The sequence below is a fragment of the Castor canadensis genome, chromosome 10 (genome assembly GCF_047511655.1).
Source record: "Castor canadensis chromosome 10, mCasCan1.hap1v2, whole genome shotgun sequence".
NCBI lineage: Eukaryota > Metazoa > Chordata > Mammalia > Rodentia > Castoridae > Castor > Castor canadensis.
In genome coordinates this window covers 57,955,520-58,020,329 of record NC_133395.1, presented here as the reverse complement: position 1 = coordinate 58,020,329, position 64,810 = coordinate 57,955,520, and the positions used below count along the sequence as shown (strand labels likewise).

Here is a 64,810-nt window from a genome sequence, read left to right as displayed (position 1 = left end):
CCTATCTGAAAAATACCCAACACAAAAAAGGGCTGGCTGAGTGGCTCAAGTGGTAGAGTGCCTGCCTAGAAAGAGCAAGGCCCTGAATTCAAATCCCAGTACCACCAAAAAACTAAAACAAACCAACCCAAAAAACCCATTTCCCATCTAGTTTTAAGATGAAGATAGAAAAAGAGGACGTCCAGAGGGCTGCTTCCCAGCAGGGCTGGCTGCTGCCCTGGCACTCTGCTGTCCCCTGCATTGTGTCTGTCCCTTATGTTGATGGTATCTGCACTAATTACACTTCTCCACTTTTGCATCAAGAAAAGCAAATATCCATAGCAAATACCTGTTTGCATTTGCTCAGACCTTCTGGGCTGTGGAAGCATTGGGGAGGAGGAGGAGCCGGCTTCTGAGGCCAGAGAGCTGCAGGCATGGGAGGAGGGCACCAGCCAGGGACACAGGGCTGAAGGCTGAAGAAATGCCATGTTAAATACCACAAGCCTGGGCATAATTTGCATTTCAGAGCAGAGAATAAATAGCCTTAATTGATACAGAGCAGCACAGCAATGGGAGTCGTGTGGGGGCTGGGGAGGGGTGGAGAGAGAGAGAGAGAGAGGCATAAAGAGGCACCCAGGACCCTAGGAACAAGTTGCAAGGGTGGATTCCTTGCTGTGCAGGTGTGCAAACTATGTAGTAAAGTGGCAGTCCATAGTCTCCCTGGCTGCCCTGGGGGAGGCCCTGCAACCCACTTTCTCCCTCCACAGCTGGCAGTCAAGCTGGAGCCAGGATTACATCAGTGACTTTCCCCTCGCTGCCCCTGGGGAGATGTCCAGGATGGAAAGCAGCAAGAGTCTTTCCCAACACAAGTAAGCATGATCTCAGGTAGCAATGCTGATGTTAGAATATGGTGAGCAACCTCCCAGGACTGACAGGTTCCCCTTGGGATCTGCCAGGCTCTGGGCTGGTTCAGGTTCGCACATTCTAATCTGGGAGACTGAGAGCTGGAGCAATGTCTCCTGAAATACACCTTTGGTGACTGTGGCAGTGAACGGGCCTAATTCATGGAGCATTGCTGTTACTTGACTATCCCTTGCCTATGTGCAGCACTTGCTGGGAAGTAGAAACATCCAGACAGGAGCTCTAACCATGCAAGCACTTGGGATGTGTTCATGCTGTGTAGAAGCCCAAGTGTCCCAGGTCAGGGCACCAAACATTGTGCACAGCTGCTCCTCCTCCAAAAGAGACAGCAGTTTTGTGGATGTGTGTCTAATACATCTTTTGGGTCACTGTCATATTGAAAGTTGCTGTGTGTTCTGGCAGTCACCTTGACTTCCTCAGGAAGAAAATTCACTTTTACACTAAGTGCCAACATGAAGGGAGTGAGGCCAAATTGGGGGGCACTGCTGTGCCCCACAAGGTGCCACTGTGCTCCTGGAGCATTTAGGAGTCCTGGGGCTCAGGAAGGGGTCAGTGTACCTGAGTGCATCCTGATTCTGCCTTAGTGAGTTCCAGAGATGTAGTTATTCCTAGGGACCACAGCCCTTTTCCTGTACAGCAACTCTTGCTTCCTGACAGTCCTGTTCATGCCTTGTTACCAGAAGAGTAGCTTTGTTCTGTCCTCACCTGTTCCCTGACACCCTCAGGTCATCCAGACTGAAGATGCTTTATCAAAATAGTAACAGCCATGTGAAAACCAAGGAAAAATAAGCCCCCTTCCCATACAGCAAACAATGCAGATTTGGAGAATGGAGATGTTTCTAACATCCTAAAACCATTGCTTCTGAGGCATGCTGCCAAGAGTGGAGACTGAGAGGGTGCGAGGTGTACGTGCCAGAGCTACAGTTGACTGAGGCAAAATGGATCTGGTAATTTTTTGTGAATGATGAAGTAAATTACTATAATGCCAAAAAATCCCACCCCTCCCTCCCTCCTTCTGCCCTTTCTTCTTTCTGTCTTTTATTCTCTTCTTCCTTTCTTCCCCCCTCAGCTTTATTGAAGTATAATAAGAAATAAAATAGTATACATTTAAGATGATGTGATACATATTGTATACATACAATTGATACCTATTTGTGTAATGTAGAATGTTATGATAATTAGTTATCACGAGCACTCTTAGATCTGCTCTCTTAGCAGATTTCCAGTATGCAAAGGAGTATTAACTGTGCTCACTAGGCCCCTCTCCCTTTCTCTTTTTACTCTGTCCTCCCTCCCTCTCCTTCCCGCCCTGCTTTCTGCTCCCTGCCTGTTTCAAATCTCCACTGCAGTGTGAGCTGACTGCATACCCCGCCCCGCTCTCCTCAGGAGTAACATTCAGGAGGCGTGAAGATAACAAACATGTAACCAGAACTAAGCTAGCAGTTGCTTAAATATCTGAAGTCTTTTGCAGTCCAGACTGAGACTTGCCTGAACTTCACCCTCAGAAATTGCTACAAGTACCAATGCTAGTACAAAACCACACCAACAACAATGTCACTTGACTCTTCCTCCATTAGATGGGACAGAGGGTGCCTGTCCCCACTCTCTCGGCTGGCATTTCTGCTGCTCTTCTAAGATTGGGCCCTGGTGGGACAGGAGCTGGAGTGTGAAGTAATGTTTTTCTCTGTGCAGTCCCACAGAAACTGTCCTGACTAGCAATTATTATGATATTATTATATTATTATACATGATTACATATGCAATCGTACATAAATAATATATACAATTTGTATTGTGTTTTTACAGTTTTTAAAAATCAATACTGTGTACATCGCATCATTTGCTTCCTACAACAAACATCCCTGTGAAAAGCAGGCTCTCTTCAAACATGCTCATGAGTGAGCCTGTTGAGGTCTCGAGAACGAAGTGATGGAGAAAGTACTCGTGGCCCGCACTTCCGGTCCTGAGCTGTGATTGTGTTCTGCCTTCTACAGCTCGTGCCTCACTGGCTGTGGATTCACCAGGTGGCTATGATTTTGTTTATTTGTTTCCATGAATATTTACTGAACCCCAGGCACTATTCTCTGTCTCAGACGTGGAGCAGTGAAAACACACAGACACAAAGAAAACCCTGCTCCTGCTGTCTGCAGGACAGCGTCCTTTGCCAGGACAGTGAAGTGGCCAAGAGTGCAGATGTTTGGGTTTGAATCCCAGCTTGCCCGCATAACCTTGGACTGTTTTTTCCAACCTGCTGTGGCTCAATTTCCTTATCATAGAAGACAGATAATTACAGGTAAGAAAGATGACTATATGCCTTCCTGAGGGGCATCTGGTGAGGATGAAACCCTTTCAGAAATGTTAGCTGAGATCTAACCTGCCTTATGGGAAGATTCTGCATTTCAATTCTGCATTTCTTCTTAGGAAAGATTGCCCTATGCAATGAACACCTGGCTGGTGGAAGTGTGCAATTTTCTGGCTTAATCCAGAGTCTCTTGAGATGAGGGTTTGTGCATCTATCTAAGGCGAGGTTGACCATATGTCCTAATGAACCCAGGCCAGTCCTAGTTTAGCCAATTTGGTGTCTTGGTAGAATTTTTTTTTAAATAGTGAAAGTGATATAAAGTTTGTCAGGAAAGGAATGCACTTTCAATAGACCAAAAGCCAGTCATCTCTAGAGTGAGAATGAGAATGACCTTGGTAGAATTATTACTACTACTCCCTTTCATGTTTGGGTGATAAATCACATGGTCACTTTACCAGCAAGCCTATCACCTGTGAGCTGTACACGGCAGTATAGCTCTAGAAGCCAAAGGAGCATAGTAAGATTAAGTTCCCAAGAAAAGGTGCTGGCAAGATAACTGACCTCTTAAACTGACCTTACGCAGCATGCAGAAAATAATGTGAGTGGAGGATTGTGGCAGAAACAGAGTTCACAGATAGCAACATTTCCCAGGAAATGTGACTAGTTTGGACCAACATCAATGAGTGGGAGTGAAGCATCACTTCTGGGCCGAGGCAAGAGCTGCCATTTCCTGCCTCCCTCTCTTTCTATGCTGTTGATCTTCTGCTGTGATGGTAGCAGAACCTGAGTTATTGAGCTGCCCCTTAGAGGGGAGCCCTTGCACTCCTGCACCAGACTTGTATTTTTGGAAATATGTCATGCAAAACCATTGAGCTTTCCTTGTTATAGCAGCACAGTTTATTCTATCCTGACTAATACTGAAACGAACACTGCTGTGCTCCATCTGGGAAGATTATATGAAAGGCCTATGTTCTCTTAAGTCATAAAAATGCTGAGGTCTCTTCTTGGCTTTCTTCTGACCAAGTTGCTTCATTTCATAGGGTTTCAGTGGGTTCAAGGTGATCCAAAAGCTCACCTTCCTTCCTGATCTCTCTCCAGGATCTTCCAAATACCTCAAATCCCCAAAGAAGTGGCTTATTATGTGCCAGAGGTGTGGATTGACTGGGACTGAGATGTGGCCTTCAAGTCTCACCAGAATGTGAGTGGGAGTCCAACTCGTACCTAATGAGTCCTGCTTCTCTTCCTCCTATTTAAGGACTTTAACTCCTCCTGAAGGTCGATGTTTTTCAAACCCAAACTGTTTATGGGTTATGAAACCAGTTATACAGGATATAACTAGCATTAAAAAATTAAATATACTAGAAAAATCTGAGTATAGTATGTGTGGTGAGAATAAGTGTTGTTCTATAAAACTTGTTTCAGTGGGTATGTTGTATATTGGCTGCTGTGTATGTCTTACTATGCATCACCATGAAAATGTCTGTTGTCTCTGCTAAATAGTATAAATCAGTGATAGCTCTTGTTTACTTATGGCAGCTCTCATCTCTGTTTGCGGGAGAGGACTGATGGAAGAAGTCACCAAGGAGGGTAGACTGTCACACACAAGTATTGCAGGGAGGCCACCTGGAAACTAATAAAAAACCAATTTGTGGATGATTGCATAGCCTGGGGAGACATCAATCAGGGGTAGTTTTATGGGTAGCAGCCAGGTGGGCCACTACACCTATCACTTGGGGTGGAGCTGGATTTCTCCTAGCTGGCTCTGGCTGAGGTTCAGTTTCCCTTTTCTGGAACTAGAGATATTCCAACACTACTTGAGTAGTGATGCTATGGGAAAGACACCTTCTGTCCAGCAAAGGCTGAGCCACAATGCTCTGGCCAGTAATGGCCTCCAGTGACGGTTAGGTAGGTGTACTTTCATTAAAGCATTTTAGAGAGAAAGAGAAAGGCCTGCACCCTAGTCAAGTGTAAGCAACCTAGGAGTCAGAAAGGGTGTGTGTGTATGTGTGGGTGTGGGTGTGTGGGTGTGGGTGTGGGTGTATATAGGGGGAATGGCTGAAGGCATGGGGCCTTTCTTCTTCCACCTTTCTGTAGGTATCTCGGCCTCCATCCCCGAAGGGCTGATTCTAGAGCAGCTCTGTTACCTTCCTCAGTGGAACAGAAAGGAGAGAGGAGACAGAGCTTTGGGAGGGGAACTCAGACGGTGGCAGGAAAGAAAGCCTTAAAGGTCTGGGGTGAGAACCTAGTGTACAAAATACCTCCTAACTTGAAGTGTGCTAATTAAAGAAACCCATAAGAGATGCTGGTCACTCCTGCCACTTCCCTTTTCATTCACAGTGTTAATGGAAAAAAAAAGACTGCCAATTCAAAGATGGAATTTAAAAAGCCAAAGGCTTGCTTGAAGTTGCGTGGGGTCTGTCTTTAGTCCTGTCCAAGCTCTCTGGGGCTATTGCTGTAACTTCCTGTGGTGATCCCATGCTTTGAGAGAAGCATGTGGGAAGGCTAGCCAGGGAGAGCAAGGTTTTCTCCACTAGCTCCACCCCCCATTTCTGCTGGCTGTCCCACAGAGTGCTGCAGGGGCCACCAGGGCTCTGCAGTCAGTCAGCCCAGGCTAGGCCCTGGGGTGGATGGTTTTCACCAAGAGGCCTGGGAGGTCTGTTCTGAGCTGTGCTCTGAGGTAGACCACAGAGAGATAAAGGCTAATTCCTTTTCTGGATTGAAAAAAGAACAACAAAAACCAAAATAAGACAAAAATATATTAAAAACAACAACAACAAAAAAAAGCATCAAATGTGTGGCAAATCCAAGGTCATTACAGCCACCCATGGCTTCATTCAGGCAAAGACCTTGAGTGTCTGGCTAGACATTTAGTAAATCTAGCTGTGGTTCCCCATCCACAGATTCCCTGCCCTCTTTCCCACTGCATAACCAAGTTCCCATCTACCCCAATCCCTTTGAGCTTTTCCACTGTTTTCTTCACTTCATTTTTCTCCCTGGAACCCACACATGGTATAAGGTTGAACACAGACATTTATTTGTAAAACCGATTTCCGACAGAGGAGAGATTGCATCTGCAGAAAGCAAACCCGTGGTCACTCAGAAGGCCCCATGCACACATCAGTGAAACCCAGGGGAACCAGACAGACGACCTGTGTGACTGCCAATCCAGCCAACAGAAAAGCAGAATGTCCTTTCCGCTGGAGGACACAGATGCTCCGAGATGTCCCATGAAAAGGCGATTTGGTCTGACTTCTGCAATAAAAAGCTAGGAGCCTCCTTTCTATTCAAGTGGCTTGTTTGATTCCCACAGATACCCACTGCAGGCCTCCGTGGTCCTCCACCCGCCAGCAGGAAGGCAGCAGCGTCCGATGCCTGGGCCTTCTTACATGCCCATCCTTATGCTCTGAATGATCTGAAAGATAGCTGAAAGGGGAAACCAAAACAGACAGCTCAGACACCAGACAGCACACAGCTGGAGACCCAACCTGCTGAGTGCCCTGCTTCTGCTGACTCTGGGCCCTTGATAGTTGGTTCACAGCAGATAAGGTATATCCTAACAAGGAGTTAAGTTAACAAGGGGTCAGTGAACTGCTTTCAAAAGGTGCCTGGCTCTGCTTGCTGATGGATGCCTTGGGGATTTATAGATAAATCTTGCTAATTTCACCAGGAGTTAAGGCCAAAAATCCCTCAGGGTTGAGAAGAGCTGGGGGCTCCCTTCCCTAGCCATGTCCTGTGGCTGCTGGGGAGTGGGGAATATGGGCTTTCTTGCAGAAACTGTACTCATTAAGCAGGTCAGTGAGTCTGCATTTTCAAAATGGCCATGACCTGTAAAAAAACCTCAGCTCTGTGTGGTAAGGAAGGCTAGATGCTCAGAGCAGACACAGGAAGCTGGGCCTCTCTGGCTGTCCATGACCTTGCAAGCATGTGTATCTTCTGGTGGCCTGGGACTCTCTGAAATCAGCTATCCCTCATCCAGAGCAGTAGTGATTCATCCAGGGCTCAATCGTTACTAGCTGGGCTGGGGCAGAGGGTGATCCCCAAAGCCCACAGAGAACTCCTGGTTCTCCTGTTTATTTAGAGAGTTGTTTAAACAGCTACCAGCCTGGTTGTAGCTATTAGGTTTCAAATGTGTCCCAGGCAAGGAAGGTACCAACTTCTCCACATCTTCCCCAGGGATCAGTGGTGGTCAGTGTTGATGAAAACAATGATAACAACAGAGTAAGAATAAGTACCTCGTAGTTGCATTGTTTATTTTTTTATTTTTTGAAAGGAGACTAGGCATCATCTCATTCAATCATGTGTAATAATGGTAAACACTGAACTGTCAGAGATCTGACTCCTTTTCTATTTCATAAAGCCATCTGGAAATATAACCAGGGATTCAGCTTCCTAAATGACTAGCAAAGCCAGGCTCTCCAGACCCTCAGGAGACAAGTCCTTTGCCATTTCATCATTTGATGTTAGTGGACACATACAGGTTGACTGCTATCTGAAACGCTTAGGAGCAGAAGTGTTTAGGATTTGGTATTTTTTTTAAATTTTAGAATATTTGTATATATGTAATGAGATATCTGGAATCCAAGTCTAGATAAAAAATCCATTGATGTTTTATATACATCTTATACACATAGCCTAAAGGTAATTTGATATATTTTTAAATAATTTTGTACATGCAACAAATCTTCATGGTCTTGAATTTTCCACGCATGGCATCACGTTGCCACTCAAAAAGTTTTAGACTTTGGAGGATTTCAGATTTCAGATTTTTGGATTAGGAACTGGTACTATGTGCCAGGAACTGTGCTTTGAGAATACAGAGGGAAATAAGGCAGAGGGCCCAGGGGAATCTTTCTTGCACAGCTTGATTTTAAGGGCACGAATTTTTAAAACATGAATGAGGGGTTTTTGGCTTTTTTTTTTTTTTTTAATCTTCTAGAGAAACACTGCACCACCACCTTCCTACATTGGAGATAACCAACCATGGAAATTTGGCATTTGATATTTTTATGGATATTTGGTGTGGGTATTATAATGAAAAAGAATAACTGGTAATATTCTGCTGAAATATTGTCATGGAGGATAGACAGTGTTTGACACCAAACGCCCTAGCTGCTATACTTCCGGACTTTCATTCCTATTTCTTCTCTTTTCTTTTTTTTTAGTAGTAGTAAAAAAAAACTCAGGTTTGAACTCAGGACCTTGTGCTTGGTGCTCTACCATTTCAGCTACACCTCCAGCCCTTTTTTTTGGTCTCCTTTTTCTTATCTCTGGTGTTACAATGCCCATTTGCACTGGAACCTCTTCTATTATTTTGTTTGACTAAGCTTAAACAAAGACTTAGAATTAAGTCAAACTGGAGTCAGCAGTTCCATGGGAGACTGAGGGACTTGGAGTTAGTTCAACAACCTGTGATATTGAATTCTGACTCTAGTCAGAGGTTTGCCTAGCAAATTCTGAGTTCTCTGGTGGTCTTGACAGGGGAAGTTGCCAGGTGGATGAGAAAGTGCCCAGCTTTCAGAAACACCTGAGGTTGCTGTCCTCCCATGGCAAGGCTGACAAGGGGCAAAGATTAAACAAACATTTTGTCTTCTGCCTCAATAGGTAGGAATGCCAGCAGACAGATGGATAGCATCAGGAAAAAATGCATATCTACCATGCTTGAAGTTTGTTCTTGACATTGGGGAACCACCTTAAACTTGACAATCTAGATGACTTTATAAAGAGTGAAATGTTAGTGCCAGGGGGAACTGGGTGAAGCACAACTACTAACTACTGAGCTGTGACTGACCACAAAATTTTCTATCTTTGGAGCTCTTTTCCTCTTCTGTGAATGAGCCTAGCACTGGCACCCTGTCATGGGGACTAAGTGATATGACATGACAACCATAGCTATTGCTATTAGTACTATGGAATAAGTATTCCTTATTGGAAATGCTCGGGACCAGAAGTGTTTCAAATTTTTTTTTAATTTGGAATTTTTGCATATAATGAGATTGAGGATGGGACCCAAGTGTAAACATAAAATTCACTGATGTTTTATATACACCTTGCACACATAGTCTGAAGGTCATTTTATACAATATTCTTGGTACACCTGCATTTTGACTGTTACCCACTCATTACATGAGGTCAAGTATGGAATTTTTTTACTTGTGACATGTTGACACTCAAAAAGTTTTGGATTTTGGAGCATTTATTTATATTTTAGGGGGTTAGGATGACACCAGGGTTTTGAACTCAGGGTCTTGTGCTTGCTAGGCAAGCAATCTACTACTTGATCCACAATCCCAGCCCCATTTGCTGTAGCTATTTTTTCAGATAGGGTCTCATGCTGTTTGACCAGGCTGGCCTTGGACCAAGATGCTCCTACTTACACCTCCCTCATACCTAGGATTACAGCTGTGTACCACCACACACAGTTGTTTGTTAAGGTTCTCACTAACTTTTTGCCTAGGCTGGCCTCAATCCCACCGGAGAGGCTGGGATTACAGATATATACCACCATGCCCAGCCTGGATTTGGAGCATTTCAGATTTCAGATCAGAAATAGACAACCTGTATTACTGCAGTGACTACAGCTTGTCCACGTATGAATGTGAAGACCAGCACGTCTGCACTATCTGCTACCCTATAAGCTTTGGGAAATTACTATACAGTTCTGAGTCATGCCTTTTTTCTTATAAAACTGTAGATAATAAGTACCTTGAAGAATACAAGAAATAAATATGGTGACATATGTAAAAGATCTGTCCATGACAGATGCTCAAGGATGTCACTGCTCCTTTAATCTTGTCCTTAGACAAGAAATAACCAGTGGGATGTCAGTCAGTGACGAGCAAACGGACGATGTCTTAGTCTATCACATCCCACATTAAATTGATGACTTCAGAGTCGTAGGTAAGGATAAAGTCATTCAATTCTCTGTATAGAACTGCGACAAGTCTCTCTAAAGAATCTGAGACAAAATTTGCATGCCTCTAAGAAGCAAAACGTACACTAAAATGACTACTCCTTTGAGTCTGCTTTAAAAACTAAGTATCATTTCTGATCCTAATTGAATCCGTGAATTAGCATGCAAAGAATTGATGGCTCTTAATGTTTACAAACAAAATGCTCTGAAAGAAAGTACTTTGACTAAAGTCTGTTTTAAGTTCACATCTTAGATAGTGGAGAGATGGATGCATTTATTCTTCATTTTTCAGTAGTATCAATGTCTTTAAGAAGCTTTCCACCTTTTATACTAATTATATTAATTTTAATTCTGTGTGCTTGCCAATAGTGACCTGCAGAGTAACCCCACCTTCTAAATGCTGACTTCCCAAGGGAGCCAATAGTGAGTTCAAAGAGGGAAAGGAAGCGGGGAGTCTAGACCTGGACAAATTAATAACTTAACAGTGGGTGAACAAAGCTGAGAAAACAGCCGAGCAGACCGAGGGGCAGGAGAGATGGGAGGCAGGAAGGACGCTAAGTAAGGGAAGGACAGTAGCATTCTAGGCCAGTGACCAGGCCCTGGGCAAGTCACACACAGAGGTTCAGAGGAATGCCTGTGCAAGCAGGAAGTGCCAGGCTGAACAAGCCTCTGCACCTGCCTGTCTGCATTTAGGATCCTGGCCTTTGGGAGCCTTAGATAATCACGGCTCTGGAATCCTCAGCCTCCCTCTTTCAATGAAGTCACTAGACTCCAGGCTGCTCAGCTCAGACAACGCAGAACAACGTACCTGCTCTCACGTCTCCCATCAGCTGGCACCCGTTTCTAAAGAGCTGCCCACACTTTCCCCATTTCCTTACCTTTAATTCTTGCTCTGACCCCTTGTTCTAGCTTCAACTCTCCTCACTCCATTGAAACACCTTTTGCTGAAGTCATAAATGACTTTGTATCACTCAGTGTAACAGGTGTTCCTCAGCCTCCTCTTGCCTTGCTCCCCTCCTCTTTCTCGCTAGGTGCTCCCTCCTGAACCTCTTTTCCCATGGCCTCTGGGATGCCCCAGCCTTCTCTTTGACTCTTTCATATAAGCTTATTTTATGGGGTCATCTTTCTCCACCTGACTATCGAATTTGAGCATTGAAGTTCTTCTATGAACATCACTGGCCTTCTATTTCATTCTCCTGAGGTGACTCGGCTCGGCTCACAGTGTCAATGGCCATTCAACTGTTAGTGACTCAAAAACATGTGTCTCCAGCCTTGACTTCTCCTTCAACCTTTAGGTGCCCACCTTCTACCATCTAATTGCTATCTTCACTTGCCTCACAAGCACCTCAACTTCAGCAAGACCTTTTCATGATCTGTTCCCTACTGCCAAAATTGGTGTCATTATTCTCCATTTTGCGTGTAAACTCAAACACTAAAGTCATCCCAGACACTTCCAATTGATGACCAAGACCTGTGGATGTTACCTAAGAATCTTGGGCTTATGTGCTCTTTTTCCCACTTCCCCAGATACCACCTTAGTCCAAGTTACCATCATCTTTTTTTTTTGGTGGTACTGGGGTTTGAACTCAGGGCCTTGTGCTTGCTAGGCAGGCACCCTACCACTTGAGCCAAACCCTCAGCTACCATCATCTTTCCCTAGATTCTTACAATGAACTCTAGACGGTCCACTTTTGTTCTTCTTTAACCCTTTCTCCTCCCTGTAGCTAGAGTTATTCTTTAAATAAAAACAAATAATAGGTGTCACCCCTGTGTATAAAATACATCAGAAGCTTCGGATTGCCCAATTCTTGATGAAGCCTCCATGACCTGCAGATTTTGGCCCCTGTCCACCTGTCCACTTTTATCTTGACCATTCTTCCCCTTGTGTAGCTACTCCCTCATGGTTTCCAAAGCTCCCTGGTCTTGCCACAGTGCTTTAATACAGTCCATTTTTCTGTTTGAAATACTTCTTCACCTCTACCCCATGACCTAGCTTTCTTTCATAACTCAAAAGTTACATCTTCAGAGAAACCTTCTTTGACCCCTTAGAGCACAGATTTTCAAACGAGAGTGTGCATCACTATCTTATGGGCCCTACCTCCCAAGTTTCTAATTCAATGAGTCTAGGGTGGGGACAGGGACTGTATTTCTAACAAGCCCAAGGGGATGTTGAGGCAGCTGGTCCAGGGATCACACTTTGAGAACCTCTTCTTAAAACCATACCAGATCTTATATATTTTCATAGACCTATGTGTCTTTTCTTTAAAGACTTTCATGGTTGAAATTTTACACGGTTTAAGATGATTATTAGATTAACTCATCTTTCTTTCCCACTAGACCATGAAGTCCCAGACAGTGGGTACCATGTATGGCACAAAGTAGATCCTCTGTAAATAGCTGCTGAATGAGTGAAAGGTGAATAACTGCAGTGAGCACAGAGGAAAATACATTTTTAAAACCTCAAATGACTACTCTGAAAACCAGAGTCAGCATCAAATGGCTACCTTTAGATCCAAGTGTCCCAAGAGCTCAGTCCTTGGAGGAGAAAGCCAAGTCACCACAGACAGTAAACTTCTAAAGGCCTGAGAATGTGTCATCCCAACCCACTCCTTACCCTAGGGACTAATCCACTCCAGTTACAAGGGAATGTAGAAGGACACTGGGATGACATGGCAAGTGGATACCATAGGAAACTGACAGAAGACAGGACCCTGCCAGACAACAGGAGGCTTAAGAGTCTTCATAAACCACTTTTATTGAAAGTAAAATACTTGATAAAAGAGAGATCAAGGTTGTTGCTGAGAAGAGAGATTAAGACAGGTCAGTGGAATATTCTTCTGGAGGATAAGACAACTATAGAAATCAAACTTTAATTTTTCATTAAGAAAAAATGAAAAAAGAAGCAAGAGCTGGTAAAAAAGTATAGGCCTCCTGAGAGACAAGCAGAAATGTTAGGAAATAAGACATTGCAAAGGTAGCTCATTAAGCTCTCTGAGAGAGAAACACAAAGAAAGCCAAAGGTAAGATACCAGTTTCTGCTTTCTTCTCCAGAGGTGGAGAAGAGGGAAAAGAGATGCCAGAGACAGGGAAAGGTGGAAAGTGCCATTAAAAAGCCAACATTATTACCAAAGCATGTGATGCCTTCTGTTCACATTAAAACAGCAGAAACATCCTCTCCATAAAGAGATGCTATCCAATTCCAAATGCCCCATTGGGGCAGGGCAGAGAGTGGCAACATAAGAAGGGAGGCCACAGGTCACCTTGAGGGAGCTGCTAAGTGGTGAGATGTCTCCTCCATGCTGTCCATCTTAGATCTTGTCCATCTTGAAGAAGGAACTCCAGAGCAGATGACTAGCCTCCGCCTGTCCTCTGGGGCTGTCCAGTTCCTCATGTACACCACTTGCCAGTCTCCAGGGTGATTCACTCTGGGGAATAACAGTTTCCAGAAAGTTTTGGCAGTCTTCAGGAAAGGCCAGTGTGGTCAAGCTTTAAACATGGCAGATTCCAGTCTGTCCTGGTGCAAGTGTACAGTGAAGACAGAGGGAAGTAAGGGTACTGGTTGCCCCATCAAGGAGCAGACTATAGCTGGGACAAGGCTCCCTCCATCTGGAAGCAGGCCCTGGATGACCTGGCATCTGTAACTTCTTTCTGGAAAACACATTTTTCTGGCAGAGGAAAGTAGAGGATGTTTGAACAGGAGCTCATTTCAATACACAACCATATGCGAGAGGCCTAAAGTTAGTGGAAAACTTTTGCTTCACAGTACTCTTGGGGAAATAGTAAGAGAGAGGGAATGCGGGGTAATAGAAAACAGATGAGTTTTAGAGTCTCAAAGAGCTAGGTTTGGGTACTAGTTCTCTCATTTTTTAGCTATTTGATGTTGACTGATTTCCTCTATAAGCATCAGTTTCAAGGTCTGGAAAAAGAGTGTAATAGCCTCTTTGAAACAATTGTGTGATTAGAAGAGAAAATGTACAAGTAGGATCTGGTGTTACAATGAGGAAGTCCTTAAGAAATGGTAGCCAAAATAGTGTGACTGCATCTAGCTCACCCTTGTGCGCTACTGTTTGTTGCATTCTTCCTGGATGCAGAGAAGTTTCAGTTGTCTCCGTAGAAGTGCGACCACTGATCTTTTGGGTACCTCTGTCTAGTACCCCAGGTGCAGCTGGTCTGGGTCATGCAGTTTCCTCAACATCTTGGAACAGTGCTCCCCATCATGTTTTCTCACCATCACAAAGCCAAGTCACCAAAACTGTGAAAACATTATCTTTCTTTCCCTGTAAGCATTCAGAATTTTTATCAGAACCTTGCCAGGGAGGTGGAGGTTAAGGAGAAAGGGCCAGACACATCATTTCAGCAACAGCAAACATTTATAAAACTGTGACCATGACTCCACTGAGCCTTCTGCATGTTAAGTGTTAATCTTCAGAATCAGTAGCATGAGGGTCCTGAGAGTTTGGAACCAGTCCCATCCTCTTTTTTTTTTTGGTGGAACTGGGGTTTGTACTCAGGGCTTCATGCTTGCAAAGTTGGTACTCAACCTCCTGAGTGGCACACCTCCAGTTCATTTTGTGCTGGTTGTTTTGAAAATAGAATCTTGCTAACTTTGCCTTCAAATCTTGATCCTTCTGATCTCAGCCTCCCAAGTAGCTAGGATTACAGGTGTGAGCTACTGGCACCTGGGCCCATCCTCTTTTAAGATTGGGAGAATGAGGCTGGCAGAGTGGCTCAAGCGATAAGAGAACCTATATACCAAGCATGAGGCCCTGAGTTCAAACTCCAGTACCACCAAAAAAAAAGAATGGGAGAATGGAGGCTTAGAATGGGAGTAAGTAACTTGGACAAGACCACACAGCAGGAAGTAGGCAGACCAGGTTTCAAGCCCAGAGTGTCTCGCCCTGGAGTTGGAGATCTTTGCAACCATGCTAACTTCCCCTGTGACATGTGGACTTGCTCATTTGGTGGCTTTTAACCAGCATACCCCAAAATAGAGATCTTCCTTCACTCTTGCTTTCCAGAAGATTTCAGAGAGAAGCCCAGCAGTTCACAAAGGAAAGTTTCTTAGCTGTTGCAGAAGGTTCTCTCTGGCTTCTGAACCTTGGGCTCAAAGACACATCATCTTAAAACTGGTGAGGGGCCACACAGGAGGTGGGGGACAGAGGGCACTAAGAGGAGCAGTTTTTTGGCTTTCATGTCATCCATGATTCAGTTCTTTCCTCCTCCACTTCATCCTAAACAAAACCAGTCAGTCTTAGGAGGGTAGGAGTGTGACCCTTCTAAAAATGAGGGAGAAGAATAAGAGAGCTGGATCATGTGACTCATGAGACTGGGCACAGAGTAAGCGTTCTGGCCTTCTAAGCATCTGAGAGAATTGCTGGTTCACATCAGTTCTAAAAAAGTTGTCCTGAAAAATGACCTGCCTGTCGCATGGTATCTGTCTTGCCTCAACCCCCACCCCCCCACCAGGTAGAGTCCCTGGAGAGTCCAGGAGAAGAGGACAGTATGTTGTTAACTGACAAACAAAAGCAAAGGCCACACCTAGAAATGGTGGAGCTGATCTGATGGATAGTGCCCAATAAACTCTTCTCTGAAAAGCCTTAACTCTGTAGTGACAGAGGCCAGACCTAATTTCCTATTTGATGGGCAAAGAGGATCCAGATGGGCACCTCCCTTCTAAGAATGAGAAAGTCAGAATACCCAGGGACACAGGGTGGTACCCCCTCCACACTCACACACAAACACACAAACACAGATACACAAACACTGAAACCCACACAGACAAACCCACCACACACACACATACACACACACACACCCTCACTTCAACCACTACAGCTGCTCTTTCATTTCTTTCTTTCTAAGATTTGAATAGTTTTTCAGCTTTAAAAAAGAAAAAAAGCTGGAAAAACTATACATAGGTTTTTGTTCTTAATTTTTAAAAATTAAATTATAAAATACATGCTCGTTGACAAATTTGTACAATACAGGAAATGACTAAGAGAATAACAGCCACTGGTTAGCCCTATCCCATTCCCTTTGATGGGGAGCTAAAAAATACCCAGGTTTTGGGAACCATTAAAATTCTCATAATTCTAATTAGGAAGTTAATATCAGGGTTTGGCCAGAGAGGAGATATAAAATTGAAATTAGGAATACACAAGGGAGAACTGGCCTGAGAGGGAAGTGGGTCATGGCTGGTGTTAAAGAAGTTCTTGCAGAGAATTAAAGGATGATGGGAATTAAATGGCAGCTCATTATTCCCTGCTGAAGCCTTAATTGAGGCATAAGGACAGAGAAGGATTCAACCATGCTACAGAGAGCATCCCAGACTGCTGCTTCCTGTTGATGTACAGTTTCACAGCCTGGGCTCAGAAGAGATAAATAATACTATGAGACCACCAGAAACATGCAAATGCTGATTCTAAACAGCAAAATTGTCTGAACAGCTATTAAGGAAAAGACCTAACTTCACCAAGTCTAGCAGGCATTGCGATCAAAGAGAGAAGTTGCAAGCGCTGAAGACAGTTGTTCTGTGACTACCATGGCAGGAACATAAAGTGTAGGTGAAGGGTAGCAAAGGTGCATATGTGGCTCTGCTAACAATACCATGCTCGCCTTGGTGTGACCCGAGAGGTCTTCTCAATAAGGTTCTTATAAAGAGCTGAGGACAAAAGGAAGAGGAAAATACAACAAGCAAATGAGCAAAAAACAACGCAGGAGTTAGGGCTCAGGGCACAAACAGCAGTGACGAGGTTCATTAGTGGTCTGGGAAGTGCATCAAGTCCACAAGTGTTTTGGGAAGATAGTGTATCTGTGTGACAGTATCTTTGTGGTGAACAGTCTCAGACAGACATTCCAGGTCACGCTTGTCTCTGAGTCTCAAGATAAAAACAACCACTGTGCAGAAGCTATCGAACTGTTCTCCAATGGGGTAGGTTTTAAAACCTGGGACTGAGACAGCCAGAATGAGCAGCTTATCTGGAAAGAGGCCCCACTGCTTGCAGAAATAGAAGACAACGCTTTGATAAAAAAAAAAAGAGGAGAGAAAAAGAGCAAAGTCTCCTAAAGAGGCCTAAATTCCTTGGATCTCAATGTGAATCTGGATCTTAGCAGATCAAATAGAGACAGATCCAGCCAGTTCAACAGGCTCAAGCAAAACAAAATTCCAAGCTAAGAGCAGGTATTTAATTGAGAAATGGTTTTAAATTTCAGACATTATGTGTGTGTATATACATATAAATATAAAATATTAATAAAAATTAAGCTGGTTATGAAATTAAAAGTAAGATATGGCCCTGAGAGGTCCTGCTTGGACAACATCATGTCTCAAAAAGAATGCACTGTATCTCACAAGGACAACTTCCATACAAAGCAGCTGAGCATTAGGGTTGCTTTAAGGAAATGAAACACATTATCTTTTCGATGCTCAACTTAAAGTGCAAGGTGCTATTCTCTGATTTTAGTCTGCATATTGGTGCTCCTTATTCCTGAGTGGGCAAGAAGTTGATACTCTCGCATTTGGGGAAGTGTGTTACCTCTGAAAATTGCTCACTCCTCCTTGGAGAGAAGAGGCAGACTCTCAGCTTTTTGATAGATGAGGAATTGTAAGAGGCTGGCTCTGCCAATTAAACACACAGCCTGGAAGGATGAAAGGTGAGCGGAAGTCTAAGCACCTATAGCACAACTGACAGTCCCACAGTGCCACTGTCTTCCATGAAGGCTAAGAGGACAGGGTTACGGGTACGGTAATGGGTGATCACAGGTTTTGAGCTTGCTATGGGTCAAAGCAGCCTTTGGAGGACTTCTTATCTCCATTTTCTTTTCTTTTTTCTCTTCCTTCCTCCCGGTCTCCCTCCCTCCCTCCTTTCCTTCCTTCCTCTCATTTTTTTTGCGATAGGATCTTACCATGTAGCCCAGGATTGGCCTTGAACTCATGACCTTCCCGTCTCAGCCTCTGGTGCCAGGGCTACAGACCCAACTTTTATCTCCATTGTCATGACAATAAAATCAAAATGGAGAGAGTGAATAACTTTTCCAAGGTCATTTAGCTGACAAAACCAGCGAATCCAGGCTTTGAACGCACATCTGGAAGATTCTGAGCTATTCTCTCTAAGACCTCTTATCCCATTGCTGTCAGATGGTCAGTTTTCAGAAAAGTGCCTTGCTTAAAAGACCTTTTGCAATCATGGAAAGTGGAGATTTGCTTACTCTCAGGGTGTATTTAGATAATCTCCTCACACTCCCTCTTTCAGGGTAATTATTAGAGGTTACAGACAAGTATGTAAGCCGGAAGTATGAATAGGCCTGGCTGGACTCAGATCCTGGTGGCCTTGGGAAGCCCCAATGTCTGTTCCTCCATCTGATTTTTCAGGGAGGGGATGGCATTTCCCTGGTGCATGTTTGTGACAGGGATCTCTGAATGCCTGGACTTCAAGAAGGGCATGTGCAAAAAGAAGGAGGAAGGCTGTGAGAAGCAGGGGTCAGGAGAGGGTGGTGGCATGTGAATTCCCAGAGTAAAAGGGTCCTTAGCCTTTTATAGGTTTGTTCACCTGTTTCTCCACATACAATGGAGTAAGGGTGACTAATACATGGACACATGCTTACATGCCAACTTCCTACCCGCCCTAATTCTTTCCCTAGAAAAACACTCAATGTACATGTCTTACTACTTGCCTGACCTGAATATCTATTCACCCTATGTATGCTGGCACTATTTCTAAAAACAGCACAACTGATAATCAATTAGGAAAGTGCATTAATAGGATAAGGTAATGAAAGCAGTGAGACTTTGAAGAGATTCAGCTCAATGGTCAACATCTTCATTCATACTGGAAGATGTCACCCTTTTCCTCAGTGTCTGAATGAAAATATACAAAATAAGAGGTACCAACCACATAGGCTCAAAGGCAGCAATAGGATCTCCTAGGTGCTACTGGCACTTGGTAAAATGGAATTTGAGCCTGGCATGGGATACATGGTATTCAAAGAAGAGAGCAATTGGAAAGGGACAGGAAGAAGAGGCTGTCTGCAGAGACCTGAGGGTCCTGCAAGGAACCCCAGTGCACTGTGTGTGAGCAAACAGCAGGCAAGAGCAGAGGTTGGGTGCTAATGTGTGTCCTGCACATAGCCAGACAGGTGCAAGGGGGAGGGCATCTTTTCTATTTTGGAACAAAAGCAAGGTACCCTAGTGAGGAAGACTTCCAGTACCGAGCACCTGCAGAGAAGCTCCCTACCTAAAACAGAGAAGCCGATCTGGAGAGAATGGAGAAAATCACATTCTTTTACATGTAGAGAAGTAATGTGTGTGTAGGCGCTTATGCTCTGGATCCTGAAAAGGAGAGAAACTTAAGAGGGAGAGTGGCTCTGCAAGATGAAATGAATCATGACCAGTTCCCCAGAGGTGTCCATGGGGATAGATCTGAAGGAGCTATTGTGTTTTTCATGACATGCTCTGTTTAGAAGAGGACTTGAGCAAAGATAGAAGGAAAGGCACAGTACCAAGCACAAATGAGAAGAGTGACACATTTCTGTGAGAAAAGCCCCCGACTTGAGCCAAGGCTTGCCAAAAAAAAAAAAAAAAAAAAAGGCTAAGGTTGGTAAAAAGACACAAGGGTGGAGTGGATTATTATTTTTAGTTATGATTTGAAAAGGGACAAGGCACATTGCTTAGGGATCTTGGTAGCATGTTAAGAGAGGTCAGTGAAAGTAAGGAGACTCAACTCCTGTTTCATGCCTAGCCTCTCCATAGAAGGAAAATGATCTTCTAACTAGAAAGAGTTTAAAAATTACCATCAAAGGAACAGTGGTAAGCTGGGGGTGTAGCTCAGTGGTACAGTGTTAGCTAGCGTAGCATGTGCGAGCCTTGGATTCAATCCCCAGCACCACAGGGGGAAAACAAACAAACCAACCCAGCAGTGGATACTAAGGGAGAGGGGTGTGTTACAGTAAGTGGTGGGTCCGAGTCCCCAGGCCCTGCAGGCTCACATTCCAGGGACCTGAACAAACCCATCAAGAAGATAACAGAGCCAATGTACCCACATACTTAATTCTTGGGAAACGGAGACTAGGAAAGTTCTAGAAGACTGTTGTCCACAAATGTCCTTGTCATATGACTAGATAAGCCTGGCAAAATTGTGGCTATATAACTTAGAGAAGGTTCCTAAGCCCTTGGAAAAGGAAAAGATGAATTTTAAGAACTAGCATGGATTTGAGAGAAAGAACCCAGACCAGCAGGTGTTACTGGTTTTCTCCCCTACACTACATAAGGGGGGCAGGGTAAGAAGTCCACATACAGTTACTATGTAGCTCAAAGACAAAAAAGAAATAAATATTGGCTCTGGTTCTCTTTACAACCTGGCCAACAGGGGCACATGGTCACAGCCCAGGGATCTCTATGACTGGGCTTCTTACATTCCCCCAACCGGCATGCTACTGGAGGCCTTTGTGCCTTTGTCACATCATGCTCCCTCTTGTAGTTATCTTCCTCACCCTGTCTATCTGGCTGTTCCTTTCCCAACTCAGCTTAAGTAGCCCCTCTTAGAGGAAGCTTTCTCCTCTGCCACATTTGGTGTAGAAGTCCCTTACCCATGCTGGCCAAGTGCCCCCAGGGTCACTATCATGGTGCACTCTTTGGGCCCACACCCAACAGTTCCCTTACTTCCCTCCTGGCACCTGCAAGCTCCTAAAGGGGTTTGCATTCCAAGGCCCAGCCCAGTGCCAGGTGCACACAGCACCCTCAAGACATGGAGATAGACAAGCTCTGCGCTGAAGTTCAAAGTCAACCCAAAGGGTTGTGTTCCATAGGCTTCTCTAAGCCTAGACCTTTCATCAGTGCCTGGGAGGTATAATATACTTAGAGCAATTATAAAGCTGAGACAGAAGGAGAGTTAGATAAAAAGTTCAAGGTTCAAGATCTAACAGTCTACAGACTGGTCATAAAGCCTAAAAACATAGATAACATTTTCATATGTTAATTTTCTTGATTTTCCTGTGGCATGCTAAAGGAATGGGTGTGTTTATTTTGTTTTGGGTGAAAAATCCAAGGCGAAATCACCAGAGGCAGTGAATCACAGATGAATTACACATATTGATAGATGTGTTTCCCTAATGTGCCGCATTCCTTGTAATTGTGTACAGTGCTCTGAACTATTCATTGCGAACAAAGGACAGTACACTGAATATATCACGTAATGTCACTGACCATACTGCATATTATAATGTAGTATCAGGAAAACATTTATTATGTGTGTTTATTTGTTCCTAAAACTTAATGGACACTCTGGAGAGAGAACTGAAAACTCATAATAAAATTTTAACAGAAATAATCATGAAGCTTTGTGTTAAAAAGTCAACTAGATACTGATAGCACAAGGAATATCTGGCTTTATCCATCCATCCATCCATCCATCCATCCTGAGTACTCACTCACTGTGGGTCAAATACTGTGCTGGGACCCACATGTTAAGTGGGAAATAAACACTGCCTTCCCTGGCATCCTTGTGTGTGTGTGGAAATGGGTTATAAGTAAGCAAATGAAATAATTTCCAATGCTGATAAGGACTATGAGTAAATAGAACAATGCGTGATGGGGCTAGGGGTTCCTTGGCATAAGGGAGTACACAGGTGCTCCTCTGAGCTTCACAGGAAGTTTATATGAAGAAGAAGCTGGGTGGAGTCTGGCTGGCTGACAAGGACCATGTTAAAAAGTGTGACAATTAAAAGGTAACTGCAAAACCAGGTGATATTAATAGGAATGGTGAAATCAAAGGTGGTGACAATCCTACTAGAAGTGGTCATACCACCCCTAGACTACCTTCTAAAGTTGCCAATGGTGTGCTTTAAGAGAATCACTGAGTACATCCAGAAGAGGGGCTTTGAAACCACTTAGAAGAGGGAAGTTTAGTTTGCAGAAGGAACTACCAGGCACTCATCTTTAAAATAGGTGAAGATTCAAAATATTCAGAAGAGAGTAGGAATAGGCTTTTTGGTTGTTTGTTTTTTCATACAAGGTCTCACTATATAGCCCAGGTTGGCCTTGAACTGATGATCCTCCTGCCTCAGCCTCTGGAATGCTGGGTTTATAGTTGTGTGCCACTGAGTCTGGCCAGGAATAGGCTTTTTGAAGAAGTGAGCACCCCATTCTTGGAAGCATTCAGAGACTGAGTAAAATTTATTAAGTTTTACAGATTTGTAAAAATCTGTCAAAATTGGTGATGAGGTGAGTCCTGTATAGGGCAAAAGACTCCCTTCCAGGACACATCTTCAGGAAAGGAGTAAAGCTTTACTTTCTTGAGTGGATGATTTTCTCATCTTGAAACACCAAATCCTCTTCAAAATATTTAGAGCACAGCAACAATAATGGCAAGAACTTCAATTCCTTCTTTCCTCTAAGAACTTCTGTTTCCTTGGAAAAGTGATCTCTTGAAGATCAGAGGAACTGATCACTTGTGTTTGAATCAGGATGGGGTCTTGGTGAGTGGACCTCTTCCCTGCCCTCAGCAACAGTGACACATGGAGGGTGGTGGCCCTTGAAGGCCTGCTGTACACACAGAAGTGAACTGCACTCACCAGTATTACAGAGACCCAACAGATGGGGACCAGGAGGCACGTGGAGGCTCCCACTAACCGCATTTAGCTAGGAACAACTGCGGGACGCTTCAGCTCCTCTCCCCTGCGCGTGTGAGCCTGTACTTGCACATACGTAAGAACAACTCTCCGCGCTCGCCACCATTCAGTATCAGGTGGCCCATACCTGTGGCTCAGGTCACAGGCTCAGTTCTGTCTACAAGCTCTGTAGAACGTTCTCATCATAAACCCTCTCCCTCTCTTGGAATGTGGACTTTTTCAGGCAGACAAGTGCTCCACTTTCTGTTCTAAATGTGCTTTTTAGGCTATGTCTACATAGAACAACTCCCCTGAACTCTCTAGTGCATGTGACCTACTTAATTAGTCAATAGAATCATTTCATGATTATTATTTGATAGTGTGTCAATTCTGCCTCTATTCATATTTACAATAGAAACTAAATAAAAACCCATTAAGATTAAGGTTGAGGTAGTGATTAACTTGAATCCCAGATCAATACATTTTTTATTTACTTGTGAATAAAATGTGGTTTTCAGGGACAGTGAACATGGGATATAAGTTCAGTGAAATACCATACCTGAGCCACAGACAACAAAAACAAACAGTGCCAACAGCCATGGTCCTACAGGGTATTTCTCTTCTTGTGGCCTCTATAAAAGAATGGAAAAAAGTATTATTAGGTTCAGTGACTCAAAAAATGTTTATTGAGTACTTCTAGGCATTGCGTGAGGTGCTGGAGATCCTACTGTGAATCAAACAGACTTGATCTTAACTCTCGGTGGGCAGATACAGATGAATAAAGTCAATTTTAAAGAACTGGGATAGGTTTGAAAAAATTAGTCCATCAACAACCTCATTAACACCCTGTAACGAAATCAACTTGATGGTCTTAAATATTCTAGGGGCAGATGGCATATCAATACATAAACTAACACAGTGATTTTGGAAACAAAATGATATAATTTTGCTTTATCTGTTGAAGACATATTCTATGCCAGGCACTCTATGAGACAGTCAGTCCACATCTATTATCTCCAGCAGGCACAACTCAAGCAAGGCAATTATTACTATCATTTCTATTTTGTAGTTGAGAAAGAGGATCAACATTTGTTAACTTGAGCAGGAGCTGGGATTCGATTCATTATAGACCTTCAGTGTTTTCCACAACCAGGTTCATTTTTCATTCTCGCATCTGCACACTCCCAATAGGATCAGGGAGCACTGGATATTTCTTCCTCCCTCCCTTCTTCCCTCCCTCCCTCCCTCTCTCCCTCTCTCCCTCCCTCTCTTTTTCCTAACAGGCTGTCATTGTGTAGCCCAGGCTAGCCTCAAATTCAAGATCCTCTTGACTCAGCCTCTGGAGTACTGGGATTACAGACATGTACCACTATGCCCAGCCAACACAGGCATTTTCCCAAAATCTTCTATGTACCAAAATTTGGGAAGTCCAGGCAGGAGAAATTCTCAGGACCACAGAAGCACCCCAGTAACTGTGAATGGATGTTTAGAGCAGCATGTTGTAACAAGCTCCTAAGCCTTAATGAAGTTTGTGCTTTGGAGAAGTCTCCATACTCCCTGGCAAGCGGAAGGGCACCGTTGCGTCTGCAGGAATGCTGCCCGGTACACCTGCTCCTCTTCTCAAACCAAGAGCACAGAGGTAATAAGAACATCCCTCCATGACACCTCTAGGTCTATATGCAGGTGTCCTGAAAACCAAATCAACCAATTGAATAACTCAGATTTTCTGAAAAGGCACCAGAAAAACCAGTGTATGTCAAATAAAAAGGCAGAAGGAAGAAAGTTATATTTAAAAAGCAAACAAAGCAAAGAACTCACCAATTACTTTCTCATTAGCTTGAGCAAAAAATAGGCTAAGTTAAAGAACACATACAGCCATGCGCACAGAAACAGACTGGTAGAATAGATACTTTAGCACAAACTTAAATATAGTAGCTACTAAGTGCCCATTAGAAAATGGATAAGCACGCAAATTCCATGAAATCTGATTTCTTAGATCAGGTAAAATAAAGCCTGGGTTTAGGAAGGGTATTTTATTAACACTTCCTAATTGGTGGTAGTATTGGGTTATCTCTGTTGCACTTATTAGAGAGGTAAAGTGTCAGTGGCAGGTGACTTTGACTCTGTCCTTGACAGTTTGCATGTACCATCACTTCCTTGCTAGTGAGTCACACAGCAAGGGAATAGTAGGTTGTTGCTATTGACTAAACAAGGAAATAATCAGTCTTCAATAATTGCATAAGATTATTGTGCCATTCTTTGGGACTTAAGACCAGGTCAAGCTCAGCCCAAGAACATAATAAAGATTTAGGATAAAGTTAGCTGAACCACTCTCTTCTACAGTCTTGCTAACAATTCATCATAGCTGCCCAGGAACCAATGCTGACATCATTGTTCATCTAATGACACATTAGAAAAACTCATGTTAGCTTTATTTCCAGAAATGCCAACAAGCAAATTTAGGAGCCTGTAAGTGAATCATGGGTCTAGCAAAGATGGCAAATGGAGTTCTTTATTTTTATTTGTGGAAAAAGACAAATTATTGCAAGTAGCGCTTGGTGTGTATAACATGAAACCCTTCATGGTAGCATTCGCCATTGAATCAATATTACTTGTGGAGTTCCAGAACCCACACATGCTTGGCTGATCACAATACTAATATCTTCCCTTTTGAGAGCTTTGGGTTACTACGTTTTTTGGAAGGAGTGCCCAGTACAATTCCATTGGGACAATTCACACAAACCTGATTGTTGTTGGAAAAGGTAAAACACTACTCATTCTGTAAATGACAAGGTTCACTTCAAACACAGAACTCCAAAATATCAGAGGATGGCTTTCCCTGCGATAAGATGTAAGTAAGGCAACTCTGACCTCTGCAATTTAAATTCCCCCTTCACTCTGGAGGAGTTACTACTGTGTAATCACAAAATGTCTATTCCAGCTCTCTGTTTTTTGGATTAAACTGCTCTCTGGGAGCAAAATATTGATTTACCCCACAGCTGTTAACTAATAATGAAATACTGAAGTATCTGCCTGTAATTACAAAAGAAGTTTATTTCTCAACAGTTAGTCTAAATTTTTGATTGGAATCTGTAAATCTGTTCTCATTTACTGAGTTTCATTCTGAATAAGCTGTTTTTTGCAAGTTCCTTATCAAAATATAACCATGTTTGACTTGTAATTGGGAAAATTAGATTAAGGATTTATAGTTTCTTTTTTGAAGGAGAACCTCATTTTTCTTTTTGGATGCTGACCCATTTACAATACAGTTAGCCAAAGCCCTGTCAACCAATTGAAAATAAACGTTTATTGTGGCTTGGTTCGGAAACCTTTCATTACAAATTTAGTTGGGCCATTTAAAAACCCTCAGAGGCGTCAGGAACTTTCAGAGGGTCTCTCCCATGGTATATCCAAACCTGTTAAGTGTACTCACATTGCACATTAAATATAATTTTAATGTAACTGAAAGTTGAGTTGAGTTGGGCTGCAGGTGATTAGTTACATTTACTAGCTATATGAAGTGTTTTCCTCATTTTCCCATTTTCTTTTGTTAGTTTGGAGGCAATAATTTTTGTTTTAGGTCTCACACATTTTTCTAATGGTCTTGAAAAGCCAGAGGTAGCAGACGCTGAGTCTATGGCACCTAATGGACAAAACTGCCCTATTGTTACTCTTGGCAGTCAGATAAGTTGTCAACTGAGATCAGCTAAGGACTGAATTCTGGTTCCTTAGCTCATTAGAAGCAACCACATGTAGATATTTTCACTGTCAGCAAGTAGGTCTGATACCTTGAGAAGGAAGAATAAATCTCCTAGGAATATAAAATCCTACGTGATTTAATGCCAATTGGAATTTTTTTCAATTTGACAGCCACTTTTTTTTCTGAATAAAAATAAGTAGGGGGAACATAGATCTCCGTGAAAAAGTAGTTCCGATTCTGGATAAGGTGCCATTTTGCTGTCCCAATCACAATTAAAGAATTTAATTCCCAAAAGAGTGTTAAGGGTTACTTAAGCCCGGGGCTGTGTACAAGGCTCAGCGTTGGTTTCCATGCTAAGATTTCTCTGTCACAATGCTGCTGGGTTTTGCAAGAATTCCGGTGTGATGATTATAGAGGCAGCTTGTTGCTCAGTTAATCAAACCAACATAATGTGTTTGGCTAAAAAGAATTGCCTCATCAAGTCTGCAAGCGATTCCTGACAAACCCCAAGCTTCGGCTGCACTTCCGCTTAACTATGGAGTAATAGATTCCAGACGCCTTTGCTCCTAGACTGGGAGGGCTCTGCCCAACACCCACCCAACGCATGCCTCTCTATGTCCAGAGTCGCAGGCCTGGCATTTTGTGTTGAAGACAATCTGCTTTATTAGAAGAAATGCCTGTGCCTACGGCATACAGTTTACTTAAAATTCCAGTTGTAAAGCTTCAATCTACAGTTCGGGGTGCACGGCATCCCTGGCAATAAACTGGGCTCTACAGTTACACCAACAGAAAGCCTAAATTCAAGGGCCTACAAGAGTTACGTTACACCTCAGCCATTGGTAGCGGGAGGCCTCCCTGGAGAAGAGGGAAATGTGGGTCGGAATCTCATTCTCCACTTGAGCTCTTTCGATATTCACAAGGAGACCATTACAAAGAGGCTGGAAAGAAAACCTCAGCCTGGTGAGTGTCTGCATGGGCGGGGGAGGGCTCGGGGCGGAGTCTGGAAGCAGGAGATGCTAAGTGGGCCCCATGTACTCATTCATTCATTCATTCAACAAATATTTCAGCAATTACCAGGTCTGGGGCCCAGAGTTCATGCAGGTGGCTTAACTGTCCACTAAGCATGTGGCTTTGTCTTTCCCAAGGACAATGGCCCAGTTCTTTTCTGGGGAGGATCCTCCGCGCCCCCAAGGTAGCCTAGGCGGTTACTTCCAGAGGGGCTACGACCAACGAGGGCCCTGTGTGCCAACGAGGGTGCAGAGGAGCCGGTGCCCCAGCCCAGCCGAAAGCTGGCCTTCCCCGGGAGGAGCCAGAGGCCTGGCCCTGCGCCCGCGGCCCGGCCCCGCCCCGCCCCGCAGGGTGTCCCCGGGATCGGCCTGGCCTGGCCGGCGTCGCCGCCTTACCAGGGTTTTGGCGACGTTCCCCCTCTGGGTGATGTTTTTGCTGTGCTTCTCGTTAGCCATCCGGATCCGCTGTTTGGCCACCATGGCTTGGGCGCTGTGAAATGCTCTCGGCGCTCACCTGCAAGGATGCCTGGGTTAGTCCCCGCCACCCGGCCGAGCGCGTCCCCCGAGGTCCCTGCGGCCCGGGCGCTGCAGGTGGCCAGGCGCGGCCCGAGCCCCGCGCACCCTACGCCCCGAGCCCCAGCCAGCCGGCTCCAGAGAGAGGCCAGCGCCCGGACGGAAGTAATCTCTCATCTCAGGAAACCCTCTCCGACTTCCTCGCCATCCTTCCGGTCCCCCCAGCCACCTACCCAGCGCGGCCACCCAGGCAGGAGGCAGGCGCGGCTGCAGCGCCGCGCGTGGAGCCTCAGGGGCCTGGGGCCCGCAGTGTCGCTGTCCAGTGGCGAACGCTGCGGGGCCGAGGGTTCAGACTACCCGGCGTTTGTGCGCCAGTGGGGGATGGGATGGGGGTGCGGCCGCGCTGGGGCTCCACAGCCCTTGATCACCCCAGGCCGGGCAAGGAGTGGGGGCAACCGCGCTTCAGGTCCAAGCCCTGGACCCCAGGCAGCGGCCGAGGGCCTCAAAAGTCAAGTAGAACCTCACCCAGTTCTGGGCCAGCGCTGTTGGGGCGAGGTCCAAAGGACTCTCTCCTTCAGGTGTTTGGGAAAGGGCCCCGAGAGAGGGAACCCCACTAATGGACTTTTCTCCCGGGCTGCGTAAGGGACCCTTTGAGAGGTGTGAAGAGGACACAGGCTTCCTGTCTCCTGGACAAATGGGGATCAGGGGTCCTGAGGATGGAGTTGGGACAGGTTTTTGCCTCGGTAGTTGTGGGAGTTACATCGGAAAATGGGCCAGAGACTCATCCGAGTGGAGCATGGGAGGATAAACAGATCTGTGGCCAGCAGCCCAGAGCAGATTTGGTGGTGACCGCTCAAAGCTGAAACCTTTGACCAGCCTTGGCTTGGACCTCCCTCCAGCCACCCCAGATTGAACCGGAAGTTTCCTGGCAGCAGAAGGATAGAAACAAGAGTTTTAGTCTCCCAGACACCGGCACTAAGACTCTACAGATTGCCTAGAGGAGGGTGGGGAAGAGGTTCAATGACTCCCCTTTCCACTCTAAATACACTAGAATTAGCTCTTACAAGCTCAGGAGGAGGAAACACCAAGGCAGATTTGGGTCAGTGGGAATTGTGACTCCGGGGTGAGGGTGTGTGAGCACTAGCACCCCAGTGTGGAGAAGAGCTGTGGTCACAGACCAGCTTGGCAGGTGCAGCACCCTGTCCTCTTAGTGAAGGCATCCAAGACTGGGTTTTCACATTTCCTGGTGTGGACAAAACTCCTCTGTGTCAATGGGAAGTTAGGAGACCTTTTCTCTTTGAGGACCTATTAGCTGCTTCCCTGTCCCACATACTTGTCATTTAGCTTCAATGGAGGCTGCTGGGAGCAGCTTGCTGGAACCCAGAACACAAAATGCCATCAGTTCATTCTTTTTTCTACTCTAGACGTCAGTTCACTTGAAACGAGTTTCCACTGGCTTCTTGCCATCATTATCACAGGACCACACACCAAGTCTGCCCCACTAGTCCTATGCTTTTAAGAACCACTGACTTTTTTGAGAAGTGGGCACCTCTGCCCTATAAGGTGACACCTGCTGAGGCTGGCTGTGGTATGTGGCCAGAAGGTGCCTCTCCCTGATTGTTCCCTGGTTTCCAGTATTTGGGCAGGAGGCAGGGGCAGGGGCAGGTTCTCACCAGAACCTAGTAGCCCAGGCTCTGAGGGGCATTCAGAGAGATTAGACAGAGATGGTTTTCTTTTTGGGATGTCAAGCAGAAGAATTCTTAGCTGAAAGAAGCCACCTTCCTACTGCCTCTGGTAGGCAGCCTTGTTGGGAAAACTATTTATTGACCTTGATTTCTGCTCTTACTGAACAATTTTGCTCTTTTACTTTTCACTTTGGGGCAGTTTAAATTAATTTGTTTTAATTATAAATAGGCTGTATGCTCAGAGTAAACAGCGAAATGAAAATAGAGTAAGTGAAAAATAAAGGTTCCCCCCCCAGGAAAAAATTCCCACAACTTCTAGGTAGCTCGTTTAGTATTTTATATACATGTACAAGCCTATTTTTATTTTCTCTGCTATAGTCAGGCACGTTCATTACAGGCTTATATTCCCAGAACTTGGGAAGTGCAGACAGGAGGATCATAAGTTCAAGGCCAGCCTAGTTTACATAGTGAGACTGTTACAAAACCACAAGACCTCACATGGAATCATGCTATATAAACTCTTCTGCCACGTGCTTTCCTCATTATATTTTCCAACAGTATTATCATATTGCTATGTACTAGCTCTTTTTCTAATCCTTGCATTATGCCCCACAATATGAACATATAGTAAATATTTGGTGAGTGGTTATTTCCAGTGTTTTTAGTCTTGCCAAAATATTTCAGTGAATATCTCTGTACATATATCTTCATGTATTTGTGCAAGTATATGTGTATAATTTTGAAAAATATACCATTGGTCTTAATTAGATTTCTGGACAGGTGGATCATTGAACACAGGGAGTTCCCTGGAGCACCAGGAAGTTCTGTTCTGCTTCCCCTTTCCTTGCCCTGTATACCCCTTCCATCTGGCTATTATCTGTAGCTTTGTAATATCCTTTATAATAAATGGTAAAATTCAAGTGTTTCCCTGTGTTCTCTGAACTGCTCTAGCAAATTAGCCAAACTCCAGAAGGGGTTCATGGGAACCCCAATCTATAGTCAGTTGGTTAAAGTATAGATGACAACTTATTACTTGTGATTGCATGTGAAGGGGGACAGGCTTTTGGCACCCGATGTCATCTCCAGGAAGAGGACGTCAGAACTATTGAATTAGAGGACATCCAGCTGGTGTCCATTGCAGAATTGCTTGGTGTGTAGAGAAAGAGCCCAACACCCCACATCTGATGTAATAAGGTTTTGTTGGCTTTGTGAGAGTAGGAAAAACACTTTGGTTTTTCCTATACCATAACACAGTGGAATTGGGTTCCTGGAAATGAAATTTCTACAATTTCTTATCTCCTTCAGTAGAGTTTCTGGTGCTATATTTTTTGGATGAGAAGACTGCATGCTGTGACTTCACCCACTTGTAACCCCTGCTCTTGTTCTCTGTAGTTCCTCCATTGGCCTCATTCTGTTTATTGCCTTGAGAATCACAATTAGTTGTGGGGGAGTTTCCCCTCCAGACATGAATCCAGACCTTCCTCTACTCAGCCTCCACCTTCCCTTAAGCTAGAGGCTCTGCCGGCTCATTCCTGTGGGTGGTCCTTTCACAGGGGGCTGAGGCCCAGGTTTGGTGCTGAGGCCCTGGAGTTCCACAGTTACCACTCTTCTAAGAAGGGGCCATGACTAGATTGTCTTGCTCTGTTTGGGGTGGGAGGACATGGGAATTTCGTCGAGTTGAATTCCCCTGGGTTAATCTGAGCTTGCAGCAGGAATTTTGTGACAATGCTGGTAGCTGTGTTCTACCGCAACCTCTAACATGCCATGAGTAAAGTACTAGGAAACTGCTAACTGATTAAAATTTAATTTTGGGTGGTAGTTTTATCCCAGCCTTTTCAGCAAGAAGCTCTAACAAGCCTGTGTATGTATATTAATCCTAAATCTGCCTCACTTAGAGCAGTGGATTTGTGGCTGTAGAGACTGGGTTTTATCCAGTTTTATAAATGCCTCATTATCAAAGCATACAGACGCTACACTGTTGAGCAGTGATGTAGTGGACACCGGCCATTTTTCTGTGGCTGAGAAGCATGCAAACGTCCCCCACTGTGCATCTTAGGACTTTTTCTCCCATTCTGGAGCATAAGTGTCTGGACAGATATTTGGTCTCCTAAACCTGACAGCTAGGGCTGGTACACACGACCCAGCTTGGCTAATCAGACTCTCCTGTTCTGAACTTTGAATCTTGATCAGGTGATGCAAAGACAAAGGGACAAGTTCAACTTCAATCTGACAGTGGTGTCCCCAGGGGCAGGCAGTTCTAGCAGGCATAGTGGACCCAGAGGTGGTATCCTTCTGAAATCACTGCATCAATGCTGAAATCATTATAATCAATTCTTCTCCATCTTTCATTGGCTGGAGATTGTAAGTATCCAAGAAGTCTGATTGATACACATAAAAATAAAATCAGAATATCCTCCTTAGTCATTTTCCCCTTCTGATGTGGAAAGATGGTCATGTCACTTGAAGCCTTCAGACATTGTCAACTAATGGCCTCTCTTCAACCTTTCTCACCAAGGGAAATATTGTAGAAGCCTTGGAGACAGGAGCTGTGGGTGGCCAATTCTTAATTATGGTTGGGAATGGTTGACAGGCATGCCCTACATAAATAAACCAGCAGATCACTGCTTCCTCACCCAATACTGCTAGGGAAGAGGAAAATTTGGCAGGTATCAAGTCTTCTTTTGCACATACTGCTTACATCCTGGTAGAAATGCTCATGATGGTGTCTCAATAGTGGACAGAGTAGAAGAAGAAAGGTGGCAGGCAATGTTGTCTGTGGCGTGCATTACAAGCAAACTCAATTCACTAGATGATGGTTTTACGGAAGTGTGATACGTTGTAACACTTGGACAATCATTCACTCGTGTTGTCTGAGTATCTGCTATATGCTAGACACTATTCATTTTAGGTGCTGAGAACTCGGTAACCAATAGGAGAGTTTTAGGGCGCTCTCAACTTTTACAGAGAGTACAAATAAGCATATATTGTGAGATTGCCCTAGTTTCAAAAATGAGCAAAGCCTCAGAATTGCAAATGAAATTGTTGCAGAACTGAAAGCAGAATTGAGGCCTCTTGACTTCCCATTTGTTGTCAAAAGGAACATTTACGAAGGTAAGTTGTGTGGGAGCCAAGGTAACAGAGCTCCTCCCTAGGCTGAGCTTTGGAGAAGCTTTTCTGTGCACGCAACAAAAGGTCATGTACATGTGTACATGCATGCACAATGCAGAACAAAAATAAACTGTATCACAGGTGGACTTTGGTCATCAAATGGTGGCATAAGGGAAAATGTAACCAGTACAATAGGTGTATAGTTCCTTGACCCTACAGGTGAGCTAATTAAGCTTTAAAATAAGAGATGTAATTACCTAGCTCCAGTCAGTAAGTGCTTGGCATATCTGTTACTAATTATGGTAAAACCATGGTATCACAAAGGAACACACACACACACACACACACACACACACACACACTTACCCCCTGCTTTCTCTAATGACTCCCCTGGCAGTTCACTCACAACTGAAGACATGAGAGGTGCTTCCACATGTTCCAGTTCAGGTTGTGGTCAAGCTCCTGCTAAAACTTCATCACTTATTTCAGGACAAAGCTACCTTGTTTCCATTTACTCAGGTGCATTTTTTTTTTTTTTTGCTTTTTCAGGCACATATTTTTAATGGCTACAGGAGTTTCCTTTAGGCAAGAAAAAAATATAAGAAATCATATGCCGTGTTTCCTAAGAGGGCCAGACAGTGCCACGTCTTCTACCTGCACTTCCTCACTTCTGCCACAACCCTGTAAGTGCGAATCTTGGCTCAGCCAGGAAACAGCCAGATCCTGGCCCCTTCCTTGACTAGTTTTGTAGTGTAAGTCTCTTTCGTCATCTATAGAATAAGGATGGTGGCAATAACACTCATTTGACAGGTTGTTCTGAGATTGGAAATAATCCATGTTAAAAGAACTAAGCACAAAGCCTGACCCTATGGTTATTACCTAATAACTGTCAGCTACCACTGTGGTTATCATCTCTGGTTTACCAGGGAGGAAATGGATTTACAAAAATCAAGTAATTTGCCCAGGGAGGTTCAAAACAGGTGAACCATAGTACCGACCTCAGGTAGTTTGGAGTCCACTTAAGGGACACACACTACTTAAAGGGCACACACTTGGGGTACACACACCACTTACTGGATGCTGGGCATAAAAAGCTATTGAAGTAGGGGACAGGACACAGTGACAATTTTTCCAAGTTATCATGTTTTTCTTGTTAATTATTTAAAAATTCTAAAAAAGTTTAAGCCATTACAGTACAAAAAAGGATACAAAGAAAAAATAGATCTTCCTCATGTCATAGTCAAATCAACCTCTATTATTACTTCTCAAGCCTATATGCATAATATATTTGATATATTTTCATATGTTATTGCTTAATTACTTATAATAGATTTAAATGAACTATAAAATCCTTTAAATCCCCTTTAAAAATCTCAGGTAGCATATTATTCAATATAATTTGTATCTTATTTTTGCTTTATTTTTGTTTTCACTTAATATTTCATGGAGATTGATTCCTATCATTACCTCTAGATCTGTTTCATTCTTTGAAAATGGTTGTATGGTATTGCTTTGTAGGGAAATTCCATAATTGATTCATCTAATTCTTTAATGATGAATATTTGGTTGTTTCAGATTTTTGCTACTATAAATCAATGAATAGCCTTGTGTATGTCTTTTGCAAGTATGCTTGCATATATCCATTAAAGGACTTCCAAGAGGGATAATTCACAGGTCAATTGTGTAGCTGAGGGCATGGCTCAAGTGGTAGAGCACCTGCCTAGCAAATGCAAGGCCTTGAGTTTAAATTCCAGTATTACCAAAACAGTTATGTGCATAAAAGTGTAATGGATATTGTCAAATTATCCTCCAGAGAGGTGCTATTAATTTATGCCAGTTCCATAATGTATAAGTGGCTCGGGCCATTTTCCATAGCTGTGTGACATCGAGTAAGCAGTTCTGGGTAGGTAATGTTACTTCTTTTGTTTTCTTTGTAAAGTTTACTAATAAAATTGAGTGCTATGCTTGTGAATGCAAGGCCACAGATTTGTCCACTGGTCAGTTACATTCGCCTCTTCCTTAACTGAAGGTATTTCTTCCCATGGTTTGGGAATCACAACAGAGGCTGAAGGAGAAAATGGACAGATGGGCAGTGGACTGGTAACTCCTTCAAGGACTGTTATGGTATCCTTGGAGGCTAGCACAATGTCACAAAACCTGAAATGATTTGGGAGATTCATACACCATCTATTCCGTGAAATACGGTCTGTATTTCATTCATTCAGAGAACACATTGACTTGTGCTAGATACACAAGTTCCCACTCCAAGCTGTGATGCAGGTTCATGCTTAATGATTTAAATTCTCACTGAATTGCCTGTGCTATTTTCCTTTGATTTAGATGAAAAGTTAAATTACTATTTTAAGTACATGAACATGCAGGTTTCATAGATCCCACTGACTTATTCTTCAGAGATGTTATTTTTAATCTGTCACATCCAATTTAAAGAAAAATCTAGACCTTTTCAATAATTTCATCACAGAGTTACTCAGGAGGTATGCAGATGCTCAGGAATGCTATTGGCTTTTCTAAATGTCAGCACATTAAATCTAGGATCCCAGCTTCTAGAAACTCTGGAAACCTGTCACATCTAATATACTTTAAAAGGATGTCATAAAGAGCTATTGGCAGTGATGTGTATGGATTAGTAAACCATCTGCAGAAAGCCCAGGTGTTTGGAGGGAGCTGTTTTCACTGAGACCACAGCAGCTTTTTAATCACGCAATATTGCCAAGCCATTGTGTATGCCGTGAAATTTCTGGGCCATTCTGGTCTTCCAGGCTTTATTGGGTGAAACTGCTTAGTAATCAAAGGTAGCCTGAAGTTTATTAAATATCACAATGAATCTGAGGCAAGATTAGGAATTAGGTGAGAGAAGAGAAAAAGGAGTCTTGGTTCATGGCAGAAAGGAGTATTTGATCCCCATATCAACTGAACACAAAAGCCTGGGACCTGAGTGACAGTTCCTCTACTACAGCAGACATGCACACCCTTTATATCCGGGAACAGAAATCAGGAAAGATCAAATCTGTGGGAAGAAAGGAAGTGATTCAGGGCAGCTGGCAATCCTCAGCAATAAACAAATTGATTCCCAGGAATTCCTCTAAGCACCATATTGGGTGTGTGGTTTAAGCTGCCCTTTGACTCCAGAGCCCTTTGTCCAAGTGTGACAAATACCAGCAAAGGGTGACATGTGCTGCAGCCTCCACCTTTGGGTCAGGCCTCGGGGACTAGTGTGAATTCTTTCTGATAGATAGGCGGAATGTTCTATTGTCCGTCCTTCAAAGCATGGGGGGAAGGGGTTAACTAGTGGATCCTCACACTTCTACTACTAGGAGAGAAGTCTGTTTTGTCATTATTATTCCCCATTTACAGCTGAGAAACTAGCTCACAGATGGTCAGCTACAGAATTTCTATATAGGAGGACCTTAGGGGCAGTAATCTGGTTAGAAGTGCAGTTAGGTGGACAGTGGCAGGAATGTCTTGAAGCTGTGTTTGCACAACATTTTTTATAAAATTAAGAAAACCTCAATATGCCCAGCCTCTCCCCCCACTGTAGATTTCTTGGCACATCATTGCCATCAGGATGTGACTTTGCAGTGGTGGTGGGGATGGGTAGATTTCATGTATCAGAGGCAGCATTGGGTGAGGGCTCAGGTTGCCTAGTCCCTCAATCTTTATCAGAACTCCTTATTTGACAATTTATGACCTGTGTCCCTCACAGACTCATGGGACTTTGGGGTTGAAAATGACCTTGGAGATTGTCCATTCCAACTCCCCATTAAAGGGGAGGCAAGGAACCTTCAGTAAATAGAAAAAATTATCATGGCAGTTGCTTGGTAACCCAGAATGATGATTTTCATATGTAAAAAGTGTACTCAATGAATTTGAGAATGTGTGTGTGTAGAGGGGGGTTTATTATCTGCTTTATCATTTTGATGATATGTAGGATACATGGTTAAAATAAATTTCTTCATTTTAACACAGCAAATTATGATCCTCTAGTTAAAGTCATAAACAGAATTTGGCAGCTAAAGGAAAAAAGCCTAGGAGGAAGAAAATACGACTGGTTTGACTAAGAGATTTTTCTTCCTTTGCTCTGAAGAAGCAAAAACACATTTCTTTCAGATTAATTGCAGGCAATGCCATGACCTTAATGGATTCCATCTACAGCTAACCACAAGTGATTTTCATGACAGGCTCTGGCTGCTCTGGTGCCCATGTTTCTGTGACGAGCTCACGGAAAGACAAGGTTTGGCTGGATCTGTCTTTTCCTCCCAGTGGTCACAAGACAGAGCTTGGTGGCTTTTCCCATGATCCATATTTCCTCCTGTTTCCTCATCCCTCCTAAGATGCTCATACCTGGGCCACTCGTGGGAGTCATCCAGTGAGAGGCTATTTGGCGTTGTGGCCTCTGTGTTTGGTTAGGTCCAACATTTCTGCTCTCTCCTTCAAGAGTCAGATAGAAGGTGTCATGGCACAGTTGTAATTAAGCTGTCCTTTCTCAGTTCCTGGGTTATCCTTTTCCTTTCCTGCTAAAACCCACAGTCTAGTCATTGCCCAACAGAGCTTTGTGGCATACTTGGCTTTCTCAGTGACAACTTAATGAACAGGAACTTTAGCTTCTCTTCTTGTTTTCCCCATTCATTCCTTTAACTTTGACTTCACCTCATGTGAACTGGCTCTATAAATGGTATGGTTTGCTCTCTCCAACCTTGGCCTGCTGACACCTGGATACAATTGGCTCACCTGACAGTTATTTCCATAGCGGAACTTGTCTAAATCAAATTGTGACCTCCTCTTGTGTTTCATTGGCTGTTTGTTTTTTTAAGTCTGAAATGTGCCCCCTCTTCACCATCCACCTCTCTCCTGTGTGCTTTGTTTATTTTACAAGAGTAGGTGCCAATATAAAAGGAAGAAAATGACTGATTAGGAGGAGGAGGAGAGAGGTTGAGGAGGCCAGGAGGAGAGGGTCCAGGCTACTTGGAAAAGTTCTGGCTGAATAGAGCCTTGCTAGCCAAAGACGCAGGATGGACATCTGCAGAGCTGGTGTAATGCTACCTCACATCCGTCATTTGTGATACTGTCCCTCCTTCTCCAGTGTCTACCTATTCAGTAGTAGTCTTTTCCCCTACGATTCTTTTTTTTTTTTTCCTTCAGAAAGCTCTTCATTTTATTGTTACTGCAAGTGTTTGAATTGGTCTTTTTCCTGGTAAAATATGCAAAACATGAAATCTAACCACTTTACAGCGTGCAGTTCAGCAGCACTAAGTACACTTACAGCGTTGTGTAACCACCTCTATTGTCTACTCTAAACGGAAACTGTACTTATTTAAAAATCTCTCTTCATCTCCTGGCAACTTCTATTTTACTTCTTTCTCTATGAAGTTGCCTATTCTAGGTACTGAAATATAGTTTTGAAAGTCTGGCTTTTTTAAACTGAAAATAATCAGCTAGATGCCTCAGTGTACTCTTATTGGATTGCTGCGTAAGCCTTTGGAGGACTAAATTGCTCCTTAAATAATCCAGGAAACAGCCATGATTCACCTGAATTACTCATACAACAACTTCCAGCCAACAGCTTGCCTTTTCTTCATATTGTGGATTTCAGAAGGCTCTTTTCCCTTTCCCTTCATTGATGATATTTTTCCAAAAGTTTACTAAAAATTGGTCTGTCATTAAAAAAGGTGTCAATTACCCTAGTGATGACTCATAAGAGATGATTCTAGTTTATTGATTTTAACAAATTACATTTACTTTAAAGATACACATAACATAAACTGTACCATTTTTAGTCAGTTTGAAGGGTGTGGTTCTGTGGCATTAGGTACATTCATTGCTCTGAAGTCATCACCAACATCCATCTCCAGAACATTTCCATCTCCAGTGGCACCTCTGGATCCCATTAAACACTAAGTACTGATATTCCCCTCCCCCATCCGTGGTAACTTCTATTTTCTCTATGATTTCAACTCTTCTAGGTACCTCAAATGTGTATACATCCAACTCCATAGCAGCAGTGGGATTCCACATCAGGAGGGAAGGAACTTGGAAAATTTTTGGACTGGATTTCAGGCATCTATTTTGGCATGGCTGAATTTGCACATAGAGTTTAAAACTCCCAGTGGTTCCTAGTTATGGATCAGCCTTTTGTGACTTCTTTAGACTGACTTTAATAAATGTTGCCCATATTGGGTTAGTTTATTCTTAAGGAATAAATCATGAGGTTATGTTTCTTATAGCCAGGGTGTGCTGAATTCTTATAGGAGTCTGGTCCCAGTAGAGGATATTCAATATATATGTCTCAATATTATAGTTAGAGAATTTGTCCTTATCTTTTTCTTTCTCAGAGAGTTAAAGTAAAAGGAAGGAAAGAAGGGGTCTGAATTGTTTTATCTCAGTCCAGAACTGATCAAGATAAATGTGCAGACTTATTTAAATAGAAACAGAAGAGCAAGAGCACACAATGATTAGCATAGAACACTCATGTACCATCTTCCCTCCTGAAATTTTTTTTTTCCTGACTACTACATGTAACATTTGTGTTTTCTGAAATTCTGAAGCTTTCTCTAAATTAGTCGTCTCACAGAAACTATACATTACTTGGAAAATCTTGTCATGTTCCACTTCCTAATAAGATAATGAACTCATTGAGGACAAGAATCTTCCCCTGGACCTGCCCTTTGGCAAACGTTTATCAAACACCAGACTTGACAATGACTACAACAGGTGGTCAGTCATGATTTAGTGGAATTTTTACAAGAAGAGAAACTATCTGGTTTTGGCTCTCGGAGCTCCCTCCAACTCAACTTTTCATTCTTTATCTTTACCTCCCTCTCCTTTCTCCTCAACACCCATGGAAATTCTCTTTTCCCTCCATTAGATGCAGTTGTGTGAGAATGGAAAGAACACTAAATTTGGAACTAGAAAATGTAGGTTTGAGTTCTGGAACTTTGTGACCTAGTAAGGCCTTTGTGTTGTCATCTGTAGAACTGAGCATAGCTTTCCAAAGGGTAGCTGTGAGCATCAAATGTGGAATAGGATGTCTAAGTGAGTTATCATATGTGATGATACATAGAGTGGGTTTAAAACCTGGCTCAGCATTACTACCTTGGCTGAGCCACTGAAATACTCTGTCTCATCCTGATCTGTTCAATGAGGATGCTAACAATGCCTAACTCACAGGCTGGCTCAACGGCTAAGTGTCTAGACACATAGTAAGCCCCAGGTGAAATAATAAGGATGATTATGTAATTATAGACCATTATTATTGAGTACAGATAAATTCCACTTTCATCCCCACTATTATCTTTTATTCTTACTGTTTTTTTTCCTTGCCTACAATGTGTTTCTACTTAGATATTATAGTATCCCTTAAATTTCTGTCTATAATGGAAGGCATCCTGGAATCCAAGTTTTCCCCCAAACCTTTAGTGTTCTTTGACAGCTCCAGGTGTCAGCTCTCCAGGTTTATGTTCTCACAGACATTCTTGACTCTGTTCCCTCCACCATTCTCCACGTCCAAGTCATCAACAGGATGTGCCCTGTCATATTTAGGTTTAGCCAAAAGACAACATCCATTGCTGTATGAGAATTACTGGCCAAGTCAGTAAGGGACACATTAGATTCAATTTGAAACCAGTGACCACCAGTCTAAGTTGGAAATCCTAATTATTGTTGTTGCTTTAGGTTTCAAAGCACCAGTGATGAATTGAGAATCTTAGTGTTTCCTGCTGTGAAACTTTGTCTTAATTTTTAGGACATCTGAACATATATGTTTCCTTCTTAGGACCAATTGTGGAATGTGGGACAGGAGGTTAAAGTACTGTTTTACATTTTTTTGTTTAGCATTGGTGTCCCCTCTGGGCTATAAGCTCATGGAAGTATGTATTGTATTGCTCACGATATCATTCCCAGGATCAAGGAAATTTGTGTCAGTCGACTGAATATATGACAATACGATTTTTCCAAGAGGTTCTCAACATCCAGTAAGAATTCCAAATTCCTAAATCTTCAACTCCATTTTTTTTGTCTGGTACTGGGGATTAAACTCAGGGCCTCATACTTCCCTATCAAAGGTCTGAGAATAGGGTCTCACTATCTTTGCCTGGGCTGGTGGGAGGTCCTCCTGCCTCTACCCCCCAAGTAACTGGGATTATAGGCATGTACCACTATACCTGGCTCTCTTCAACTCCGTTTTAATAATTATTTTTCTTTTTTAGTCATGTAAATTAATTGTACAAAGGGGTTTCATTGTGATATTTCCATACAGGCATATAATGTACTTTTAATTCCATTTTAAAAGATGAAAGTTCAGGTCAATTAAACTTATATCAGAGCAGTTAAGGGTGGGCATGGGCTTTGAGTTAAGTTCTGAATTTCCACTTATTAGTCAGGTAGTCCAAGTAAACTCTAAAATTTTAAACCTCAATTTGAAGGGGTGGGGAGCATGGTTCAAGTGGTAAAGCACCTACCTAGCAAGTAAGAGGTCCTGAGTTTAAACCCCAGTACCACCAAAAATAAATAAAACAAAACAAAACAAAAAACCCTAAATTTTATTACTTGTAAAACCAGTTTGACAATACTATTTTCCTCAAATAGCATATATAACACTTGGTACACGATAGCATTCAATGAAAGTTAGTAATCATTAACTAATCTCTTTGACTGTATGCTCCACAGAATACGGTTAATTGGACCAGGAGTGATGGAACATGCCTGAATCCCAGCTACTCTGGAGGTGGAGATTTTTCAGATCAGAGTACAAGGCTGGCCCTTGAGACCCTATCTGAAAAAAACAAACTAAAAGCAAAAGGACTGGGGGCATGGCTCAAGCGGTAGGGTGCTTGCATGAGGCCCTGAGTTTAATCCCCAGTATCCCAAAAATAAGTAAATAAGTAAGTAAATAAATCTTGTGTCATTCCCACACATGAAAATAATGCATAAGTGACAAGCAATGGGCCGGAAAAAGAAGATTGTTAAATATTGAAGTCACTTACTTTGAAGAGATCTGAGAATCTTACTTCCTTGGTTTGAAACAAAAACATAGATCTATTTTTGATTATGTATATCCTAATCCTATCTGAACTGTATTTTAAATAAAGCTACCACCTGATTAATTTGACACATGTTATGACCACATTGTCTAGGAGCAATTTCCATTTTGGTATGTTGCATTACTAGTGAGTTAGGCAGAAAGGAAAATAAGATATCAAGTTGACATCTTGGGCAGATGAAAACACAGATTAATGGGGCAGGAGAATTCACTCAGGGTTGGAAGGAGGGATACTGTAAGTTGAGCAATAATTTCAGCAGAAAATGCCAGAAGACACAGGCGAATTGCCAGGCTGGGATATGACGAAAGTGAATACATTGGCTTTTGCTGTCACGACAGATTGTCAAGTATTTTAAAGAAATGATTTTATGAGCTCATACATTGGAAAGAAAGAAAAAAGAATAATTGAGGGTTGCTGCTTATGACGTTAAGTTGAAAAGGTTATCAGAAAAGTAAGAAGGCTAATAAAATATTTGGCATGTAATCCCATCAAAACAGGCCACAGAATATCTTTGTAAGTGGTTTCTTCTTGGTTGCTCTTAAGTAGACTTAAAGTTAGAATGAGAATTTGAACAGCTTGGTTCTACTCCCATGTCTACTAAGCTATATGATTTGAAAACCACTTATTTCCAGTCTGATGTGAAAATGAGAATATTTATTATCTTAACTCATGAAATTGTTGCACTAATCATATTGAATAAAACAGATGCTCTTTGAAGAATGGAGGGTAGAAGCACAATATGTGTTATCTGAGCTTTCTGAGATCAACACGTTGTTTCTCTACTATATTTCTTTGTTTCTTTTAAATTAGTGTAAATTGCTTGTACAGAGGGTTTTCATTATGATATTTCCATTAGGTGTGTACAATATACTTTGATCAAATTCACCCCCTCTATTATACTTGACTCCTCCCTTTTCCAAACAGTACTTAGTGGGTTTCTTTATGGCATCTTTATATAGACATATACACATGTATAATGAACTTTGATCATGTTCGTTTCTCAACACCATCTCCTTTACTCCTCCCCCTCTCTTTGGTTTACCTCATAGTCCCCCTCCTCCAGACTCATGTCTAATTATTATTATTGCCACTGTTGTTTCAGGTCTAGATGTTGCATATGAGTGGAAATATGCAACATTGGCTTTTTGAACTTGGCTTCTTTCTCTCAACATGACGATCTCTAGTTCCATCAATTTTTTTGTTTCGTAAATGGCATAATTTCATTTTTTATGGTTGAATAATACTCCATTGTTTATATATACCACCTTTCTTTTATCCACTCAATTTTTGCACACCTAGTCTGATTTCATAGCTTGGTTGTTGTGGATAGTGCTATGATGAACATGGGTGTGCAGGTATCTCTATTGTATGCTGATTTACATTCTATCAGGTGTATTTATACCTAGGAGTGGTATAGCAGGATCATATGGTTGTTCTATTTTTAGTTTTTTGAGGACGCTCCATCCTGGTTTTCATAGTGGCTGTACCATCTGCATTCCCACTAACAGTGCATGAGGTTTCCTCCCCACCACTGATCCTTACTACTATTTACACAGTACAGAGTTTGAACTGAGGGGCTTTGCACTGGCAAGGCTGATGCTCCATCACTTGAATGTCAGCCTTGATTGCCATCTGACCCTAGTCAGATGATGACATCTCAGTGTCATTTGTATTTGCATTTTCTTTATGGTTAAAGATGTTGAATATTTCTTCATGTATTTGTTGGCTACTTGTGTTTTTTCTTTGAAAACTGTCTTTGTAATTAATTTGCCTATTTATTAATTTGATTATTTGTTCTTTTGGTATTTAGTTTTTTGATCTCTTTACATATTCTGGATGTCAATCCTTTATTCAATGAACAGCTTGCAAAGATTTCTCTTCCATTCAGTAGACTATCTCCTCATTCTGCTCATTGTTTCCTTTGATGTGCAGAGGCTTTTTAATTTGATACAGTCTCATTTGTTAATTCTTGCTTTTTCCTTATTTCTATATAGAAATTTAATCTGTTGCCTCTGCCTATGTCTTTAAGTGTTTTCCCTATGTATGCCTGAAGTAGTTTCAAAGTTTAGATCTTGCATGAAGATCTTTGATCCATTTTGAATTGATTTTTGTACAGGATGAGAGACGGGTGTAGTTTCAGTCTTCTACACGTGGATACTAACTTTTTCAACATCATTTGTTGAAGAGGCTGCCTTTTCTCCTGCATATGGTTTTGGTGCCTTTGTCAAAACTCAGATGGCTGTACCCATGTGGGTTTATTTCTGTTCCAGTGGTCTTCATGTCTGTTTTTGTGCAAGTACCAAGCTGTTTTTGTTACTATTGGCTCTGTAGTATAATTTGAGGTCCTGTATTGTGATACCTTCCAGTTTTGCGCTTTTTGCTCAGGATTGTTTTTGCTATTTGGGATCTTCTATGTTTCCATATGAATTTTAGGATTAGATTTTCTATTTCTGTGAAAAATAACATTGGGATTTTGATGGGTATTGCATTGAATCTGTAGATTACTTTCAGTTGTATAGCCATTTTCACAATATTAATTCTACCAATCCATTAACATAGGAGGTCTTTCCATCTTCTAGTGTCTGCAATTTCTTTCTTTAAGGTTTTATGGTTTTCATTGTAGAAGTCTTTCACCTCCTTAGTAAAGTTTATTTATGGGTATTTTATCTATTTATTTTTGAGGTGATTATGAATGGGATTGTTCTCCTTATTTCTCAGTCTGTTCATTGTTGGTATATAGAAAAGCTACTGACTTATGTGTTAATTTTGTATTCTACAACTTTGCCAAAAGTGTTTATCAGATGTGGGAGTTTTGTGGTGGACTGTTTTTTTCTTGGCAGTACTGGGGTTTGAACTCGGGCCTCATGCTTGCTAGGCAGGTGCTCTCCCACTTGAGCCACTCCTCCAGCCCCTTTAGGATCTTTTAAGTAGTAGATCATATCATCTGAAAATAGAGATGACTTCTTCCTTTCCTATTTGTGACCCTTTTTTTTCTTTCACTTGTCTTATTACACTAGCACTATTTTGAGTAGGAGTGAGGAGAGTGGACACCCTGAATTTAGAAGAGATGATTTCAGCTTTTCTCCAGTTAGTATGATGGCTATAGGTTTGTCGTATATAGTCTTTATTGTGTTCATGTACATTTTTTTCTATTCCTGGTTTCTTCAGAGCTTTCATCATGAAAGGCTGTTGAATTTTGTCAAAGACCGTTTCTGCATCTATTGAGATGATGATGTGGTTTTTCCCCTTTGATTCTATTTTTTTTTTTGCTGTATTGTTAATTGATTTGCATATGTTGAAACCAACTTGATCATGGTTATGATCTTTTTAATGTCTTGTTGAATTTAGTTTGTAAGCATTTTATTGAGAATTTTTGTATTTATGTTCATCAAGGAAATTGGTCTATAATTTTCTTTTTTTTGTTGTGTATTTCTCTTTTAGGATCAGGGTAATACTGGCTTCATAGAATGAGGTTTGTAGCATTCTTTCCCTTTCTATTTTATGTAATAGTTTGAGGAGTATTGGTGATAGTTCTTCTTTAAAGGCTTGGTAGAATTCAGCAGTGAATCCATCTGTTCCTGGGCTTTCTTTCTTTTTTTGTTTTTTGATGGGACTAGAGTTTGAACTCAGGGCTTTTTGCTTGCAAATCAGGCACTTTACCTCTTGAGCTTCATCTCCAGTCCATTTTGCTCTGGTTATTTTGGCCTTGGACCATGATCTTCTCCATCTCTGCCTCCCAAGTAGTTAGGATTACAGGTGTGACCACTAGTGCCCAGCAGGAGACTTTATTACTGCTTCAATCTCATTGCTTGTTATGGATATGTTCAAGTGGCTTTTATATTCTCTTGGTTTAGTTTTGGTAAGTCAAAAACATCTATAAATTTACCCATTTCTTCTAGATTTTGCAGTTCATTAGAATGTAAGTTTTTAGATTATTACCTAATGATCTTCTGATTTCTGGTATTTATTGTGACATACATTTTTCACCTCTAATTTTATTAATTTGGAGCTTCTCTCTCCTTCTTTTGGTCAATTTGGCAAAGAGTTTATCAATCTTTTTATCTTTTCAAAGAACCAACTTTTTGTTTCTTTGATTCTTCGTATTTTTTTGTCTCCATTTTATTATTTCTTTCCACTTACTGATTTGGGGCTTGGTTCTAAAAGATCAATGTACATCATTGTGTTATTTATTTGAGATCTCTCTGATATTTTAAATTTAGGTGCTCATAGGTATAAACTTCCCTCTGAGCACTGCCTTTGCTGTCTCCTAAAGACTGGTGAATTGTGTTTTCATTTTCACAAGATTCTTGGAATGTTTTAGCTTCAATCACCCACTGGTCATCCAATAGTATATTTTCAGTCTCCATGTGTTGGGATATTTTTCTAGTTTCTTTTGCTGTTCATTTCTAGTTTTATTCCATTGTGGTCTAAATAGAATACAGTGAGTTATTTTAATTTTCTTGTATTTTTAAAAAACTTGCTTTATGTCCTAAAATATCTATTATGAAGAAAGTTCCATGGATACTAAGAACAATGTATATTGTGCAGTTGTTGAATGAAGTATTCTGTAGATGTCTGTGAATTCCATTTGGTCTATACTGCTGTTTAGTTCTGAAATTTCTTTGTTGATTTTTATTTTATCTAGATGAAATATCTGTTAGTGCAAGTGGGGTATTGAAGTTACCCACTGTTATTTGGGGGGGGTTCTACCTGTGCTTTTATATTAAGTAATAATTGTTTTATGAAATTGTGTGTACCAGCATTTGGTGCTCCTCTTATTTAATTTTTATCTCCTCTTAATGGATTGTTACCTTTATTAATATGAAGTGAACTTCATTGTCTCTTTTGATAAATTTGATTTGATGTCTGTTTTGTTAGATGTTTTTCTTTGAGACAGAGTCTCACTATGTAAACAAGCCAGGCCTCAAATTTGTGATCCTCCTGACTCTGCCTCCTGAGTGCTAAGATTGCAGGAATGACCCAACATGCCTGGCTACATTTTTTTATGTTGCAAAAGTTGTCAAAGTTTCTCCTCATTTCTCAAAAATGCTTAGCAAATACTTATATTGTTTGTTAAGAAACTAGATATGAAGATGTCCTTGGGCTTGTTCACAGCTGTTATGGTATACTTGATTCTTTTTTTCAGATATGCCAATCTCTCTTTCCAGAGGTCCTTCAAACAAATCATAAACATGTTGAAGGTGAAATGATTGATATTAGGGATACATCACTGTGGAGGGAACTCTATTGTTTTCCTAGAGGGACTGGAATGCCTGGCTCAGTTCTTATGAGCACTTTTCTTTGGGTTGACAACATAGATTACATAACTGTAACATTGCTGATTTATCTTGTTTTACACATGGCTATTGTTTGAAACAGAAAGGTCAGGAATTGCTATGCTTAATAGAATCTCAATTCCATTAATTTTAAAGCAAATCTTTATGTTGTTCACTGTAGGAAATAAGAACCTCACCAACTATAATTTTGTGATAGTATTGATTGGAGTAGGTCCTGATTTCAGAGATTTTAAAATGTGGGGACTTTGTGACTCAGAATTGATGAAATATAGTCATATTTACCAGTGTCTATTATACCTGGGATAAACAAGGTCATATTTTATTCATTCATTTAGTTCCCAGAACAGAGCCATGAGAGCGGGATTCTTGTCCATATTCCATTATAGGGAGCATCAGATGCAGATAAATTACTCTGCCAAATGACTCAAAGCCATTGAAAAATCCTGGAATTTAAGTTCAGGTCTGTCTGACTCCAGAGCTTATTATACCATGTATTTTATTGGATATTGATCTATTAGGAAGTTCAGCTCTTTGACTTTTTTCTTTTTTTTGTGGTACTGGGGTTTGAACTCAGGACCTTGTGTTTGCTAGTAGATGCTCTGCCAGTTCAGCTATGCCTTTAGCCCTTTTTGATCAAACTTTTGACTCACAAGTTCTACTTCCTTGCTAGACTTTCCTTCTTTTTTGGTCATGAGTTACATTTGACTTTCACAGGACAACTGACCCCCATAATTAGGCTGGAGCCAAGAGATTAGTTTTGGCTAGGCAGAGTGTTACTCAAAGGCAGGACACCAATAAGGCCCTCACTAGGGAGCAGGACCTGCACTGCTTGAAGAGGTACTAAGATGGTACCACCAATCTGGAGGGCAGACAGCTTTCCAATGCTTTTTCAAGGTCTATTCCTTTTTTCGTTTTGGACAAAAGTCAGTAAGTACAGAAGCAACAGAGATTGTAACAAACACCCTATGCTCAATAGCCAGAAGGAACAATTATATATATTCTGTCTTGTTCCCTTCAGACAAAGTTGAAGTCCCTTTTTATCTCTTTCCTGGTTCCCTTCTGGCTTTAACTTCCCTGAGGTCACTTCCATCATGAACTTAGCATGTGTCTTCCAGTTAATCCATTTTTCTTTCCCAACATGACATGTCATAATTGAGTATTTAAAAACATTTGCTTGCCAGGTGCTGGTGGCTCATTTCTGTAATTCTAGCTGCTTAGGAGGCAGAGATCAGGAGGATTGTGGTTCAAAGCCAGCCCAGGTAAATAAACCCTTCACAAAAAAAGGCTGGCAGAGTGGCTTAAGGTATAGGCCAAGTTCAAGCCCCAGTACAGGAAAAATGAAAGCATGCTGTATTAATCATCTTTTAACTTTTATTTCAGTTAACAGTATGTTCCCCAAATCACCATGTTGACTTACTTAAAAGAATCTAGCTCATTCATTTCAATTTAGGCATAATGTTCCCTGGTGTGAAGATGCTACAAAATCTATTGATTTTCCTATGTTGGACTGTCATCTGCAACCTTATAGTAAGCCATCTTGTATGCATCTCCTTATGCACATAATGGGCCTTTCCTCCAGGGGTATAAATCTAGAAAGAATATAGCTGAGACATAGGTCATGTGCATTTCCAATACACCAAATGATAGCTATTATTCGAATCAATTTGTACTCCTACCAGTCATGTACAAAAATTCTCATTTCACCCACACCTTTGACAATACTTGGTATTTTCAAACTTTTCACATTTTTAGGGCTCATCAGAATGAAGACTGTGCCCACGACACTACAAGTCTCAGCCTCCCAGAAGTTTCATTTGCCATCCACCCTCTATCCTCACATCAGTGTCCCAGGCAGATAGGAGTGGTGGGCAGGCTAGGGCGTGACCCCCAGTGCATGTGGGAGGTGTGTCATGCTCTGATGATGACTGCCTCTGTGCCCACATCCTGTTAGTCTGCAGGACTGCCAAGCCATAACAAATATTGACCCCAATTTTCCTAAGTGTAGGCTTCAGTTTGTTTATTGGGTGGGCAAAGTGAAAACCACTCTTCTGGGTGAACATGCAGAACTGAAAGTGCCTCTAGCCAAAGGCTAGAAAATGCTGTACTTCTGCATAGGAGCAACATCTCACCCCTAGAAGCACCCATTCCAAGCACCAATGGTGGCAGTAACTTGTTGACAAGGTTCTCCTGGGTCTCCCAGTTAGGTATTGTGGGGTGGTGAAGGACCTGAGACTTGAAGTACACAGATAACTGATCTCAGCTCCACCCCTTAACAAAGAGATGATCTGGGAGTTATCTCATCTGTGAAGTGGTGATCATAATAACACCTGCTCTATTGGATTGTTAGGATTAGAAGTGGTGCTGGCACAGGAAGAGCTCATTAGCTGTCATCTATCTTGGTAATAATGATCTGATTTATGCGTGGGGTCATACATCATGGTAAATGACGCAAGTACCACAGGATTAGAAATGTTTTCTAGGTTCAGTCCACTATGTATTACACCATTTGCATTTTTATCTTCTATAAAGATTGCAAACTGGTGGCCCATGGGAAAGTATTTTCTTTGACTTGTAAAATTTTATTTTAAAATTTTCATCTGATTCAACTTTAAAAACTGGGAATTCTCAAATAAATACCTTGATTTCTTGTTTCTCTTTAAAAAATTTAGGCTTCTGTAGAATTGGGCCAGATGCCTAGGCACTACAATAATCGCCAGAGGCCCCTCCCCATGGGAGCATGTGTGCTTTTGTTTCATGGCCCCATGTACACACCCTCAGTGTGTCTTTTGACATCCTCTGACTGGTCTTCATAGGAATCTGAATTTTCAACTCTTGCTTTTGTGACTGCCAGTGCTCATGGTTCCTTCATGATGATCTTGATATCATTCTCTGAGCAGGTCCTTTTAATCAACATCTACAGCCTCCAGGGACAGAGGAGGGATAGAGGAAAGAAAATTAAGATTTGGCGTTGGCCAACACTGTGCCAGAAAATATGCTCTGCATTTTACATAGCCTGTATTATTTCATCTTCACAATAGCTATGAGACAAATACTATTATCCTCTCTTTACAAATGACAAAACAAGCTTGGTGACTTGACTATGCTGTTCAAGGTTGTTACAAAGAGGTAGAGCTGGTATTTGAAAATAGTCATTTAGAACACTTAACTCATTTTCTACTCATATCAATGGGGAGAAAATTAATAGATCAGAGGTATTAGTGGCATCACTGCTAGGGCTCATCCAAGTGTTCTGGCAGTTGTTGCTGTCTCCTGGGGACAGGGGCTGTGCAGGCTTGAGTCCCAGGGTATTGGTCACTATGCCCTGATTGGAACCATTTTCTCCCTCCGTGTCCATCTCCCTGCTCACCGTGGTGTTTATTCCCTGAAGGACCAACAGTCATCCCCAAGTGAGGTATGTGACTAATTCTTTGGGTCTGGCATTAAGCTGTGGCCCAACATGCTATGAGACAAAGTTTTGAGCTGAAAGAGGGAGGCCTCCTGGTTACCTGTCTGACCATGACTTCTCAGCACAGTTCTGGAAAGACAGAGAAATGTCAGAGAGTTTGAGCAAGTGGAAACAGGATGCATTCCATCCTGAAGGTAATTACATAGTAAATGGTAATGAGGTAGACACAGTCACACAACAGAAACGCCTCTGATTGGATGAAGAGTATTTCTCTTACCTGGATAAATATTTTGCAACAGTTACCTGGGTGAAAACCAACTTCCTGTAAAAGGCTTGATTAAAAAAAAAACATAACAAAGGCTCTTGTGCGCTGAGTACTCTGTACTATGTAATTATTGCCCAACTAATGATACCAACTCAACTGTATGCAAAGGCAAGGTTCAGAAACAAATTTCACCGGCTAAGGAATACCCCAAAGTGTATAGCAATTGCTCTCATGAGTGGTGAGAACCACTTGTTCCTTTTAGTCTTCAAATAGAATTCACAGCTGCTGAAATCTCCTTTAAATTTTTTCTTTTTAAAAAAGTACTATTTAATTTAATGCTCACAGTTTAGCAGAAAGTCCTGTGTGTAACCTTGGAAACCAGGTTTAGTACTGAGATCATTAGTTGTGACTTCTTCTGAGCCCTTGTCTTCACCTATATAAATGAAATATGTTGATTTCTACTTGATGTTGTGAGGATCAAGTGAGATTATGTCCAGTTCAGACAACGAACATTTACTGTGTGTTGATTGTGTACTAAGATACACAATGACATATTCTAGGAACAAAAGATGATAGGGTCCTTGAGCCTCAAACACTCCCAGCTGGACCTGGGGACAGGTCTTTTAATAGGTGATCTATTCCCTAGCAAAGGATGACTGCTGGGGCATAAGTCTGTTTTGTTTAAGTGGAGCCCAGGGAATGCCGTATCTGGCTCTGGGATGGCAGAGGTGAAAGGTAGCCCTCTGCCGGGTCTTGAGGTGCATGCTGGTCCACCGGAAACAAAGTAAATGACAAGGTGCCTGGGGTGTGCAGAGGGAACAGTGTGTGCATGAGAAACAGTGTGAGGTGCCTGGAGGCTGCCAGTCCTTAGGTGTAAATAGAGTTAGGTGGGCAGTGGGAACAGGTGGTAGCAGGCAAAGGAAGCCAGGAAGGGAGGGTGCAGGGCAGGGCAGGGCAGGGCAAGGCAGGGCAGTGAGAGCCCCAGCTGCAGGGTGAAGCATTTGGGTTTCCTGTAGGCTGGAGGTGAAGGGCCACCCCTGAAGGAAGGGATATTGCCAAATATCACAGCGGAAGCAGGAAGTTGGCAGTCTGGAGGAGAGTTTTGCTGTCATTAGGTAATATGGAGCCAGTCAACAGCTAGTCAATTATGTAAAGCAAACCCCTGGATCATTAGCTCTCTGAAGTCTGCTCTTTGGTGCAATCCCAAGCCTGGTGTAAGTCATTTCTCACCACCTACCAATGTTCTTTCATTCACATTCCCTGGCCTGGACTTTGGCTCATCCTCAGTCAGGATCCTGGCATCATTCTCATTTGCAAAGTGGCCTGTCCCTCTGTGCCCATGACACCATGCCTGGGAGGATTCCAGGTCCCAGATAAGGAAGACCTGCCTTGCTGAGCATGTGAAGACTCAGTTGGCTCTATCTCCACAATTCTGTGTTTGCTTCCAGTCCACATTCACCACGTTGACTTTGCCTCTTCAGCAGAGCCTTGAGGGGTGGTGTTTCCTAAAACATATATGAAAATGCAAGACCACCTGGTCTTGGTCTCATAAAAGGACAAGAACCAAACTTCCACTGCCATCTCAGACATGAATGATGGTCTTGGTCTAAGCACTGAAAACTTACCAATGGAGCTAACAACTGATGAGTGAAATACTTTATGTCTGCCTCCCATGCAGAACAGTGACGAAGTGTAAAAATGTGTTCAGCTATGGTTTTGCCTTGACAATAGATGGCAAAGTATTATATTTGACTGAATTTTTTGTGATTGTCCTTGTCTATGTGATCTTTTGGTGAACTGATAATGTTTGGGTAAATACTAGAGTCTTGCTTTATTGCAGCTCAAACACTAATTGTTATTACTATCAAGATTTTCATATCAGCTATAGGCAATATTTATAAATTGTAGTGATATAAAAGATTAAAATACATTGCCATGGATTTCTTTATTATATTATGTTTGTTTTAAGTGTGGTTATAGTATGCAAGGTCCTTTAAAGCACAGGACAAATAAAATACAATACAGTTAAGTTTAAGTTATAGATAATCAACAATTAATTTTTAGTTTAAATATATCCTATGCAATATTTGGCATAATATTTTAATGTAAGTATATCCCATTTTAATGTAAATACATCCCATTGCATAGAATGTATTTATACTAAAAATTGTTCATTGTTCATCAAAATTCAAAATTAACTGAGCACTCTGTGTTTCTAAATCTAGCAAAGTTGAGGAACAAAGAGCATGCTTTTTTTTTGTTCAGGACTAAAGAAAGTGCTGAACTACAGTGCTTTAACTAGAACACAAGAAAGAGAAAAGCAGACCCCTGAATTCTTAAACTCTTAACCAGGACTTTTGTGAGAGGACTGTTGACTATCCTTTTTACTTTTTGCAGGAGGCAGGTTGAACCTATGGGAAACTAGAAATGAGCTCTTTGCTACCGGATGTTGCTTTAATCATGAAGCCATGGAGGGTCTTTGGTTCATTCTCTCTTACAGCTTGAATAATCACCAACCCTTCTGTGTGTTTATTTATTCATCCATATTTTTAGGAACCTTTTTATGTATCTGGAAATTACATTTGCTAGTCATAACAAACCTGTGGGGGTAGGTACTTTTACCTGTATTTTATAGACACAGAAGTGAAACTCAGTGAGGTTAAATAATTTCCCTAGGATCACCCATTTGTTATGTGAAAGATGTGGAAGTTCAAGCTATGTTTGTCTTCCAAGTTCTAGTGGAAATGCAAGCTAGATGTAGAAGGAAAAGATGAGCCCTTTCTTGAGTGCCTGCTGTATACCTTAGGCTCAACTTTGCACACTTAAAAATTGACAACCTTTCTTTTCCAACTCAGACTGAATCCTTATCTCTCAGAAAAAAAATGATGCAAGAAATATAAAATTCTTTCCATAGGTAAAAATTATAGCTCAAAAAAAGAAAAAAAAAAAACAAGGGGAGTGGCTTTTTCAAAAACATTGTTCAAAAATGCAAAGAACCTAAACTTGCCAAAATAGTTTTGAGAAAGAACAACAAAGTTGGAGAACTTACACTATCTGATTTCAAAACTTAAATAACTTATAGTAATCAAATATTTGTAGTATTTACAAACATATTTTATGTGTATACATCTAGTTCAGAAATAACCCTCCATATTTGTGGACAATTAATTTTTTTTGTGATACTGGAGTTTTGAACTCAGGGCTTCATGCTTGCTAGGCAGGCTCTACCTCATGAGCCATACCTCTAGCCTTTTTTGCTCTGGTTATTTTTGAGATAGGCTCTCATGTTTTGCCCAGGCTAGCCTGGTCTGAAATCTCCCTATTTTATGCCACCTTTTCTGGGTTGACAGGCACATGCCATCATGTCCAGCCCCCTCCCTTCCTCCTCCCCAGGCTGGCCTGGAACCTTGATCTTCCTCATCTCAACCTCCCAAAGTAGCTTGGGATAAAAGGCACACATCACTGAGCTCAGCTATTGGTTGAAAGGGGGTCGGGGGAGGTCATCTCACAAACCATTTGCCTGGATTGGCCTCCAGCTATGATCCTCCTGATCTCAACCTCCCAAGTAGTCAGGGTTGTAGGCATGAGCCACTGGCACCTGGCTTGGTCAATTAATTTTTGAAAAGGGTACAATAGAGAAAAATGATGGTAGAAAAATTGAATAGTCACTTGCACAAATAGTAGCAACAATAATGGCACATTTAGACCCTGAAACACATTATACACAAAAATTAACTCAAAATATATCATAGGTCTGAATTTAAGAGATCAAACTAGGAAGCTTCTAGAAAAAGTCAAGGGAGAAAAATATTTGTGAACTTGGGGTAGGCAAAATTTTCTTATATATGATGTTGAAAGCATGATATATAAAAGAAAACATTGGTAAATTATTCTTTATCAAAATTAATAACTTCTCTTTGAATGACATTGTTAGAAGAATGAAAAAAGTCACAGACTGGAAGAAAAGATTTGCAAATCATTTATCTATGACAAAGGACTTTTAGCCAGAATGTATAAAGAACTCTACAACTGAACAATAAAACAATCTGATAAAAATGGTTGCAATATTTAAAGAGATACTTCACCAAAGAAGGCACATGAAAGACAAAAAACCCCACAAAACTATGTAAGAAGATGCATGTCATCATTAATCAGGGGAATGTAAATAAAACCACAATGAGATAGCAATGCATTCCCTTGTGCATAAATAGCCACAAAAAGCTGACAATACCAAGTGTTGGAGAGAACATGGATATACTGGGGCTTCACACATTGCTAGGATGAATGTAAAAATGGTACATTCTCTTTGGACATCAGTTTGGTAGTTTTTTTAAACTGAAGCATTCACCTATTGTACAGCCTAGCAATTATATTTGTACATATGCATTCAAGAAAAATGAAATGATACATCCAGACAAAGAATTGTGTGTGAATGCTCAGAGCAGCACTATTCATAATAGCTCCAAGTATAAATAACTCAATGACCTTCAACAAATAACTGGAAAACAAAATGTAATATATTCATGCCATATCATTCTACTCAGCAGTAAAATAGAATGAATTGCAAAAACATGCAGCAACACAGATGGAATTTAAAAACATTACACAAAGTGAAAGAACCCCAACACAAAAGAGTGCATATTTTATAACTCAACTTACATGAAGCTTCTAGAATAAGCAAAACTAGAGCCTGAGGTTGAGACTGAGTATGGGGATTAATTGCTGACAGTTGTCAGGAAACATGCTAAACCTGGATGGAAGTAATAGTTACACAACTGTATAAGTGCACTTGAAATTAATCTAACTGTATGGTTAAAATAGGTGAATTTTATGATGTCCAAATTATACCTCAATGTCACTTTTACAAAATGTGTAGTGTATTGCATTTAGCCAGTCACCTTATTCTGTCTGATACTTTTCCCCCATGTCAGGATTTCTAATGTTTTGGAATTTCCAGTAGAAACGTATTTGCAAAGTGGATTGGTCTGTTTGTGCCTTCCACCTGTTGCCCTTACAGATGTTCTAAACTACTGAAGGAAAGGGATCACTTGGGTATTCCAGAATTCTACAAAAGATGGCTCCTTCAGAGACCACATGGGGAGAAGTAGAGGAGAAATCATTTAAGAAAGTCACTGAATTCTTAAATTCTCATACTTTTGTAATGAAAAAAAAAGTGCTAGTAGCTCAAACTTCCCAAGGATTGAGTTTGCACTCATAGGATCTTGACACAAGTAGAGAAGTCTACTTTTTGCACCTTTGACGCATGGCATTAAGAACTATTCCTAGCAAATGTTACAGAAATACCTCATCCAACAAGCATGCAGGATATCCATGTTTGGGAAGATGATGAAAATGCTGTTAAGTTTTTGAATAACAATGATAGTGACAGCAATAACAAATCACCAGCAGTTGCTGAGGTGGTACCTCTATCAGGGTTCTGGCCTCCTGGTTCTGGATCTACAGGATGAAGTAGCTTTCCTCAATCTCTTCCTTTGCAGTCCTCCCTCTGGAGGCCAAGTGATGACCCCAATAGTAAACCCCATCTGCCACCCATTGTTCAAACCTTTAGAGACAACACCACTTGATAGCCCATGGCAACTTCCCCAAACTTTAGTCAAGATGTGATTCATTCATTCATTCATTCATTCACTTACTGATTGCCTTATCCCAGGGCTAACTGCACCCTTGATACTCAAAAAGTGTTGTCAATAGACCATCAGCATGGGCATCCCCTGGGAACTTGCTAGAAAAGCAGAATCTCAGACTCTACCCTAAACCTCCCAAGTCAGAATCTGCAAATAAAAAAATTGTTCAATGACAATTAGATCACTAGTGTTGTGGGAAATTATTTTCTACAAATAGGATATTCTTTGTAAACTTAAATACAATAAAAATAAAACAATATATCAGGAAAATTATGAAAGAGACTGAAATGGGCAAAAAAACCAACTGGGCATCTTGTCTATTGTACCCTTCTAGGTTATTATGTACATCATTGTCTTTGAACTGTTTACAACACTGTAAGATCTAGGAAACTTATGTATAAAGAACTATGCAATGCTTATAATTCTTGTTAATGGAAGGGCCAATGAATTTTATCTGATGGGATGAAATTGATTGTTGTTTTGTTGATATTGGCCAGTTTCGTGTCTATCTGTAAACTTACATCAGCATTCCTTATCTGCTTCTTTATGTGTTCATTATCTGAGTTCTCCTTTGAACTACTTGTAAGAGCTTATTGGTTCACTGTTAGTCAACTTAAGAAGGGGAAAAGTTTATTTTGGTTCAGTTTTCAAGATTTCCGTCCATGGTTGGCCCTGTTGCCTTTGGCAGTGTGGTGAAGCAGTGTGAGTAGCAGAGGAGGCTGATCACCTAAAGGCAGCTAGGAAGCAAAGACAGAGAGAAAAGGCCTGGGGTCCCGTTATCCCCTTCTAGGGCACATCCTCAGTGATCTAACTTCTTCCCTTTAGGCCCCACCTCTTGTAGGTTCTACCACCTTCCAACAGAACCACAAGCTGGTGACCAAACTTTTAACAACACATGGACCTTTAGATGACATTTATACAAACCATAGCACTCACTCAATAAATAAAATCTTTGACACATGTTCATTTTGTATTTGTATGAAAGTTATATATTTTTGATGAGGAAGACAAATTTCATGGAAAACCAAAAAAGAAGTTAGTAAAGTGAGATATGTTTGTAGCAAAGAATATAAAGAACATACAATTGAAGAGTTTTTATGAACCATTACAACCCATTAACCCAAGTTAAGGCATCAGCTTTATCTAACAACAAACACTAAACTGATCTGTGGAAGAGCAGTATGAAAATATTCTGATGCTGTGATACTCAAGAGAACTTTCTGTGATGAGATGTTCCTCATCCCTGTACTGTTCAACATGAAATCTGCTGTCCAGGTGAACACCTGAAATGTGGCTAATGCAACTGAGGAGATGAATTTTCCATGTAATTTAAGTTTGAATATTCACACGTGACTAATAGCTACTAACAGAGCAGTTCTAACGCTTCATGCGTCAAAACTGTTGGTTTCTTTAGGGGACTTCTCATCTTAGGGATGGAGGACTGGGTGTAGAAAGAGAGGAAATCTCTTAATAGATTTATCTGGCCACTAAGCAAGATCTGAAATCCTCCACAGCTTTTGGAGATGGGGTGGGTAAAACTACGAACTCATGGGAAGACCTCAGTATGCCCTTCCAACTTCTGGAGAATGTCAGTGGAATGATGTGCCCATCTGACTTAAAGGTCCATGTCACGTGGAAGCCATTGGTCATTGGATAGTGACTTTTCTGGGATAGTCCACCCCGTCACACCTGGGGAAGATTCTAGGATGTGGATGATGGCCAGTGTCAGATTCCAGATTTGTCTTGTTGACTTCCATTGCTAGAGTCCCTGCTCATGTGAGGAGGACCAGAATCCCTCTCCCCAGCTCCTCCCACCCAGAGCCTCAGGTGCGTTCACTGCCTGCGGAAGCTTTTGTTCTCCACCTGAGAGCATGCTGAGGTGGAGATGGGGCCAGACTGCTCTGACGTAACAGTTCTTCCGAGTCCTACACGTTTGAGACACTGCAGTGTGGGCCTGAAAAGTCATAATTTTATTGTTTAAAAATTATCCTTCAGCAAACAGAATCTACCATTCTGGCTAGATACTGAATTCTTTCAATAATTCTAAACCTGAGGTGGCTGAGAAAAATGGGGATGAGCAAATTGTACGTTAAGTGTTCATCTTTCAGCAAATATGGTTTGAACACCAGTGTGTGCCAAACATTGTTCATTTTAAAAGCTGGCAATTACTCAGTAGTGAACAAAAGGCCAAAAACTCTTGCCTTAATGAGGTAGATGATTGATAGATAGATGGATTTATTATAGAAGTTGGCACTCACAGTCATGGAGGACAAGAAGGTCCATGATCGAAAGAAAGCCAGTAACATAATTTGATCTGAACCCTTCTGAGAACCAGGAGAGTAGATGGTACAAGTGTCACTAGGAAGGCCTGAGACCTAGAGGGTGGTGGGGCTGTTCCCATAAATCCCAGAGTCTGATGGTTTAAAAGTTAGCAGTGCCAATGTCCAAGGACAGGAGAACTGACATTGAGTAACAATGAATAAACATTCACAGGTGTCTGGCTGAGCCCACCCCTGTTGTAAATAACCCATTCCTGTGATAATGGCCTTAATCCATTCACTAGAGGGGTGTCCTCATGATCTAATCGCCTCTTTACTTGTGGTGCTGGAGATCAAACCCAATTCCTCTTGCATGCTAGGCAAGTGCTCTACCACTGATCTGCATCTCCAGCCCTTCTAATCACTTCTTCACAGTCATACCACTTCATGCTGCTACAATGACAAATGTCAACCTGAGTTTTGGAGGGGACATTCAAACCATAGCATCACAGAAAGTATTGAGATGCGGTTCAGAAAAGCTGTGTGTTCTGTATTTTTGAGTTTTTGCTTTCTTTCTAGTAAAAAGCAACCAAAATTGTGAAGTTTCCACTTATATTAAGATGGTCAGTTTGCATTTCTCACAAATTGGCTAGGTCAAACCATGAGAGAATTTCTCTTACTTGGCTGAGTCAAAGTGTGTGGTTTGCAATTTTAAAAAGAATTACAAAAGAATACTGTTAATTCTTCACTGTTGTTGGAAGATTTATAACAGTATAATTTTTTTGTTCAGACCCATTCTCCAGGGATCTCAGTGCATTTGCAGGCATTACCTAATGCAGGCACTGTTGGGAGTGGGGAAGGGAAGCTAAATAACCTCCATTGTCTGGGATGAAAACCGAGCAAGTGTCAGAGGTCTGCACAAGAACACCCAGAAGTTGAATAGGCCTTGATTTCCTGACTTTGGTTCACACAGCTCTCTATGGCCTCTGGGGTTCTACACTAATGTTTCAAATCCCCAAACAAAACAAAAACAGAAAATTATGGAAGTAAGTATTTTAATTTGGTTTCTTTTAAGGTTATTTTTTCTTCTCTAAAGTCTTTTTGATGATCTGAACATTTTGGGCTCACAATAATTGTTATGATAGCAAATCCATCCAAATAAACATTATTGCTCTGAAGTCAAGGTCTATCCTCAGGTTGGGCTGTGTAAGCCCTGTCCTATTCTAAGATTTCCCTACTCCAAGCTTGCAAACATCTCCAGAGGAAGTCTTTCCTGGATTAAGCAAATGTGTCCAATGTCTCTCAATGCTTTTTCAGTGTGCTAAATGCCCAGTGTAGTTACTTGGCCACTCTGGCTTCTCTTTGCTTAGGAAAACATGGTTCAGAGATTAAAAAATACAACTGCCACCTAAGATTGCAAGCTGTCTGGTTTTTTATTAGGTGCCTTTTTGCTTTTACCTTATTTGCTGGATCATTTATTCATTCCTTCTTCTATTGGTCAAGCATTACTGAGTACTGCTTTGTGCAGGGCATGGAAAAGCCCCTGGTCTCTGCCCTTCAGCTCTTACCATCCCATGGGTATGTGAATAATTACAATCTGAGGAGGTGAGTGCAAAATATGTACAGAATATTTTAAGAGTCCCAAGGAAAGGCACCTTCAGATGGTCTGGGAGGAGGTCAAGGAAGGCTTCCTGTGAGAGGTGACGTCTGAAATTCAGTGTCCAGGTGTGAAGCATTTATCCGGGGGAATAGGAGCGTGAACAGAGAGAAATGTGATAGGATGGCTCTGTCGCACTGAGGATTGTCTCGAGAGGATTAGTCATGAATTTAAAGGGAGATAGACGGGCCTAGCAGAGTGTTTTCCTTAGCCATGGCCAGGTACGGGTTCAGTGTGGGGGGAATGGGAGTGAGGATGGATTTTTTTCCCCAGGACTTGGCTTTCCATGTGAGTATGAGTAAAAGAGACACAAGCATAGATGAGGAGTGCCAAATAAGGAAGGATTATATTTACATTTCTGGTCAACGACATCTCAGCTGAGGAGAGGAAGTGGAGCTGAAGGACCTAAGAGTACAGGTTTTGGACCCAGGTGAGATGGGAAGGTAAGACAGGTTGAGATTGGAGAATGTGGTGCTTAACGATGAGATTTCAGAAGGGTTGGAGTCAATAAGATCATGGGAGTGGGGCCCAAGGCAGGGGGTAGATCTGACCTTGGAGGAGACCTTCTCGCCTTTGGAGGAGAGAAGTGAAGGAACTTGGAGTTCTAAGGATGTTGATGACTCGTCTATTTCTTGTGGATGTTAAAACCACCAGGTCTGGGACAGGAGATGTATTAGTTTCCTATTGCTGCTGTAACAACTTACCTAAACTTAGTGGTTTAAACAACACAGTGCATTATCTTACTTTCCTTTAGGATAGAAGCCTGACGTAGGTCTCACTGGGCTAAAGACAAGGGTTGCTGAGTTCCTTTCTGGAGATTCTAGGGGAGAATCTGCATCCGTGCCCTTTCTAGCTTTTGGAGGTCACTTACATTTTTTGGCTGGTGGCTCCTTCCCCCATCCTTAGAGGAGGATGACAGTGATAGCAAGTGAGTCTTCTTTCATCCTGTCATTGCCTCTTCACTTTTAAGGACCTTTGTGGTTACATTGGGCTGACTGGGAAAATCCAGGATGCTCTCTCTATTTTCAAGTCAGTTCATGAGCAGCCTTAGTTCTATCTGCAATCTTAATTCCTCTTTTCTACATGTATTAGTTTACTTTGGGCTACCATAACAAAATACCACAGACTGAGTGGCCTAAATAAGAGAAACTCATTTTCTCACAGTTCTAAAGACTACAAGTTCAAGATCAAGGTGCTGGCAGGCTTGGTTTCTTCTTAGGCCTGTCTCTGTGGCTTGAAGATTGTCACATCCATGCTATGGAAAGGTCACAAGTCTTTCCTCTAAACAGTGAACCTTTGGTGTATTCAAATTTCCTCTTCATGTAAGGACTGATCAAAGGACACAGTACAGATCTAAGGCTTCATTTTAACTTAATCACTTCTTTAAGGTCTTGTTTCCAAATGCAGTCACATTCTGAGGGACTAGGGGTTAGGACTTCACAATATGAACTTTGGAAAACACAATGCAACCCCATAACACTTATAACAAATTCACAGGTTACAGGGACTTGGACATGAACAGGGAGCCATTTTTCAGTCTGTCATAGGAAGAATGTTGAAGAGGATAGATGTGGGTACAGGACATGCATAGGTAGTGATAACAAGGAGATCTTGTCTGATGGCATTAGAATTGTTGGAGAGGAAGCTGGAGAAGCAAGGAGTTGCCTGGCTGGGTGGGCAATTGGGGGTGTGTGTAGAAAGGGCCACTGCTGGAAGGTTGCTATAGAGATGGATACAGGAGAACCAGATTCCTTAGGGGTCAATGGAGCATAGTTAGGTCAAGAAGGTGACAAGGTCTTTCAGAGACAGGCTGCAGGAGATTTAAGGGTTGGATCATGAAATCAGGGAACCCAAGGGAAGGATTTGGTAGACAGAAGGCAGATGAGATTGGGCCAGATGGGGGTAAGAGTGATGTAAAAGGTATGGTGGTATGCCCTGGGAGGCTTGGGTTTTCATGGCAACTGATGTGACCAGGGCTATAAGGAGTATAATTATTACTCAGGTTACCCTCTGACCTCACCGCTTCCAAGAAGCTTTCACCAACCTCCCCCTAATCTCATTCCTCTCATCCCTTCTTCACCAAAGATATCATTAGGGTCTTTCCTTAATGTTTCTTTATCTAAACTTGCAGTCAGACAATTGAGTGGTTTATGTATATAATTAGGTTGTACCTCTTCTAGGACAGGCGCCATATTGATGCTACCAATAGTGCCAAGGACCACCCTGGGCATGCAGTTCAGATGCTCAATAAATAATTGATTCAGTTCCCCATATATTTTTCTTTTTAGAGAAGATGGTAAGTAGGCTCCCTTAGCCACCTCCCAGGACTCCATTTTCTTATAATTACCAACTTTTCAATGACTTGAGAGTTTTTTTTTTTAAGTGTAGAGTGTTTTTGAATCCTTACGGGTTCAAAGTGATGGCTGATGCTTACTTGAGCACTTTCTTCGTCATGTGCCACATGCACCAGCTCGTTGAATTTAATCTTCCCAGTAACTTGATGAGGGGGATGTTTTACTCTCCTCATTTTACAGATGAGGAAACAGAGTTCTGGACAGGTGAGGCAACCTTTCCTGGAACTATATGGGTGGAGAATGGCAGAACCAGGTTTCAAAATCAGTTCTGTTCTTTTCTTTTCTAGCATCAGAGAGCAAATGATAATGCCTGTCAGTGTTACTTACATGAAATGATATTTTCAGACTTTGTTATAAAGCTTTATTTTTGTTGTGGAAAATTGAAACCTCCCAAGCTCTGGTCTTGGTATGACTTCAGTTTGGGTTCGTGGCCAGTGGCCTCTGAACGTGGGGAAATGAGGTCTACAGGAGACCTCCTCTGGACAGAATTGTTTGAAACAACAACTCATCTACTCACCTAGAGTAGATGAAAGGCTGGAAGCGTGGCTCAAGTGGTAGAGCACCTGCCTACTTAGAGTAGATGAGACTCTTTTTCACCTACTTTACAGAACTATTCACTGTGAATTGTGAAGGTGTCATGGGGGCTGAGAGATGCTTCTACCTGTGACAGTGAGCTTTTGGCAAGTGGCTGTTCCATGGGTTTTTCCAAGTGGAGGAAGAATAAGTTGTGTTCACTAAGCACTTCATTTAAAAGCATAGTTTAGTATATCTCTTTTTAATTTTTTTTGGTAGTACTAGGATTTGAACTCAGGGTTTCATGCTTGCTAGGCATGTGCTTTACCACTTGAGCCCCTTCGCCAACCCTTTTTGGTGTTGGGTGTTTTTGAGATGGGGCCTTGTAAACTATTTGCTTAGATAGCTTCAAACTGCTGTCCTGATATCTGCCTCCCAAGGAGCTGGGATTACAGGTGTGAGCCATCAGCACCTGGCTTCTTTTTAAATTTTAAAGCAAAAACATTTTGTCAGCTTGCTTTTTTTTTTAATGTCTGGGTTGGAGAGATTATTTTGGGAGCTAAAATTCCACCCAAGTCAAGAGTATTTTCTGCCCTTATTGTGTTTCTCCACATTTTCAATTTCTTCTTATGTGTGCCCAGAGAGGTTGCATCGCAGTCAAAGTGGCTCTGTTTGATCTAGTGCCATTCCTCTAGTGGAGGAATGTTGTGACCCATTCAGCCCAATTCTCCCTGCTGCCCATAGAATTTCAGGCCCCAAGTGTAGCCAGATCTTGGCTTCACTCCAGAGATAGGACTCCGTGAACTGCTAAACTCTCCAAAGAAAAAAATGTCACAACTTTTATTGAAATAAACTTCAGGGTCCCACAGCCCTGCGACCGCCATGCTAGTTTTGTTAGTGAACTGAAATCTCCAGCTTCGGAGAAAGTGGGTCTTGAGACCCTGCTTTCCCTTTGGCATGGCTTGGATTGCTCTCTCTAACGCCATCAACTTGTGGAACACATCTCCTGGGAGGAACAACCCAACCATTATCACCAGAGCCATCTGTGTACACAGCCCTCAGAAAAGTGAGCCGATGCAGGTTCCTAGGAACCTGTTTAAGGCTTGGTCTGTGGCTGTAAGTAAGCATTGGCAAAATCCCCTTCTATAACCTGTGGAAGGCCAGGTAGCAAGTGATTGTGGGCTCTCGTACTGGGTCTCCAACATTGATGTGTTGAAAACCATACAGCACCTCAGACTGTTTGAGACAGAATAGGACCTGGGTTTTACAGTCTTGTGAAGTTCTTCTGCACACCAAGGTTTGGGAACCACTGTTCTGACCACAGCACTAATTGCCATGTATCATTTAGTCTAGTTGGCTTATAACTATACTTATAAATGAAAGTATATTTCTTGGGGTGACCTTTTCCAAAATCGCTTTTTACTACATCTAGAAGGGAAGAGATAGAAGGTATCAAAAGTACTATCTTCTTATAAGGCAATCAGAAGAAAACCTGAATCATTGATAAGCAGGGTTACTAAGCAACCATTACTTATCAAAGGTAATAAAAGAGCAGCAAATATAAACCTGTTTGTTTTAAGGAATGAAACTTTTAGGCCCACTTAAGGAAGAATTGTTATTTGTTCTGGCAA

At 41.8% G+C, this 64,810-nt stretch overlaps 1 protein-coding gene across 2 annotated transcripts; it reads right to left on the bottom strand.

The window, feature by feature from the left end:
- Positions 1 to 6,214: 6,214 nt before the first annotated feature.
- Positions 6,215 to 27,958, bottom strand: Serp2 (stress associated endoplasmic reticulum protein family member 2). Of its 2 annotated transcripts, none has more exons than XM_074043349.1 (3): positions 27,819 to 27,958; positions 23,275 to 23,347; positions 6,215 to 6,625 (listed from the first exon to the last, which is right to left on the bottom strand). In XM_074043349.1, the coding sequence occupies exons 1-3, from the start codon at positions 27,900 to 27,902 to the stop codon at positions 6,585 to 6,587; spliced, it is 198 nt and encodes a 65-aa protein (XP_073899450.1). In that variant the 5' UTR covers positions 27,903 to 27,958; the 3' UTR covers positions 6,215 to 6,584. The 2 variants fall into 2 exon arrangements, with proteins under 2 accessions (XP_073899450.1, XP_073899451.1); XM_074043350.1 differs by lacking the exon at positions 6,215 to 6,625 and adding an exon at positions 10,462 to 14,389.
- Between the last annotated feature and the right edge of the window lie 36,852 nt (positions 27,959 to 64,810).

What these genes read in the sequence shown, in the direction of transcription:
- Serp2 (XM_074043349.1), bottom strand. Translation starts at nt 27,902, where the DNA reads ATGGTGGCCAAACAGCGGATCCGGATGGCTAACGAGAAGCACAGCAAA. An exon ending in GGAACGTCGCCAAAACCCTG is followed by an intron (nt 23,348 to 27,818) that starts GTAAGGCGGCGA and finishes ATTCTTTTATAG; the next exon opens with AGGCCACAAGAAGAGAAATA. An exon ending in TTTTGTTGTCTGTGGCTCAG is followed by an intron (nt 6,626 to 23,274) that starts GTATGGTATTTC and finishes TTCCCCTTTCAG; the next exon opens with CTATCTTTCAGATCATTCAG.